This window comes from Topomyia yanbarensis, chromosome 3, assembly GCF_030247195.1.
Source record: "Topomyia yanbarensis strain Yona2022 chromosome 3, ASM3024719v1, whole genome shotgun sequence".
NCBI classification, from domain to species: domain Eukaryota; kingdom Metazoa; phylum Arthropoda; class Insecta; order Diptera; family Culicidae; genus Topomyia; species Topomyia yanbarensis.
The window spans coordinates 402,310,607-402,382,695 of record NC_080672.1 but is presented as its reverse complement, the minus strand read 5'-3'; the positions used below and the strand labels follow the sequence as shown (position 1 = coordinate 402,382,695).

Here is a 72,089-nt window from a genome sequence, read left to right as displayed (position 1 = left end):
AACAACCTTTGTAAACAGCTATAACTTTTGATTGAAGCAAGAATTGCTCACAAAAACAAGTAAGGCTAATAAATGTGACTATTGTCTTTTATTTGGGCATTAACAGTTACAAGGATCAGCTCTAGAACTGAAGTTATTGCCATTAGTCTGATTGGATTCTGCTGGAGCAGTGCTGCCAGGGACAGTTTACGTTGACGACGGAAAATCATTTTTGGACTATTGTAAATATTCTAGGAGAATTGTATTGAGCATTGGAAGGTAAAAATTGAACAGCTTCTAGCACTGCAAGGGAAGCACCTATCTTTATGAAAAAAGATTTTTCGTGTTTCTTGATCTTGCCGTTTTCATGAAAAAAATGGTTTTGAAACCCTACAGGCACTAGAAAAATGTTGGGCATGAAAGGGTTAGAAATACAGTTTTATTTCTATAACTTTTGTAGTTTTTATTTAATGCTAAAATACCCTTTGGACAACTTGAAGATTATTTTAGGGCGCATAACTTGCTTTAAAACACCAACTGCTAAACTTTTTTCGTTTCAAAGTTATATGAACTTTTATATAAAAAATATGACTATTTCAAATAGGGGTCTTTTTTTCCTTTTATATCTTCGCTTAGAGCACTTAACATTAAATACCGTTGCTGTCATATGAAATAACATGCTTTGTAGTACAGATCACCAAAAAATGGTAAATTCTATATTTTTTTATATCTTACAATATTTTCTCCGAAAATAGTTTTTTTAGTAAAAAGTATATATAGATAGAAGCTAGAGGTTCGGTATGTTCTCCTTCAAATTATCTGAAAGTATTTCTAAAGTGATCTAAATAAAAAATCAAAGCTGCAAAAATTATACAAAGAAAACTGCAATAGTTACAAAGGAAGACAGTGATACTCTATCTCGAACCATTGAAAATCTAATTTCCTGATTTAAAAAAAAATTGAACCACTCTATGCACTATTTAAAATAATAGAAAAGTATTGTAAAGTGGAATATTTCATCATGAAAATGAAACTATATTTTTATATTGTCCACCATGAACGTAATATAAACATATTACAAAAAATCAATCAATGAAAAATTAAATTTTTAATATAACTTTTTCCGTTTTCATTTTTTTCCAACCTATCCTTTAGATGTTCATCAGTTTTTGAAGACGAACATTTTCACACACTTCAAAACTCTAGCTTCTATTATTAAAAAGATATAAGCACTTAATATATCAAAAAAAGATTTTTTAAATCAATTTTATGAAATTTTCAAAATTATCGTCTTCGTCATTTTCTGCTTAATTTTATACCTAATCATGAAATTAATTGTAGTTGAAAAAGAATTATCTTTTGTTTGCCCCAATAAGTGATATTATTAATTAAAAAAACTCCATTTTTGGCGAAAAAATGCTCATAATTTTTCAATAAAAATAGTTAAATATGTGGTGCCATGAAACAAATTAAAATAATCTAAGTTGTCCGAAGACCACTTCGGGTTTAAATCAATACCGAGACAAAAATACATTGCCGCAACGTAGGAGAGAAGGTAAAAATCTGTCCATAGTACTTTAAAGACTGCATGCCGATAAACCTTATACATAAAAATCCGACAGTCGTATACACAACCAATCAATGCCGCAAAAGTTTTGAGTAAAACAGTTTTTCTAAGACACACCCTAACCTACGATTTTAAATTTGTTGTAACATGAAAAGTATGACAGATAGAGCTTACATGTCTTCAGCAACCTTTTCCAGAATTTATCGTTCTACAACTTCGCTGAAGGTCGTTTGGCTCTAGCTAGAATGATTCAAAAGTTAATTTTTTGATCTTGGTCAAATTGGAACCACCCTAAATGTTGTTTTAACGAAAAGAAGGGGCTCACAAACTACGAAACCATCTCCAAAAACTTAATAAGGCTAAGTTGATCAGTTTTAGTAAACTCTCGAAATTCCTGCTAAATTTGCATTCTATACCACCATGTTGTCAAAACTCCTGTTCAGGACTAACAAAAACTACTTCTAAAGAATTATTTGCGCTTATTTTCCGTTAAAGCTATTTTCTACGAATTTTAAAGCTTGAGCAAAACACCCCCATTCAAATAGTGTTAAATATTCTCGATTTTCGAGAAAAGTCACTGCTGAGCTGTTAATAAATAAATAAATCAATAATAAACAGGCGTTTTTTTACTCTTCTGAACGCACAAATAAATTATAAGTATAACCTTTCATAACATAATAAAAAATGCAACATTCGTATTAACAGCCTAAAGTGTATTCTACTTCACTTCGGTTATGTCTCTGACATTACCAACCCAACCAGGAAAAGTAAAGTCGGTTGAATCGTATCGCCAGAATTAAGAATTGGCTGCGAAGTCCATCAAAATAGATCCTCAAGTATCTGTGAGCGAAATGAATTTTTTTGCAATTGTGAGTGATTACGTAGAGCGTAGCAGTGCAAACCTGTCCGTAGTGTGATATCACATGGCGACCGTTTACCGTCTTTAGTTAACAAATTTTTAGAAATAATTTTTGGAAATATTTAACCAATCGAGCGACGTGTTGAGCGAGAAACTACCTACAAGCAGTACTGTGTTGATTGTGGTTGATTTATCGTTTAATATTACCATTTTGCCGGGTCCGACGGATTTCTTCTGTCAGAGCTTTTGTCTTCATCTATGCAGTTACTGTTGTCGTGCTGCTTGAAGATATTACCGTTTCGTTTTCTAAATGTTCTCAATGCGGGTTACGGGTATGATCCGTCAAATTCTAAAGAATTTCGAAGGAATTATTCATTTAGTTTTTGTGCCAATTAAATGGAGGTTAAAAAAAATTATAATTTAAATTGAAATTTTTAAAATTTGATTTTTTTCTTTGAATGTTTTGAAAGATATAAGAATCTTCTATATTGTGTTAATCGGGTTTTTCGATCCGCGCATCAAACAAGTGTGTACAAGTCATTGTTGAAAACAGCGCGACTCAGGTAGAAAGCTTTTCATGGCATTATACACGTTCCCCGATATGCTGCGCATTGCACTGTACATGTGTACAGGTCTCGAGAACGTATTTCACGGTTTGATCTGTAGAAGCATCACAGACTAATCATGAGTTATCAAACAAACACAGGAAACTGCGAAAACTGAAAATTTTGGTCAAAATTGTTAAAGTTACATGCGTTTACGCTCCCGATGATTCGTTTTAGGTGTATATTCGAAGTTTCATAGTAAGCATAAATTCTGCCCAAAAAAGTTCATAATGAAGAATGTCCAGTATGAAAAACGCTAAATAGGTAAATTTTTCGGTCAGTTAGCCGGAAGCTGTTTAGCCAAACGTAATCTGCCGATAGAGCCAATTGGCTGAATGTCGCTTGGCCGAATGCCGTTTGGCCGAATGCCGTTTGGCCGAATGTCGTTTGGTCGAATGTCGTTCGGCCGAATTTCGGCTAGCTGAATACCGGTTGACCGAATGTCGTTTGGCCTAATGTCGTTTGACCGAATTCCGTTTGGCCGAGTGCCGTTTGGCCGAGTGCCGCTTGGCCGAATGCCCTTTGGCCGAATTCCGTGTGGCCGAATGCCGTTTGGCCGAATCCCGTTGGGCCTAATTCCGTTGGGCCGAATGTCGTTGGATCGACTGATTTTGGTCAAAAAGTTATTTGGCTAAAGTAATACCTACAAAAATGCCTATTCTATTTGACTGAATAATCGTAATAGAGAGGTACGAAGAAGGGATCTAGTTACTAACAAATGTGATTTGTTTGTCTTAAATTGAATACTGCATATTTATTCTTACATTTACAACATTTGATGTTATTGGTCTAAACATTCTGTGAAAATTTTCCTTATTTTTAACATGAGCTGTTTTTTCAACACATTTATTTCATATCTGTGTACAGGGAAAAGGAGCAAAATTTCCAATATCCTGCATAGAGTTCGATAAGGTTTTCAATTTTCAGAAAATGAGGAGGGAGAGGGAGAAGTATTAATAGACGATGTGTATTCATTTCGGGTTCATGTATATTGTTTTAAAGAATGTTTTTTATCCATTCTATTATAATTGATTAAGATATTCTTCGATTTTTGCTAACGAGATAGAGCACTTCTTCAATTTTCCTTTATGCCATGAAAATTGACAAAGGTTTGAAATTTATTTGGTTTGCTGGATTTTTTGGTTCAACAATGTGAAACCAAACAAATTTATAGAAGCTTGAACTATTCTATATTGTGTTTGTTTACATGATGTTACAATATACAATTTATTTTTAGATATTTTAAAATGTCCAACGGTCTAACAGACCTAATGCATTTGTATTTCGTTCTATTTGTCCGTCGAACACTTCCATTCTTGGTTCATAAATAATTTGTATCTTACTGAAATAGAAGGTCAAATTTAAAACCTAAATATAGTACAATTAAAATAGTGCTGCTCCGACAAATGTCGCTATATACAAAATGGTAATCATTCGACCGAATGATATTCGGCCTAACGGCGGCTTTCGGCTAAATTATCCATTCGCCCAAATTGTTTTCGACGATTTGGACCCAAAAAAATAAAACAAAAAAAATCGTGCCTTAGAAAATCCGTATAACTATAACAACAATTCTTTAAGCCAGCCAAAAAACTACTCTGTTTAACACCGATATTTATCTTCAGTTTTCATTTTCGTAGCCATCATCTTAACACTGTTCATAAGGCTTTGTACAACATTTGTGTCAACTTGTTTTCGTGTGGAAATCCATTGTTCCTCATTTTTACAATTTTTGAATGGCCTCACATGGGTTACTTAATTCGAATTTGACTCAGAATTTACTGTGATTTCAAGATATGCGGGTCTCATATTGCGCTGAACACATTATATGCTTGCATATAATGCATATATACCATTCTATGTAGTCTACATATGCTTGACGAAAAATAAATAAATAAATACATATTTGAGAACACCCCAATGGAGGCGCCTCATAACTCATAAATCTTCTAAATATAGTTACATAAATAACTTTATGTTGTAATCTTAGCGAATTTTACAAGTTTGGCAATCCATTTCTGCTAGCAGATTGACTTGGTTACTATTATTGACGAGTATATTAACCCTTTAACAACCACCGAATTCAAATGCGTTTACATAAAAATGATAAAAAAATGGAATTTCAGAACTGATAGTTTAAATTGATTCAGTTAACGAAAAGTAGTTAAAATCCCATTTTATGTACATAGCTCAGCTTAGCTGGTCCCTTTTTCGGTATCCGTGCTAAATGTCCAGCCCACTGTAGTCTGCCGTATTTTATCAGTCTTCCAATGTCAGCCTGGTGACACCAATTTAAAAAAATCTAGACTTTATTGTACTCCTTGAGCATCAAATTTGTTGGAAGTCACTAGGTTGACAAATTCGGGTAAAACCCCCAGTTCAATACACTTATTGGTGTAATTGTGCCTTTCTCATTGCACCAAACTATGATTCTATGGTTAGTAATGTTCAATTTGATTACGGAAACGTCTGTTACATTCTTAATACACTTGGCCCGTATTTACATTTTTTCTATTAACGATTAAGAGTGAGCAAGGAGTTGAAGGAAGAAAGCTTAGAAAAGCGTGGAATAGGGTCATATGAGCAAGCCCTTAGTTTTCCGTCGATTCATTCCTTTGGCTTGTACGGTAGTAGTCAGGATATTTTGGCACTTTTGAAGGCGAATCACCTGAGTCTGTGACATATACGGACAAGCGTAAAGTGACTTTGTGAACCGACTCATCAGCCACGAACTTGATGAGCTGCGTGTCGACGCTGAAGCACTTGAAACAAAAAAATATATTTAATAAGCTTAATCAGCATTAGTTCAATGTTGTCTTCCTGCTAACTTATTTTGACTCACAACCGAACCACTCCCTAGCTTATTTTGGCAGTACATCCATAGCTATGCATCTGTGTAAATCTAGAAAACCTTTCTTAATCGAACAAAAATTAGGCCAGTATTAGGTTGACGATTTTCAGAGTGATTGCATAACCCTTCTATATGAGAAAGACAAAAATATACCAAGGGTCCTATTCTCACAGTCACGTCACGTTGTGACTAGAACAAAATTTCCTTCTAGTCATTAACCCTTTCATGCCCAACTTTTTTCTAGTACATGTAGGGTTTCAAAACTATTTTTCCTTGAGAACGGTGTGGTTAAGAAACACGAAAAGCCTATTTACATAAAGACAGTTTTCAATAATATTGCACGATAACGAAGATTTATGAAAAAATCATTTTCCGTCATCAACGTAAACTGTCCCTGGCAGCAATGCTCCATCGGAATCCAATCAGACTAATTGCAATAACTTCAGTTCTAGAGCTGATCCTTGTAACTGTTAATACTCAAATTAAAGGCAGTAATCACATTAATAAGCCTTACTTGTTTTTGTGAGCAATTCTCGCATCAATCAAAAGTTATAGCTATTTAAAAACGTTGTTGTCCACAAACAACATGGGCATGAATGGGTTAAGTGACGTGACTGTGAGAATAGGGTCAAAATTTACTATGAGCTTGAGCTTGTGCGACCACCACTGGCTGCTACTCCGTTATCGATCTGGACTAGGTGAAGTTGCATAAAGAATCAGTAGATAATTATGCTGGGGATTAGCGAAACATCTTCCAGTGTGCAACTTCTGGTAATCCTAAACTGTTTTATTTAATCAATACCGGCGCCGGCCAGGGCCGAACGTAGATCGCGGAAGGAAAGGGAAGGAATGTTAGTCCGATACTTGCTTTTGCTAGAGGCCGTATATACTACTGCGCACTCCACAAGTATCACGTGGGGAGGAGATATTTGTTAGTATGTATAGAAGCTGGATTTTACATCTTCTCTATCGACGCCGGAGAGATGACTCCACTATCTGTACTAGATATCGATCCATCAACTCATGGATCGGGGACCAATGGCTTTACTTCGCTTCCGAAGGAAGACGTGACCACAGATTTTCTCACCTCAGAAAAATCTCAACGACCTCGGTTGGGATTGAACCCAGACTAACTAGAATGAGTGACGATCACGCTTACCACTCAACCACAGGCGCTGTCGCAAAAATATACCAAATCTACTATGTCCAAAAAGTCAATCTTAGGCAAAAAAATTTTTAGCCATATTACATAAAATCTCGATGTTTCATGCATTTTAAAGACGTATGGCACCAAAAATGCAAATTCGTTTTTAAAATTTCGTATACATCCCCCTTTGAACATTTTTCAGTTCCTGCTTATATACAATCAAAAACCGTCGAAGATGACCAATATAAAGAAACTTTCGTTAGTTATTAGTGATCTAATCTGGCAAATTCAAATAATTTGGCACCCATTTTGATAAGTTTTGTATCATTTTGATGGTGCCAGTTTATATGGAAAATTTCTGTGTGTTCACACTCTTCAAGCCGTCACTCCGCAACCGGAATTCCGATCGACGAAAAATTCAATAGCAACCGATGAGAAGGTTGTACCTTTTACTTGAGACTAAATATGTGCACACATATACAGTACTGAACGATAAGACCTACATAATGACGTAACCTAGGCAAGTGCCGTGATAGTAATAATAGATTGCCACCGGCCGTTCCTGAGAGCGTATGGAAGAAAAGAACTGTCGAAATTCGCAAAAAATAACTCCTTGTCTGGAAAGCGATCTTCGATTGTGGCAAATTAAATCAGCCCTTCATCCTTCATCGGAAATGGATCAACGCATAAAGTCGTTATTTTTTTTGTTCTTCAAAAATTCCTTACGTTTCCAGTGGTCGTAGTGGTTCGTCGCCTACAAAAATAAGTTTCTTCTAAAATCATCCAGGAAAAGGCTTGAAAACACTGTAATCTTTACGAAGCAGGTGCAAAACTAACTCTGATTGTCTCCATGTAAATTGTCGAAAAATCCCACACAAAGTAGATCGGATTTGATTCATTTGGATCGGATCAGTCTACTGTACACCAACAAAGTATCATTGGATTCTGTCAATTTCTGGTCGAGTTGGCACGAACTCCGTACAACTTGCTTGCATAAAGACGGTGAGCCCGGAATTTCTAAATTTGGGATAAAAAAATCATAGAAGTCATAGCACTAGCGCCACTGCCGAAATGTTACAGGCCACTTCCGTTACGACACAGGACAGGAATATTTCATCGCTTCTTCTAAGTTCATTATTCCAGAACACATACGTAAAAGTAGTATGAAAATCCTCCTAAAAATATCGCATCTGGTAAGCAATTTGTGGATGAAAATAATGTACATTTCATAACAAAACTATCTGACGAAAATCTGTAAAACTAAGGATGCTGTCGAAAGCGGCTTCTCTAAAAAAATAGAACTATGCTCGAATCCTATTGGAGTGGTAGGTAATCAATACTGTGTCTGGTTCGTGGAAAAATAATTGAATCCACCAAATTTACTAGAACTGCTTCCCATTATGAATCATGAAATTCGACAGAAGTTTCGAGAAATACTATGATCCAAACTGACTAACATAGTTTTTTTTCGCATTTATATTTATTAATATTCAAAAGGTTCTTCGGCTCCGTCACTTTAAACTATTTCCTATAATTGAATTACAATTTAATGACAACTGGAGTGCAAGATACCTAAATAGGTCATTAATGGTCTAGAAGTGGATATCGAAATATTTAGTAACCATTTAAATGATTTTTTAAATAATTTGAGTAGGAGCGGGCATAGTGTAGCTGGTAAATCGATTGCTTCGTACGCAGTCCCCCTGAGTGCGATTCCCAACCCCACGCATAGCCTTATGGATTTTTCTAATAAGAGATTTTTCTGTCGCGAAAAAGCGGTGAATGACCCTAAAGTTAAAACCTCTGTAATCATGAAATAACAAATTATTTATAACTAAAATAATTTTAGTATCAGCAGACCTTTTTTTAAATAATAAAAAGTACGCTACTTAATTGTAACAACATTACTTCTTTGCTCACCTACTAAAACGGGTTAGTATGTGGCAAACTCTGCTGATCAAGCAGAACGGATTAAATTTAAAATTCCGCTGATTGCCAAGTTCCGATTAGCTACCCATAAATAACCACTGTTTCCGTTCGTTCTTTCATGGCCCGTCGTCCGCAAACCGATAACATAAACATCCCACGATCCTGCGTGCGGCCGACCGACCGGGCGGAATAACCTCAAATGTAACGGAAATCAATAATCACCCTCACGGACCGGTCCGAAACCAGACCATAGCGGACATTAACTTTCAATGAGAACTTGTTCAACGGCGGCAGCGGAATGAAGAAAAAAAACGTCAACCCCGTTGAATCTCACACGCACCACCGTGCATCGCGGCGGCGGCTTCGGTGGTGGCCAGCGGAGAAGGAAAACGAATTAATAAAAATGCAAGCAAAATGGCATCAATTACGCACACTGCTGGAAGGAACTCGGTGGAGAACAACCACTCGTCGTCGTCGTCGCGATCGGTTCCAAAAACAGCCCGATCAACTTCTCCGTTGGTGATTCGTGGGGGAACGCACGCCGCTATCGATGTCAAGGCACACAACACTACTTTTCAAAAATGAAGCAAAAAAAAGATCACAGCTAAAGGGGCACCTTTAGTGCTCCTTTTTTTCTTGATTCCGCCAACTTTGCCCTCCGAGACGACAGTTCTGCGCTGCCGCTGCGTTGCTGTTGGCCGATATGCGAGAGAGATCATCGGAGTTCATTCCGTCGCGCAGTGCACCCCGATACACCCGTGCAGGCTTGGAGCTCCACTCTGCGTTCGTTGCGATGCTGATAATTGAGGTGAAAAAAATAAAACATTAAAAATATGCGTGCAACTCTATCTATCTGCAGAGCTGCCGGCATCCGCCTCTACCACCTGGACCCGCGCCCCTTCCCGGTTCAACGAATGAATGATCGCTTTTTATTTACGCTCGCGTTGTACAAACCCCTTGTTCACCACCGTCTCGCGTAGAACGCGCTTGCGCCCCCTGCTGCACGTTCAGCTCGCCTGCTGGCCGTGCCTATCGAGGCTGGGTGATCTTTGCACTGTGCGCGAGGAATCTTGGGCTGCAGGATCGGATGTTGTGAGAGCACGCGAGAAGTGTGGTCGGATAATTGTACGTACATTCTACTGGTTTGAGATTTTGATCTAGAAGTAAAATGTTGGGGCTCTGCGATTCGCTGGCTGGTTTTCTGCTAATCAGAGCTAGTAGTAGTAGCATTTGGAGGTCGGATATCAAAAGGAGACGGTACAGAAGCGGGGGTTATAAGGTTAGCAGAACGTGAAGCTGCAGATGACTTGTCAGACATGGCAGAAAGGATAAAAAAAATTACGCGAAACAAAAACTACAAATTAAATGCAAAATACACATAAAGAGAGAAAAAACAAAAGGATCTTGGAATAATTAAATTAAAAAATAATCTCTATCTTTGAAACTTTAAAGATTTAAGGAATTTGAACTTTTAACTTTTTGCTTTTAGATTTAAGCTAGCTAGTTAAAATCAACTTTCTACTTAGAACTAATTATGTTTTCGCATTTTTAATTAGCCTCATTACTTTTTACGTTTTACCTTTTATGTTAGATTTTTTGCTTTTTACTTTCAACTTTTTTCCTTGTCGCTTCTAATATTCTGCTTTTAACTTTTCTACTTTTTTAATTGTTAATTTTTGAACTTTTTACTATTTAACTTTTTTACTCTTCTACTTTTTCATTATGTATTTCACTTTTTTACTTTTTAATTTTTTCTTTTTTTGACTTTTTTACTTTATTACTTTTTCACGTTTTTTCTTTTCTACTTTCTAACTTTGCTTTTTTACCTTTTTAATTTTTTCTACTTTTTATATTTTTTTACTTTTATATATTTTAGCCTTTTTACTTTTTTACTTCTGCACTTTTTTACCTTTTTATTTTTTTACTTTTTCATTTTGTGCTTTTTAATTTTTTGATTGCTTTTACTTTTAACATTTTTGCTTATTTACTTTTTCGTTTTTTTACTTTTTCACTTTTTTACTTGTTCACTTGTTCACTTTTTCACTTTTTAACTTTTTTGCTTTTTCATTTTTTTTACTCTTTTACCTCTTCACTTTCCTTTTTTTAACTTTTTCACTTGTTTTACTATTTTACTTTTTTCATTTTTTTTACTTATTTCCTTTTTACTTATTATCTTCTTTTATTTTTTCACCATTTTACTTTCCTACTTTTTAAATTTTTTACTTTTTAACTTTTTAACATTTTTTACCTTTTTACTTTTTCACTTTTTTAGTATGTTACTTTTTATTTTATTACCTTTTACTTTTTTTACTTATTTCCTTTTTTACCTATGTTCTTTTTTACTTTTTATTTTTTTATTTTTTTACTTTTTCACTTTTCTATTTTTTGACTTTTTCAAATAGTAAATTTTCCTTCTTTTACTTCTACCTTTTACTTTTTTTTATTTATTTCCCCTTTTTACTTTTTTCACCTTTTTACTGCTTTACTTTTTTTACGTTTTTAGTTTTTTACTTATTCACTATTTTACTTTTCCACTGTTTTACTTTTTTGTTTTTCTACTATTTTACTTTATCACTATTTAACATTTTTACTTTGTTACTTTAATACTTTATAAACATTTTTATTTTTTACGTTTTGCTTTCAAGTTTCAATTTTCAACCTTCAACTTGAAGCTTGAAACCTGAAACGTTGAGATTTGAACTTTTAACATTCAACTTTATAGCTTTAACTTTGAACTTCGATCTTTTGCTTTTACATTTTCAACTTCCGACATTCAATTTTAAACTTTTAATTCTCAATTTTCACATTTCAACTATAACTTTTAACTTTCAATTTTTAACATTCAATTTTCAAAATTTCAATTTTCACCTTGCCAATGACAGCTTTTTCCTTTTATCTCTGAAATTTATGCTTTGATTTTTCAACTCTTAACTTGAAATTTGGAAATTGGAAGATGCAACTTGAAACTTGAAGCTTTACGTTTTTTTTATGGAATTTGAACTTAGATCTAAAACTTTTTTTCTACTGTTTTCAAATTTCACCTTTCACTTCTCCACTTTTACCTTCCAACTTGTAAATTTCAGCTGGCAACTATAAACTTTTAACTGGCAATTTGAAACTTGCAACTTTTAACTTTAAACTTTATTCTATCAATTTTTCACTTTCAATTTAAAACTTTCAATTTACAACTTCCAGCTTTGAGCTTTCCACTTTCAATTCTCAATTTGCAGTTTTCAATTTGTAACTTTCAATTTTTTACCTTCAACTTTCAAGTTTTAATTTTCAACTTCAAACTTTCAATTTTCAGTTTTGATTTTTTAACTTTCGACTTTCAAGTTTTAACTATCAACCTTTCACTTTCAACATTCAACTGTCAACTTTCAACGTTTAACTTTTCACTTTTAACTTTCAACTCAACTTTCATCTTTCAACCTTCAATCTTCAACCTTTAACCTTCAACTTTCAACTTTGTACTTTGCACTTTCTACTTTTCATTTTCAACTTTCAACTCAACTTTCAATTTTGGACTTTCAACATTCTGCTCTCTGCTTTCAACTTTTAACTGTTAATTTTCTCGACAATTTTCAACTTTCGATTTTCAACTTTCAACTTTCAGGTTTCAACTTTCAACTCTCAATTCTCAACTTTCAAACTATCAAACTTTTAACTCGTAACTTGTAACTTGTAACCTGCAACTTGTAACTTGTAACTTGTAACTTGTAACTTGTAACTTGTAACTTGTAACTTGTAACTTGTAACTTGTAACTTGTAACTTGTAACTTGTAACTTGTAACTTGTAACTTGTAACTTGTAACTTGTAACTTGTAACTTGTAACTTGTAACTTGTAACTTGTAACTTGTAACTTGTAACTTGTAACTTGTAACTTGTAACTTGTAACTTGTAACTTGTAACTTGTAACTTGTAACTTGTAACTTGTAACTTGTAACTTGTAACTTGTAACTTGTAACTTGTAACTTGTAACTTGTAACTTGTAACTTGTAACTTGTAACTTGTAACTTGTAACTTGTAACTTGTAACTTGTAACTTGTAACTTGTAACTTGTAACTTGTAACTTGTAACTTGTAACTTGTAACTTGTAACTTGTAACTTGTAACTTGTAACTTGTAACTTGTAACTTGTAACTTGTAACTTGTAACTTGTAACTTGTAACTTGTAACTTGTAACTTGTAACTTGTAACTTGTAACTTGTAACTTGTAACTTGTAACTTGTAACTTGTAACTTGTAACTTGTAACTTGTAACTTGTAACTTGTAACTTGTAACTTGTAACTTGTAACTTGTAACTTGTAACTTGTAACTTGTAACTTGTAACTTGTAACTTGTAACTTGTAACTTGTAACTTGTAACTTGTAACTTGTAACTTGTAACTTGTAACTTGTAACTTGTAACTTGTAACTTGTAACTTGTAACTTGTAACTTGTAACTTGTAACTTGTAACTTGTAACTTGTAACTTGTAACTTGTAACTTGTAACTTGTAACTTGTAACTTGTAACTTGTAACTTGTAACTTGTAACTTGTAACTTGTAACTTGTAACTTGTAACTTGTAACTTGTAACTTGTAACTTGTAACTTGTAACTTGTAACTTGTAACTTGTAACTTGTAACTTGTAACTTGTAACTTGTAACTTGTAACTTGTAACTTGTAACTTGTAACTTGTAACTTGTAACTTGTAACTTGTAACTTGTAACTTGTAACTTGTAACTTGTAACTTGTAACTTGTAACTTGTAACTTGTAACTTGTAACTTGTAACTTGTAACTTGTAACTTGTAACTTGTAACTTGTAACTTATAACTTTTAATTTTCAACTATAAACAATTAATTTTCCACTTGAAATTCAAAACTTGCAATTTCCAACTTGAAACTATCAGTGCTAAACTTTCAAGCTTAAGCTTTCCACTTTCAATCTATATTTTGAGATTTTCAACTTCTAATTTGAAATTTTCAATTTTTGACACCTTTTATTTTCATATTTCCACTTTCAATTTTCAATTAACTTTGAAATTTTCAGCCTTGGTAGCTTTAGCTTTGAGTTTGAGCTGTAGAATTTGAAATGCTATTTTCAGTTTTCAACTTTCAATATTTAAAGTTTTAACTTTCAACTTTCAGCTTTTCACTTTCAACTTTGAACTAGTGCTTCAAAAATCAAACTTTAGAGCTTGAACATAAAACTTTTATCTTTTTATTCCCAACATTTACCTGTGAACTTTAACTTTGATCTTTCAAATATCAATTATTATATTTTTTTTACCTTTCAACTTTCAACTTAGAAATTGGAACTTAGGGCTTGGAAATTTGAACTTTTACCTTTGAATCTTTAGTTGGATCTTGAGACATAGAATTTGGAGTTTATGGTTTGAACTTTTAACTTTTAACTGTGGAATTGAAACTTATAACTTTCAACATTCAACTTTCAAATTTCCACCTTAATTTGCCAATTTTTAGATTTCACCTTTCAACTTTCAACCCTCAACATTTTTCTTTGGAATAACAATTTTCCTCTTCCAATTTCCAACATTCAATTTTCAATTTTTAACTTTCTACTATCAACATTCATTTTGCAACTTGAAGTTTGGAATTTGGAACTTAGAACTTGCGACTGTGAGCTGTAAGGTTTGCGTTGTTAGCTTCGAACATAAACCTTCAACTTTCAACTATGAACTTCCAATTCTCAATTTAAAACTTAGAACGTAAAACTTTGAGTTTTGAGCTTTGAATCTGGAACTTGATAGTTGGTATTCGGAACTTAGAACGTGGAACTTAGAATTTAAAACTTGGGAATTTGAGCTTTGAGCTTGGAACATAGAATTCGAAAAATAGAATTTGGAACATGACACATGGAACTTGGAATGTGGAACTTTTTAAGATGGAACCTACTCTTTTCTCTTTGCTCTTTGCTTTTTGCTCTTTACTCTTTACCCTTTACTCTTTACTCTTTACTCTTTACTCTTTACTCTTTACTCTTTACTCTTTACTCTTTACTCTTTACTCTTTACTCTTTACTCTTTACTCTTTACTCTTTACTCTTTACTCTTTACTCTTTACTCTTTACTCTTTACTCTTTACTCTTTACTCTTTACTCTTTACTCTTTACTCTTTACTCTTTACTCTTTACTCTTTACTCTTTACTCTTTACTCTTTACTCTTTACTCTTTACTCTTTACTATTTACTCTTTACTATTTACTCTTTACTCTTTACTCTACTCTTTACTCTTTACTCTTTACTCTTTACTCTTTACTCTTTACTCTTTGCTCTTTGCTCTTTGCTCTTTGCTCTTTGCTCTTTGCTCTTTGCTCTTTGCTCTTTGCTCTTTGCTCTTTGCTCTTTGCTCTTTGCTCTTTGCTCTTTGCTCTTTGCTCTTTGCTCTTTGCTCTTTGCTCTTTGCTCTTTGCTCTTTGCTCTTTGCTCTTTGCTCTTTGCTCTTTGCTCTTTGCTCTTTGCTCTTTACTCTTTATTCTTAACCATTAACTCTAAACTCTCGATTCCAAGCTTTACAAACTAAACTCCAAACTGCTAATTCTAAACTGAAAATTGGAAATCCAAAGCTCGAACCTCCAAACTACAGACTGGAAACTCCATACTTATATACTCCTAAATTCAAACTCTAAACTCTAAGCTGTAAAAACTTCAAACTCCGAAAACTTATGTATGAACTCTGAGCTCCGAAATCTGAACTTGAGCTCTGTACTCTGAAATTTGAACTCTCAATTCCAAGCTCCAAACGAAAGTCTAAACTCCAAACACTAAGCTTCAAACTTTCAATTCCAAACTGTAAACCACTAACTGTAAACTGCAACCTGCAGACTCAAAATTCCAAACACTAAACTGAATTCTACCCTCCGAATTCCAAACTTCAATCTCAAAAATCCAACATCCTAACTCTACTATCCGAACCCCTAGCTCAAAATTCAATACCTCAACCTCCAAACATTAAACCCCTAACTCAAAACTCAAAACGTCAGCTTTCAAACTTAAAACTCCGAAACCCATACTGTGCACTCTGAACCCTGAACTCAAAACTCCAAACTCTTCACTTTTAACTTAATATTATGGACACCAAACTCCGTACTGCAAAACTGTGCATTCTGTAATCTAGGTTTCGAACTCTAAGCTTTAAAGTCTAAACTCAACTCAAAACTCATTGCTTCAAGCCCTAAACTAACTCCATACTCTTCAATCTTATTTCAAAAATCTGCACTGAAAACTGTTCTCTGATCTGCAAATTCTAAACTCATAACTCTACACTTTTAACATTCAACGAAATGGAAGCTCTGAATTTAGCATTGTGATATCTGTACTCTAAACTCTGGATCCAAAATTCTGAATTTAAAAGTCTAAACCCAATGAACCAAAAATTTAAAGCTATGAAATACTACACAGTGTTTCCTGTATATGCAAGTTCTTTTCTACTTGTATCATTCCGCAACTCCTAAATTAACAAATGTAACCACCTAAACAAGCCCCCAGATATCATTTTCATTTGCTCCACCCCACATCCACCGTGTTAACATGAATAGCAATAACCCCCTTTCATCGCGATCACCAGCACACTTACCAGTGAAAAACGTCGAAAATGATAAACTGCACCACGGTTCGCATTAAAATTTCAATTATTTGTGCCAAAACAAACTGTCACCCGCGTCGCCCGGTCATGTTTGGCGAACGCCTCACACGGTGGTGGTAGGTAATTCGCGTGCTGATTTGCGGAACACGCAACAGATGGCAGCAGCAGCAGCAACAGCGAGTGCAAAGTGTTGTGACAAACAATAAACGCGCGCTCTTTTCGCTTTCGCTTTGGCATGGTGGCGGCAGCGGCAGAAATGCACGAGATCAATGTCGCATGAATTACGTCCCTATACATGAACGCTGAAATTAATGCTTAGATTTAGTGCAGCAGCGCTTGTGCGCGGGGTGTGTTTCGAGCATATCGCTACAAACTCGCACGCACATGGTCCCTCCCCTCCACCCCTTCTCTCTATTGCTATTTTTTTTTTCTATTCGCACTTAGCTCAGCCAGACGAAGAACGGCGGGGGTGACTAGACATCGTTAATTTATGTTATTCATAACAAGTGACATAAGCCGGCTCAGTACCAGCGCCGATCTATTGAGTTCGATCAGCCAGCTGTCTGCCGCGAATGGGGTTTAGACAGTCTACGACGTGTGTTTTTCTGCATGCGATTTGGAGAATGATTTATTGGCGCAGGAAATTGGCTGACACCCGGGGTGCGCGCATTATGACATTGACGGCGGGCTCCGATTGAGCCGAAATGATCGCTGTTGCATCAGCGCGGCGGCCGTCTAGGCTTCTTTCTATGCGAGCGAGGATGTCAGCAGTGCTATTCTGTTGACCCTAGGTTGTCCGTAGCGGCTTGAAGCATAAAGTAGCCCTTTTCAAGAGACCCCACTGTATGGAATCACTATAGTTAATTGCTGAATCAGTTAAATCTAGAGAAAATTTTCAATAGGACGTAAGTGACATTGAGAGCCTCTCTTTGTTTACTTTCTCTTTCGTTTATTACGACGTCATTACAACACTTTGCGCTAATTTTCCAGTACATATCGGTTTTTACTAGAATATTATGCAAAGAGTAGAGTAGTAAATGTTGAAATGGCCGAGTAATGAACAGAATAGAAAGACCCCAAAGAGAATCTCTCATTGTTACTTACGTCCTATTGAAAATTTTCTCTAGAAATTTTCCTGAGGCAGTGGCAGTTGATTGTACTAGAGTCAGAGCTTCGCAGTCAACATCTATAATAGTTGTAAATCAGGAACATTCTTTCAATGTTTTGCGAGCTCTTTACCACACTTAATCGCCGCCAGATGGCCACCTTTGATGTAATTAACAGTTCTTCGAAAAATCAGAACAGTCAGAGCTCTAGAAGATAATTCCCATAGGTGCTCGAAGGAAGGTGCGTGCCGGTATTAAGCCATGCTACGCCCAAACCAGTCTTGGCAGGATGTTGATGACCGAAGTGAAACAAGGTTCTCTCGCTGAGTAGGTAGGTAGGTGGTGAGTATTTTACCAGCGCACAACATACCACCGCGCACCATGCTACAACAAGACGAACACACAAAAGCAGCTTAATGAAAATCGCCCTCATTTTCAGGGTGAACCGGAGGCAAGTTGCGATCGTGCCCAAACTATACCTTTTTATAGCAGCTATCTGTGAGAGCTTAACGGAATAAGTCGAAGACCGCAAAATCAATTGACGGAACATCTGGGTGGGTAATTTCTCGCTGCGAATGTCCTTGGCCAGGGACCAGTTTGAGAGAGCAGTGGCAAAGCAGCAAAGCAACCGGTAGTTGGACATTTAACAGTAAATGTGAATAATTGCGCTTACGTCGAGTGCTTTTCATGATATACTGGAAAACATTGTTGCTAACTGAAGGGTCTTTAGGTCAAATCTGTTTGCAACGTTTATGAACAGGTGGCTAAAAATTTTATCGATTATCATGTTCGATACAAATATAACGAAATATTCGGAGAACGCCAGAAATAAACGTATCTCTTTTCAAGGACAGATATTGTTACTTCATTTGATTACTATCATGAATATCAAAAATTAATCAATTATTTAAATTTTCCGGATTGTCGCAAAGCGTCTTTTCCACAAGGTTCCGGTAAACACGATTTAGTATATCAATCACCCGTGGAGTTCCGCACTGTAGGGCATATCTGTTGAAGCAGTCTCTCGTCGTCCGCATATCACTGAAATGTATATTAACGAGATAACATTAATTTATCCTTTTGAACCTATTTCTATTTATTGTATACGTACTGGCACTCGGCGAATGTGAATCTGGATAGCGTGATTGTTGTCAGTTTGGACAGCTTTTCCAGACACTGCCGCATAATTGTGGTGGGTTGATCCTCGCAAGTCAGGTGCTTCATTGTTTCCAGAGGTTCTGAAAAATTGAAATTGAATTGACAAACAAAAGGGGCATTACAAATATGCGGTTGCAGATTTTTCTCAAGCGAAGAAACTTGGTTTGTTATCTTAAACTGAAATTTTACTGACTTAATAATCACAAGTAGGGTAAAGTGCCTATTTTCACCATACTAAGCAGGGTGTCTCACTAATTAATTAATTTCTCGGCCTACAATCGATGGAACGCATAAAAATTGACATCAACAGCTTTGCTTCGTTGTTAAGAATATAATAATACAAATGCGCTGAAAACAATGAAATTCTCGTGTTTGAGCGCAAAGAAAACTCGAATCGAGTGCCCCCAATTGTTGTGCTACCATTTGACTTAATGCGTTGAACAAAGATCGCAGACACTGTTCTAACCAACGGTTTCAAATAAGTAGGGTGATAATAGAAATATGGCGAAAATGGGCTCATCACCCTACTTGGAAAATGGCGAAACATGCATTAGGTATATTTATTTTCAGTCTGCTTCCTCATCTCGTATAGATCAGAAGTCAAAAGCGCACCGCTTGCAAACAGCGTACAAACGGAAAATACTACCTCGCACCTCGCCGCTCTAACGCCCTTTACATGAGAACACAATAGCGATTGACTTTTCGCAAACCCGTCTTAGAGGTCTAGTGTGCGAGGTAGAACAGTTGATCAAGATGAAAATGGAACTTGCGTTTACAGAAGTTTCACACATACAGCTACATCATACGAGACAAGTAGTATTAATAACGTTCAACTCTTAAGCCGAGGCAGAAAGCTTTATGGTGATAAAACACATGCAATTCAGCGTCGAATGTGAAAATGTCAAAACCAAGATACCCGTGTATATGGCCCTAGATATGGCCCTTCACAATCTGGCACCTCGTATCAGCACGGATTAAAATAAAAAGATTTATGTCAAAGCATGGATTAGTGGAAATTGTCATAAACGACACCTAGAGAAACTTTTTCCTTGGCACTCTCAACGGTCTTCGGGTGGTGCGAATGCGGCCGAACCAACCTGTACCGTCATACTTGGACTTACTTTCGAGGGCAGATCATTCCGTGGTGTTAACTACAGAACCCTGGCCAGTCGCCCACGTGTAACCAGACGGTACACTACGGTAAGCCATGCGTCAATGAAACTAAAGGAATCTCATCTACTACAATCAACACCATCAAACATTCTTCGACATAAAATAAATACCGGACAAAGAATATTTCACGGTATCCTCAAAACAACAGTTAACATACCTTGGGAAAAAAATAAACAAGAAAGAAAACACCTATATCAAAGCCACTCGAAAACACAAATACCGTCAAACTTTTCACGGCGAAAATCAAAGCTACTCCAGCGAAGACGATATGGACGCAAAAAGAGAAAAGGAGAAGGCAGACGGAATGATCAGCAAGCGTCAGCCATTAGTTAGTGTTTCTACTATATGCAAGGAGTTCAAATACTACTGTTCTTGTTTTCATGTGCTGTATGTTTTTACCGTTCCCACCTCTCATTTACAAATGTTTTTGTCGTTCTACGTACGATTGTCACAATATCTTACGTCCTTCTGTAGTATATTTTAGTGCATGAGTCGTAAACCCATCTCGGCTTTATTGAATGAATGTCTTATTATTGTACTGTTTTTTTTTCTTCATTATTCCTTATACAAACTCAAAAGAACACGGAAATATGCAACAACAATATAATATAAATTGCCGCGCGATTAAAATAACGCGCACATTAACATACAAATGTTCAAGACCTTCGTGATAAGACAAACCCAGTCGCTAACGCGATCATTAGGGTGAACTGGGCCAATTTAAACCTAGCAAGAGTTTATGAGCTATAGAACTGGAACATGTCAACGGATTTGCAAATACTTATTTTGACCTGAAAGGCTGATCAATTGCGGGCATTTGTTCCCAACGTGACTGTCTTTAACCGTGTTGTAAATAAACAGTTTTGCGCAAAAGTACATTAAATAATAATTTCATTACATTACCATTACTCCTATATGATTGTACTTAATTTCGAATCGTGAAATGAAAAGTTCTTCTTGATATGTAAAACTTTGTAGTAAATATATAATTAAAAAATAGGAGCTGGCCCAAATCTCCTATAGTGGGGTCTATGAAATATAACATCAAAATCTGTCAACCGATTCGCCAATTTTTTTTCTGGATGCTTGACCACTGTGTTCACTTTTCTCTCATACGGTTTTTCACGATTTCTTATCAGATTGTATCTATGACAAATGGTCCGGTTTAGACCAACGCATATTTTACAATTCACACACTAACTGAGCGAAAACAGTTGATAGTCTCACAAGCAAGATATTAGTTGAAATATATTATTAAACAGATCTATAAACACGATAAAGCTTTTGCTTTAATTAGTTGTTGTTGCTAACAAAAGATCTTGTCTAGCGCTCAGAAGCAACATGTGCCCCTAGCGCACTTACATGAAAACTGAGAACCGCCAAATATTGTTTGATGTAACAGAGCTCTATGACAGCTATGAAAACTTTATATACCCTTTTCGCAATATTACCATAGCTAAGGTTCCGAATTGACCAGCGTTCGTCATATAAACGTCCTGGCGATTTAGTCAACGTGGTGGTACTTACGAATTTATAAACGCAATCTCATCCAACATACAAACGCCCGCTCTCGCATGATAAAAAGCACACTCTTCCGGGAGCTCCAAATCTAAATACGGTACTTCTATACACCCCAGTGAGATGGGGAAGCTCCCTTTCTTTATTTAAAGCGTGCACTCAAAATTAAACATCAGAATGACATTCAAAAGCCCACGCGAATATGCAAACGGTTACACGGTTTTATAAATGTATTGAAGCCCGCTAAGTTATAAATACGTTAAAATACATGACATAAAAACTCTCACTCGATCAAACACGTTATTATAGAAACGTTCGTGTCCGTTACGATAATACAAGTCTGCTTACGCTTGGAACAACGAAATCATGACCTTCTGCGCACACCTACGCCCACGTAGAAACGCCTCGGTGATTATGTCAATATGTTAGCCCTTACGAATTTATAAACGCCATCTCAAATGCAATTATACCAACGCCCGTTCCCACAGGAACATGAATTGGGCACGTTCAGAAGCCTCTAGCTTTGGTCCTAGCAGTCTAGGTCCATGCTTTCAATCTTGTTTAAAAAAACAAACTCATGTACACTTAGATGTCTCAGGACGCCAAAGCAAGTACTCTAATGATATGGAGGAACTCATTCCCTTCTGGATCTGAATTGTAGACACAAATTTGCGGTTCGTGCGAACATTAAACGCGAATATGTAAGTGGTTGCACATGTATACTAACGAAGTTATACACACGAAGTTACATACACGCGACACATACGCCCACGTGATTGAAGCCGTTAACGTACAAACACTCGAGTCCTGCACGATAAAACAGCCCCGGTTACAAACTCGAACTTGCATTTGGGACCATCCACGCAAAATCTGGTAAACAAAAACGGTATTTTTTCTCTACTTAAGGTGTAAGGTATTTTTTAATATTAAGAGCCATTGTTCTCAAGAAAGGAGGTGAAGGTAGTAAATTTAGAAAAGTGTGGAATAGGATCATAGGGCAAGCTTAGAGGTTCCTGACGACCTAATCCTTTGTCTTCTACCGCAGGAGTCAATGTTTTGGCATTTGTTCAAATACGAATCACCTTAGTCTGCGGCATACACGGGCATGCGAAAGGTGACTTACCGCCTTAGGTTGTCGGAACCGACAAAAAGTTAAGTCACGAAAAGCTTCCACTTTAAGTATTTTGCGACATTGAAACTCTTGAATGAGCTAGTTTTCGTCCCTTGTCCCTCGTGTTGATTGAACACGGCGTCGGCTGCTTTCACTCGTGAATATTTTAACACCTGCAATTTATAATCGCAGTCTCAAGTGCGATTCTACAAAGGCGCATTCCCACGCGATTATGAATCGGTCGCGTCCGTGAGCCCCTATCCTTGATTCTAGCACCCTAGGTCTATGCTTTCAGTTCTAACATCTGAGCCATATATTCAAAATTAAACTTGCGGTTATACAATCGAATTTATACACGCTATGCTACATACACTCTACCACACACGACATACTAACGCCCACGCGGTCAGACATGTTAACATACAATCGCTCTATATCTTCGCGATCATTCTCGCACATTACGATCTCGCCAACGTGAAAACGCTCGGGTGATTAAGTAAACGTTTTGGCACTTACAAACTTATAAACGCTGTCTCAAACGGAAACCGTAAAACGCCTGCCTTCGCGCGATCATGAATCGATGGCGGTCGAAAGTCCCTACCCTCAGTCTTATCAGCCTAGGTACAGGCATTCAATTGGCCCAGTCTAAAAAAGAAAAAAAAATGACGCTGATTTACACTATACAAGACGTTTCATGGTCACATGATGAGGAACTCCAGAAATACGGGGAAACTCTCGCTTCTAGCATCCGAACCATTCACTGAAAATTAAGTATCAGATTCACGGTGCGCACGTACATTAACGAACACACGCAACTATGCGAATTGCCACACGATTATAAAATCGTTTTTACTACTCGAGTTACATATACGCTAGCACACGCGATCGAACACGTTAACATACAAACGCTCGAGCGCTTCGCCATGATATGCATCCTTCACGATCAACAACGTCTAAGATTTCGCAAACATAGAAAAGCCCTGATGATTAAGTGAACCGGTTCCGACAGCATAGGTCATTAAATTGACTTTACGCTTGTCCGGACATGCCGCAGACTCAGGTGATTCGCATTTAATGCCAAAAGATCCTGACTCCTGCGTTGCAGAAGACAAAGAGTTAAGTAGCCGGGAAACTCTAAGCTTGTTCATCCACGCTTTTCAAAACTTTCTTACTTCAAATCCTTGCTCTTCCTTGAGTACTATGGCTATTAATATTCGAAAAATACTCCACCTTCCAGTCCCTTGCTAATTATATGTCGTTACAATATAAAAAAGGACCTAAGTAATTGGATAATCTGATATCTTGTAATCAGAACAACGCACTCTCAAGCGCGAACATCTGAACCGTACACTCAACATCACGGCCCGCTGCAAATTGACCTTAAGCTTCGTTATAGTGAGTGACATTTCCCGTCTCGTCTGCAGTTGTAGTAAGTGACTCCGACAGGAATCGGAGAATCAAGTTCTACAGCTCCAGTTGACCCATCCTAAAAAAAGAAATGTAGCCTGCTGAAAATTGAAATTTCAACATGGTGATTCTTATTCTGAGCCACCCTGTACGAGAATAATAGCATTTATAGTGTCACTATTACTACTTAAATTCATTTGTCCAATTTTTGCATTTGTCAGAATTTTTTGCTTCGATTATAGAGGTTTTAATCTTAGGGTGATTCGCCTCTTTTTCGGGTTAGAGAAATCTCTACAAAAATCGCTAACCATATGTGCGGGGTTGGTAATCGAACTCGGGTGAGCTGTATTCAAGACAATCGATTTACCAACTACGCTATCTCGAGCAAATACTCATGGGTTCAAACACCACACAGCCCCTTCAAAAGACCTTAAACATGGTCCGTGCCAAAATTCCCAACCATCAAGACATCATAAAATGGTCTCAATAACCCATAAATACACCAACATATGGTATTTTATATGGGATCTACCGGACCATGGTAATGGTGTTTTTATGGGTTGAACCCATTTCAAACACCCACGTCAAGCCCCATGAGCATGGGGGTATTATGTTCTTTCCGTTTGCTCGGGATGCCGGCCCCTAAAAAGTGGTTCTTATATATTATGATTTATTGATAATGGTTTTACCCTCAGAGGTTTTTGAGATGGAAAATAAATTCTGGACGATGTTTGGGATGAACTTACAGTTACAATTCTGCAATATCTGGTCTTACTATGCTATATTTCTCCCTAAGTCTTGCAAAAGCTTGCTAAGCCGAACCAAATGTTTCGATTTCACTAATTCTCATCAGCTTAAAATGAACTCATTTTTTTACGGCACATCACGCTCGACTAGGAACATGCCCAAATCACAATTAATGTCTCCGTTTTTGAAGCCAGAGTCAATCCGGCGCTCGCTGTCACTAGCTTAGTGCCGGATTATGATAAGACGAAGTCGAAACGCAAATTAGATAACTAATTTAATAAGAAATGGTTATGAGCTCATATCCAGGATCCAAAGAAGCCACTGGAATTCACATATCGTTATAGTTATCGAGTATTTGGCGGAACCGAAAATCGTTATCTTGAAAGAAATGGCGTCCACCATTGATTTCCGTCATCTACTCGTCAGCCCCATACAGAACATAAAAAATATCATCTTCTCAACAAGACCGTTCAAAAAATACCCATGTTACTGAGAAACTTTAATCATCAATTTCCGGCATCTACTTACCAACACCTTTTAGTTGAGCTCCATATTAATGTAAATTTTAGTGTTTATGGTGACGCCATCTTAGATTTCGAAATTATTCCAGTAATCAATTTCCGGCATTCACTGATGAAACTTGAGAGGGGACATTTTTAAAGTACGGGACGTGTCCTCCGCGTAATAAAAACCTGTGTATGCTACCAAATCTCAACCGTTAAAGAACTATTGATCACTTGCACTGATTTTCATGATTATTTTATATTTTAGACGGCAAAAGTGAGAGTTTGGCGGAATCATAGGCAAGGAAACCACATTGAATTCTGTATTTCACTCAAAACGTTTTTTTACCCATCTGCAGTGTCAAGAATTGAAAAAAAAACTCAAATTAAAAACATCTATCGAATATTGGAATATTTCTAATCTGTTGAATATCGGTATATTTGCAGACATCCACCGAATTTTCTTACCGTTCTAAAAATATACCCGAATTGTTAAATAAATCTGTGTCATTACACAAAAATTTGTTCATCTTGCATTTTCAATATGAAGAAAAATAATTTAAAAATTATCGTAATTATTTTTCCATCTGACCACGTGAACGCAACTTGGCATTGCGCATGGAGAGGTTTGTTTGCAACGGGAAAACATTTGCTTCCTCACCAACTTCTCCATGGGGGGTCATTTCTCTCTCTCTCTCTCTCTCTCTCTCTCTCTCTCTCTCTCTCTCTCTCTCTCTCTCTCTCTCTCTCTCTCTCTCTCTCTCTCTCTCTCTCTCTCTCGTTGTCGTACACGTCCATGTTATCCAAATTACTGCTACCTAGATGTTCACGATCTACATCCGTTCCGTTGGTGGTATTGGTTTGCTCAATGATAGTGCTGACTGCTGTTTTTGAGGTACTGTGCTCAGCTTCTGCAGTTGTCATTATACCCGGACCAGCGCCCACAAATTTGGGAACCGTTTGTGGTTCAGGTAATAATATTGTGTGTTGTTTGTGTTGGGTTTGATTTCCGGTTTTGCTTAGCGGTTTCTGAGCACAGCTTTCCGTAATGTGCCATCTGTTCGCAGAACTAGTGCGTACTGCATTGTCAAAGTGGAAAGAATGGTCTGTGTAATGGACTGCCAGTTGTCAGTTCAGAAAAATGGGTCTGTCCAACAGCAATCTCACCACAAAACACCACTGTTAATACCTTGGGAGTAGTTTTTTGTATTGTCCCTAACGAATTCCATTCCGACAAATGTTGATATAATTTTTTCAATGGCCATATCGAAAGAACAACAGTTTATGCAACAGTACCTCGATTTTCCTATTTGCCATATACACGGGGATATTAACCGCTGTCACACACAATCGCATGATTCAACCACTAGCCGATGAATTTGAAAACAAAGCGTGCGCTCCAATTACACGACATTGAATTAAAAGTAATACGGTCCTATAATTAAGGGAAACAGCAAGTGAATTTTACTAACGCCGAAAAAAGTTCCATTAAAACGACAAGGTAGAAATGAATGGAATGGTAGGCTCACTGTTACTTTATGTAGCCATTTTTTCAAATGCTTGTAGAACAACAAAAATAGCTTTATTGCTCACATTTTTGAAAGGTTTACAATAAAATTCTTCTCGATAGTTTTATTAATGTTATGTTGGCGACTTTACCGGTGCTCACGGTAAAGAGGGACAAGTCGGTCTTCTTCAGGAGGCATGTTGGCAGGCTTGAGCGATTCGTAGTTATGCTGCCTAAACTCGACCCCTGTCAACAGAAAACAAAAGACTGGCCTGTAGGATTTTAAGCCTGTTTATAATGACCCTGCCGTTTTATTTACTTTATTCATTTTATTAAATTTATTCATATTGTTCTCTTCTTCACTTTGTGTATTTCCTATTTATTTTCTTCATTTTAATCCTTTAATTCATTCAATTAATTTTAATCACTTTATTTTATTTATGAAACATATAGTTTCGTTTTTTCATAAATTAATTTGATTGTTTTGGTTCATTTTATGCACCTTATTTTTTCATTTTAGTTATTTTATTCATTTATCACATTTTATTTGTTACATTGAATTAATTAATTTTATACGTTTCATTTATTTCGTTCATTAAATAAAATTATTCATTTTATCCATCTTATTATTTTTGCTCTAAATGAACATTGAACATTCATTGAAGGCATAATTGATTTTATTCATTATTCAGTGAGGATTCGTTTTAATAAGCCCCCGATTTTGTCTGCTTCTCGTGAAAATTAGACATTAGAGTCTCTCCGCACTTTCTTGCATTGAATGTTCATCTTCGACATGTTATCGAATAGTATTGACTGTCCCACAATTCTTTTTATAATCAAATTGTTTGTTCCTCTTCGTGGTATAAGGAATCGTCGACATCTGTGGATTCCTAGACACCGTACAGCTTATGACCAGAATAATCCGGTGGACAGATGTTGTAGCAAATTCAACGAAACTGCTATAGTTTTGACCTCCATATCACTAAATCTAGTTAAAAATTTTGAATATTGACATTAACAGTAGTATTAAGAGTAATCTGTACGGTATATATGCCGAAGATGATGCAAATTTTAAAAAAAATCATTTAATGGGGTCTTGCAGACGAACCAAGTTCAGTCCGAGTAGATCTTTTATTCAGCATATTTTTCCTAGAGATAAAAGAGACTAAAGAGGAATATTTTAGAAGCATCGGTTTATTAAATAGAAAGCAAAAAAATTGTCCAAATTTGGCCCATTTTATAAGTCTTAAATACACCAAGGGACTGATAAAAAACGGGTGTTTGTTTCATTCATTTTATTATTTTAATTATTTTTTTATTTGTTATGCAATTTGTTCATTTTATGTTTTTCATTCCATGAATAAATAGTTCCATTGCATACGTTTCGTGTCTAGTTGCGTGCACATTTCGCATAAATTTCGAAAAAAAAGTAATTAAAGACTAAAGCAATGACATGTCTCACTAATAGGTGGATTGAAATTTCTTTCAGAGCTTTAAAGAGGTTAATAAAGTGTTTCCTATTATTTACTAGTGTTAACGAAATGGTTTATCATATAACCTTTACATAGATGCTTTTGCTTAGAGAAACTCGAAAAGGGTCCAGTGGACCCGTAAACGGAGACACTTACGCACGTTCCGCAAAAAGAAAATACGTCCAACAGTAGTCTCCAACAGTATCTAGCCAATAGATAAAAAATGTCGCGATGCGTCCTTGAAATCAACCTGCGGGTTTGTTTTGAGAAGAGCGTCAAACTCATATCAGGTCTGTTGAATGTAACAAGCTCCCTTCCTAGTTACTTAGATTGGTTGTCTAGGTTCTTTCGCATGTCTAAGAGCGAGTGTTCAGTGGGCAAAAATTTCTAGGAATTTTTACAGTTAGATTCGAGAAAAAAGAAATAATAGATTTTCAAAAGAGCAGGGAACCTTTATGGATTTCATAGAGCATGGTTTCAAAGTAATCCCGATCAGAATGAAATAACAATTTTATAACAGAATGCAATTTTCGTAACAAATTGTGTTATAAATTAGGTCTCGTTAGTAGTTAAAATAACAGAAAACTATAACAAGTAACAACGTGAGTTATATTTTTGAACTCTTTTTGTTATGTGTTTCTGACCGGGATACGTCAATGAGTTCATAGAGTGCTGTGAAGTGGTGCATAATAATTGTTATTAAATGAGCTTACTTGATGCAGGATCAGTACAGATGGCTGTCTTCATCACGGCAATTGCGAGGGACAGAATGTTCACGATTGGTTGCTGCGGTGAGCATTCTTCCATGCGCTGCATGAAATCGGAAGAACATTGAAGTGACGATTGAAACGCAGGGCATCCTCTAGAATTGGTGAGTACTCGTCAAAATACTCGTGTGACACAAGATTATTTAGCAAATACCGTAGACGATCCGTTCGATCCTGACTCTGTAGATCACTGTTCGGCTCTCGATTCTGGTTTTCAGTGAAACACATGGCTATTTCGGAAGTAAGAACATCTATAATAGTTCCTATATCTGACTGCAAGAATACCGGGCAAAAATGTACAGTATTTTCTGTCCGAGATTGATATTCCACGGGAAGCATAGCTGCAACTACTGCGATTATATTTCGTGAGTCGCTTGAATTACTATGTAAAAAATAACAATTCACCTACGTGGAAAGACAGCTACGAACAATACATTTAAATGCATGTGGCTTCCGGAACTCATTTTTCAGCTTGATTGGGAAATTAAATTATATTTATACACTTGACTAGCATCCATAAACTGGAAACTTTTCTGTTTCGATATTGTGAGTTGAGGTTAAAAATCTATCTTACACTGATAAATGAGGGATTTAGACTGTATTATCGAAGCTTGTCTTTTGGCATCTAGCATTACTTAAAACGTTGAGACGTTGTGAGTCAAATCTAGTTGCGCAGAAGATATTATTTCGCCCAATATAAGCAAAAAACAAACAAAACAGTCAAAGCTCTACATCAATAAAAAAAAGTATAAGCAAAAAACTCATTCACAATTTATCACTAATGTCGGCTAACTCTATACCCATCAGCAAAGTCAAGGTCATAAAATGACATGTTTTAGCCTCATTTGAACAATGCACACAATAACTCATAACTCAACTTCTGCCCACCGAAAACCATTATTCACCCGATCCGGAACTTCACCACCATCCACTTACTTTCACACTTAAACGATAGGGAAAATAACAAAAAAACCGCGCAAAATTCCACCAGCTCGACGAGGACGCAATGGCGCACTTGTTACCATCATGATCCACATGCCAACTGCCTGCTCTTATCTGTCAATGCCCCGCCGTCGCCAATTGATGGAAGTACACCCCACTTTAAATGGCGGTAATTTGTCACCTTAATTCACTTCCACTTTGCAATCTAAATGGCTAAATGGCTCGCTATTGTTAACCGCTGGCAGACTGTCCGAACGAGTGGCAAACCGTCCGGGAGCCGGGGTTTTAACAGCCGATGCGACAGCCAACCACCAGCTCCGGCTCGGCTGTGTCCACCGATCATCGCAGTGATCTAGATCGAGAACAAAGGTGAGTCGTTTTTTGTTGTGTCCGGTACGCAATGGCGAACAATATAAGCCCTTTGTCCGGGCGACGGGCTGCATCAGTGCGAGTTGGATGGTACTCGCAGAATTCCGGGAACCTTAGCGTAGACTAGCTCGATCTACATAGAGTGAAAGTCAGATATTATTTTCGAAGATGGTACCTCGCCTGAATCTAGTAATTCTGGTCGACTTTTTAATCGTGTTTGTGGCAGGTATTTGATTCCGGTGCTCTGTTGAACGTTGAGTTAATCACAATTGTTTTCTCCTGGATCAGAAACTTTTGCGGCGATGCCAGCTCCGGTGCTGGAAGCGGCCGAGTTCATGCAGGAGATCAAAGCGGAGTGCCAAAATGCTACCGGAAGTGAGAAAGCCTACCAGGATTTGCTGACCGTGTTGAATCAGGATACTCCCCGATGTTTTACCGGTCACGTGAACATGAGCTTTCTGCAGGCACCGGTGGACGATATGAGTAAGCAGGAGCAGTCCATGATGTTGGAAGAGTGAGTTGAAACTATTTTCAGAAATTGACGGGACATTTGACGTTTCTATGGTTTGAATTAGAATCTGCGGTCAAATCGGGAAAGCGTTGGTATGCATGGATCCCGTGGTGGCAAAACTCAAACCTTGTGTGACGGATCCGGATGATTTGGAGATTCTACAGAAAATCGTAGACAGTGTACCGGAAGCGTTGAAGATGGTCTGTAACAACAGTGGCGAGATGCTGATGAGTTAGTACCTATTTCGAGACTCAGGGCACGATTTGAAGTGACTGATTCTATTTCAGAACTACGTGAACCACTTTCCAGATCATGCGCCATAGAACTGGCACCAGCCGTTGACGACTGTATGGATGAGATATCAAACAAGACTATGGAGACGGATCTGAAGCAGTATACGGTTACGGAATGCAAGTAGGTGTCGGCGGTTGGTCATTGGATTGCCCAGAAAAAAACGAATATTGGAAAACTATATCGGCCAACTCGAAGTCGATTCCTAACCCCACAAAGAGTGTCCGGTTTAAGGTTGAGCCGAATCGATCGGGTCTAGATGCCGAACAGCCGTCCATGAAATTTGTGTATGATTTTTCGACGACAATCTATATGGAGAAAAATTACTTGTTCACATTTTTACCAGGCAATGTAGGCGTCAGAACATTACTAGAATTGAGATTCTAAAGGACAATTTTATCTCCTTAATCTTTATCAGAGACGAGCAAACAACATTCGAATAAGAAATTAAACTTCTAATGGAGTTAGATTTAAACAGATCCAACGTTCCACATTCCACTGGATAGAGGGTTCTAAAATAACTTTTTGACGAAGCGATTTATAATGTTACAATATTCAGAGGGATTACTTCGAAAAGCCTATTTTCTAACATTGTAGAAGACACCAGGTTTCTAACTCACGCCATTTAGAAGTTAGTGTTGGTGCACTCTTTGCGGCGAAATTCGGAACTACCATTTGCTGATCGAAAAATGTTGCATCTTAAGCACTAACATTCTTCCGAATGTACCGTTCAGCCAAACTCAGCCATTTTTTTAACAAAATATATTATTTTGTTATATTTGATTCATGAGCTATCACTATGCGCTGTTAGGCCCTGTGCAAAACTAACTCAAACACCAGATTGTTAAAAGCGTAATGACGTTTTCGGATGATTTTGGATCGATAAGCTGTCTAACAGAGTTGCAGTCAATAGAACTGTTTTTCGGAATTCTAGTGATGTTTTGAAGCCTAGCCATCTAGTGGCGAAAATGTGAACAAGTTTCCTATTTATAGATTGTCGAAAACCCCATACAAACTTCAAGGACGTTGGCCCGTTATTTAGACCTAATCGAATTGGCTCAAAATCGTACCAGACACTCCTTGCGGGAATAGGAATTGAGCATGGCACGGTATCAATCTTTTTTCTCTGGTTACCCTATCGATAATCAACACATTCAGAATTCATTTTTTTTATTGCAGTGAAATCTACAAAATGCGAGATTGTATCAACATGCGCATTCGGGACTGCGGAGCTTTAACGTTTTTGGAGTTGTTCAGCCTATTCTACCGGAACTTGCTGAGTCTTACGCCGTGTAAATGAAACGATTGGTTCTAGGATTTTCATGTTATTTTATCATACGAATAAATGTTTGGCTCAGACCTCTAATTGCGATGGCGTTACGAATTTCTTGTGTTTCAAAACTGGGTATGGTAAGAGGTCCAGCGATAGGTTATTGTGAGTTGTCGCAATTCATCACTACCAATGCTATTTTGAGCTACACGCGCGTTTAATTTTCGGTAAGTTTTGTTGCATCTCTCAGCAGTTGGCTGCCGAGAGAAAAAGTGAAATTGGATTCCAAATATTTACAATATATTGTGTTCACATTTTAAATCCATGTCACATGATATTTTTGGTTTTTCTAGAACCGTTGGAAACTCTTTGTTTCTTCTCAATTGATCAGGTGCTATTTCGTTCCTTCTGAGCTTGTTGATATTTTTGGCAGCCTTTCAAGAGAAAAAAAATTGTTGCGGAAGACCCATTTGTTTGAAATTAGTGCAATACTACATGCAAGACACGCGGCACAAACAACCGATCATGCAGACGATCCTTGCCGAAGAAGACGCAAAACAGTCTCTGTGCGATTGTCAACCATAATCTTCGGGGTTGTTGAAACAGCCAATCCCGTCTTTCAGTAGATCCATGCATGCCAAGTTCAAATCGATAGCTGCACCATCGATCTCTACTTTGTGAGCGGGTTTGTAAACGCGTCATTTCTTCATGAATGTCATTTGTTTGTTTTAGACAAAATATCACAATTCTGATCTTATCTGGGCGAATTAGAATACTAGAATATTAGAAAATCAAACCTGACATACGTCAACAGTTTTGGTACCGCGAAAAAAGTCCTTATGCTACATTTGAGCGCAATCGAAAGACAATGTCATGAAGCGTCAAGATCTGGTGTAATGTTGAAAGAATCCCTTTGTGGCACAAGTAAAATTCTTGAATTGATATGAGCCTTGAGTTTGGAAATGCGGCTTTTGTTTTTTGTATGCCAAATGTTTTAGAAATCCATGAAATGCCGAAATCTGGCGTCAAATTAAAAAAAACCTTTTTCCATGGATTTTTATTTGAAAATCTCAGTTTAAAAAATTAAAAATACCAGGGAGGCATGCATTTCTAAGACATTGGGCATCCCTAGTAACTTGACGCGTGCTATAAAACTTCAATTGTTACTTAAGATAGAAAATAAATTAAAAGCAGCCTTTTCAAACCCCCATATAAACTAAAATCCAGAATTTTTAGATCTCAACGTTTCATTACATCCTAAGCCATTTAGCATCAAAGATTCGAATTGAATCTTTGAATCTTCTAAGGGTCTTATCGAGTTTTTTCACGGGTGAATTTTTTTGCACTATGGCCGTTTTGCCCAACTTCTTAATCGTTTCCGATTGAGCTAAACTTTTACAAAGAGACTTTTTTCGAGGTGCTTTCGGCTATTAAATTTAATGTTCACGTGTTTCCCATACATGTCATTGCCATTCTAATGAACAGTCTTCTGAATAGATGCTCCCTCCGTCATCGTCACCAGATTTCATAGATATACAGTAAAAGATTTGCGGCTGAAATTTCAATGAAATGAACGATAGTCAAACATGAACCGAAGAGGTGCACAATTGAGACTCCGCCAAGGGCGCCAGAAGACCACGCTACGGCTCTGATCCTTACAACTTAACAATGAAGCTAGGAGGACACCTCCACTACTTCTTAGTATGGGGTACAATGCGAACGACTGGAGATTGGAGATAGAATAGTGGACTTCCAGGAAGGATGAGTCCCATGAGCTACCGCTACGAAGGGACGGAGAGAGCAGCTATCGAAGACATTTAGCAGGAAACGCTGGGATTGTGATGAATGCTGCGTTTAGGAGACACCAGTCACTCATCCTCGCGGGAACACAGGCGTAGAATCATGTGGACGACTGGGATGAACGAATTCGTGATCCATGCATACTATATTTCCACAGCGCTTGAAAGCAACATGAGCAGACAACTTCAGATACTTGAGCTGTTCGATGATGCGTACCCATAGTTTTCCGGACGTCTGAATTATAACGCGATGAACGCAGAGCAATCATCCGCAACAATATGCTCACCCCAGCGGAAGTCGATCTGATCCAGCAGAAACTACAGAGAGTACCAAGTAGAAGGAACAATAGAGCAATGTGTCGATGTGTCGAGGCGAAGTTTAGTAAGATTGGACGCGTCATTTACGAATGAGGATCGCGAACCTGTGGCACCGGTAGAGGCATCTGCGACTGAAGCCCTATCATTGCCAGAAGACCCACCCATTGATCGGCATCTTTTACGCGATTTGGTCTTCAATTGGGACGAAGCGATTACGCAGTATCGCGACATGGACCCAATGTTTCGTCCCAAGATCGCCAAGCTTCAGTATTCTTTTAAGTTGTCCGGCGCACTTCAGATCATGAACATTCTTTCATTGCACCTTGAATTTGTTCAGAACCCGGAAGATCTGAAGCTATTAGTATTCTGTGCTGCATTAACGACTGTTAAACATTTAGGATACTGACTTACACCTGGAGACGACTCGTCTCAACATCACCGGAAAAGGCGAGTACCTCCATGGCAACGGAGATTGAAGAGTCGGATCTCGGAAAAAACGTGTCGCTATTGAAAGGCTGACCGCGCACAGAGACGGAAAAAGATCAGCGCAATTGTGTCATCATATGGCTGCTGTCATTATATCTACTGAGTTTCGCAAGCTGGGAGCTCACCAGCTGCTGGAGAAAATCGTCAAGTGTCTTAAAAAAGTGCTAAGGCGTTACACTGACTGTTAAGTGATAACGAGCAAGCGTTCTATGACCATATTAGTCACGAGAAGCCCGATTTCTGCGGAGGTCTACCGGATATCGACGACGTCACTAGCTTTTGGGCCGATAAATGGGAGAGGGGGGGGGGGGGTGGCGTACAACATCCCGAAGGGTAACCGTCGCAAGAAGGAATGGGCAGGCGAAGAAATTGACGAGATGTCCGCTGTCACCGTCGAAAGAAATGATGTACTCGAGGCTACGCGGTATCTTAGGAGTTGGGTGGCACTTGGATCGTACCGTGTCCAAATTTTTTGGTACAAGAAGCTGACCGATTTACATCCTACAATTACTGTATGTTTCAACAGGACGTTACGCGAACCACGCATATTACCGAATGCCATCACTTGTGTACCACAATTCTCCTTCTCAAAGACAGCAACACGTCCAACCCATCAAAGTACATACCAATTATATGTCTATCAAGTCTGTACGCGATCCTGAGAACCATCATCACAATGAACGTATGGACCCATTGTGAGCAGAATAGCATCTTGACAGAGGAGCTGAAGGGACGCAAGAAAAACACACATGGCTGCTAAGATCAATACTCATCAGTCATTGTTGGACAAGCAGTGTATAACCAAGGGAACCTTAGTGTGGCCTATATCGATTACAAGAAGACATACGACTCCATAACACCCTCGTTCCTCGTCAAGGTATTGGACATGAAGAAAGTCGATCCTGTACTCGTGAGGTCCCTGCGGCAGGCAATGGAGAGATGGACGACATTAAAGCAGCCCAGAAGTAAGGAAGACGTGTTGCAGTCTAAAACGCTTCCCGTCTTGAGGGGGATACTCCAAGGCGATTCGTTCAACCCGCTTTGGCGATGAACCCCCTCAGTACACAGTATTTTAAAACGTCGTTTTCGTGCTCAAAATAAATAGCGTCTAAACCGTTAGCTTTATAAGTGTAGTTTGTTTGGAGAAGTTGTTGCTCTTATGATTGCGCATCCACAGGAGTATAGCGTTCAGTAATTAATTCACCTAACGTCGACTAACAAACGGGCCACTATACGAAAGTAAAAAGCTAGTACTTTCAGTATGTTATAATGTTGTTTGCTCCTTAACGAGTAATTCAAGGTGGAAGCTACCCTAAAAATATCACAAACTTTGGAATATCTTTTTAAATTCAACAGATAGGAAATAACTATGTTCGGCAAAAATATGTGTTTCGATACAGCAAACAACTATTTGGAAGATTCCAAGAAGGTAGGAGAATTTCTGAAAAAGTTATCATGAAAAAACTAATTTTATGGGGTCTTCCATATAATATGTTCCATAACTTGAAAACTATTAAAGCTATTCTTTTACAATAACATTTGCTACAACTTTGCCGAAGACACAAAGTCTGTATCTTAATTAGTTCAGAAAATAAATTTCTAACACTTATAGGTGAATTAATCACTAAATGACATTACTCCTGTGGATGTTTTTCACATAATTGCTTTCGCTTCACTAACCATTTCGAGCTGTTTTTCCCGTTGGATACCACCATAAAGTCTTTTTTTTCGATAGTGGGTGAAAAGAGTTCTCAGTATCCGTATTGATATTGCACAAACCAAAAATAAATTTTTTAAATGCGGTTGGGGTAAGTTAGCGGTGATACAGTGCAAGTTGGCGATACTATTAACAATGCAAAGAAAGTCACTAATTAATTTTCCTTCCCCAAGGTTGATGGGTTTGACTGTATTGCAAACATCTTCATTTCGTGCGTCAGTGCTAGAGAGCTTGTGACAGACAATTGCTTTAAGATAGTTATTGCATTACGTCTCGATAGTGGTGCATCGAGGAGACCGGGAGAGCCCTTTTTTTTTTTTTTTTTGTGTTTTTTTCATACTTTGCACCAGTCATAACTATCGATCAACCACTAGCCTGTGCGCGCTGACGTGGCCGACTGGCGGGTCGACGTGGATTGACTTTTGCTGTGGGCCGTATTTGAAAACATTGGTCCGCAGTGTAATGGCAGTATTGGTCGACATGGCTCGCAGTGGGTGTCGTTTTATCGGTCGACTTGGTCATCGTGTACAGGCTAATTAAATAAATGTTCAAGTAGAAGCCTATTAGTGTTAATGTAGTAATAACTGTAGTTTTTAGTGCTAGTATACAACTGTTATGTGTTAGTCATATGTCTATCTGTGTATGTGTTCGTGTATGTGTGTATTTGTGAAAGTTGTGTCAGGGAATGGATGCAGAACTGGCGTATTCACTACAAACGCTCGTGACCTTCGCAATAACACAATTCTGGTCACAAACGCGAACATGAATGAATCTGTCACGTTCTGAAGTCTACCCTTGGTCCTAGCAGCCTAGACTCATACCTTCAGTTGGATCAATCAAAAACATGACGCTCATGTTCACTAAACAACACGATCCATGGCGGCATGGCCGTGAACTGTAGTGATATGGGTTAAGTCTACGGCTCTTCTAGTGTTAGAGCCGTAGACTTAAAATTTACGGTCCGCGCGATCATTTAAGAATGGTGATTGAGTAGCCTTTTGGCATTTATAAACTCATGAACGCGATCTCAAACGCGGACTTACAAAGGTCCGTTTTCGCGCGATCATGAATCCGTCACATTCGAAAGCTCCTCACACTTGTTTCTAGTAGCATAAATCCGTACCTTCAGTCGGACCAATCCAAAAAATGACGCTCATGTCCACCAAATAACACGTTTCATGGTGACATGAACCGGGAACTAATGATATGAAGAATTTAGCATTCAGCACGTTGCCATACAAACGCTTTAGACCTTCGCGATCATCCATGCACACCAAAGCCCGCGGTCACGCAAAAATAAAAACGGCCCTATGATTAAGTGAATGTTTTAGCAATAATAAACTTATCAACGCGGAGCGGAAACCTAAAAACACCCAGGTTCGCGGAATGATACATCGGTCTCGCCCGAAAATCTCTACCTTCGGTCTTAGCAGTTGGACAAAAATGACGCCCATATTCACTAAACATCACATTCCATGGGTGATATGAGGAGACTTACTCTCTTCTAGCATCTGAACTGCACGCTAAAAATTAAGTATCAGATGCAAGGTCCACACATGATCATTCAAGAATATGGCCACATGGTTATAAAATCGAACTAGTGCACGCAATGTTACAAAAAGCACACGCGACAAACACGTTAACATACAAACGCTCGAGCTCTTCGCGATCATCCAAGTACACCTGCGCTGCCGATCTCACAAACAGAATAACATCGCGGTGACTAAGTGAACGTTTTAGTACTTATAAATTTACAATCGCTTTCACAAAAGTGAACCTAAAAATGCTCGTGTTCGCGCGGTCATGAATCGGTTACGTGCGGAAGTCACTATTCTCGGCCCTAGCAGGCTAGGTCCATTCATTCAGTCGGATCAATAAAAAATGACGGTAATATCCACTAAATTAATTGGTGACACGACCGGAAACTCTAGTGATATGGAAAAATTTACTCTCTACTAGCGTCTGAGCCATACACCGAAAATTATGCATCAAATTCACAGTCCGTGCGCGATCATCCAAGAAAATACACGAATATGCGAATGGATACACGGTTATAAAATCGAGTTTATACATGTGAAGTTACATGCACGCTACAATGAATACAGCGAAGACCCGTTTTTATCAGCCCCTTGGTGAATTTTAAGCTGATAAAATGGGGACATTGATAAAATCGGGACATATATTTTTCTTTCTGTTTTAAGAAACAGAAGCTCTTAAAATATTCTTCTTTGGTCCCTAGATATAGCCTCATAAACATTTCGGATTATTTAGCCTAAACTTCGTCATAACCTTTCCTGATTATTTAGCCTAAACTGGGTCTGACAGTGCAGAATTAAAAATTTTTTTTTGCGTATTTCGGATCTCTAAGATAAGAAAAATATGCTAAAGGATTTACTCGAATTCAACTTGGTCCGTCTGCTAGAGCCCAAAAAACTACCAATTATCAATTTTCATATGAAGCTGATAAAATCGGGTCAAAAAGCTGATCAAATCGGGTCAAAAAACTGATAAAATCGGGTGCTGATAAAATCGGGTCTTCACTGTACCACATTCAGAATCACGGTCCGCTGCAATTGGCCTTAAGCAGTGTTTTAGTGGGTGACATTTCCCGTCTCGTCTGCAATCGTAGTGAGTGATTCTGACGGGGAGCCATTCCGAGACCCTAGATCTGCAGCTCCAGTAGGACAACTCTCGAAAAAAACATGATCAAATCATAGTTTGGCAAATGAGCATGAGCATGGTGACCGTACAATTCGTATTCGCTACTCCGTGATTGACCAGAACCAGATCGAAATTGCACAAAGAATTGACGAATGGGCCCTGGGAGTAGCTATCTATTCTCAATGTACACGTTACATACTCAATGTACACATTACATACGTTACAATACATGGAAATACCAATAACGGCGCCGGTCACGTCCTTACAGTCATCGGAGAAAGAGAAGAATGTTAGTGTAACAATCGTTGTTATGGAGACCGTGTATACCTCTGCACCTTAACGATTGCCACGGGAAGGAGTTTTTGTTAGTAGGATGAGGTAAAGAGTTATACAAATCTGGATTCACCTTAATACCTTAAAACGATCTATGCAACTCACAGAAGTGTTATCATGTGTTTATTGCTCCGGGCAGCTGGCTGCCGAGAATATATGGTAGATTTTTCTTTTGTTGAATTAATTTGGAAATGCTCGGTTTTTTAAACAAAGCAACACAGCACAAGACTTCGGACATTCGCGAGTGTTGCTTATGTTTAATTGAATCAACGGAATGTGAACAATTTTACTATTCCTTGTTGCTTTATTCCGGGCGAAACAGGACATCCCAAAAACAATATAATATCGTGAAAAGTGATTACTTTTAGTGTCTCGAGACATTTGTCGAAATTGATATGGTAATACCTATGTGATTGAAGATTTAGTAATACAAGTATTATTTATCGTGTATAAACTTTGGTATTTATATAGCAAATAAAATGACAATTATATATATTGGTTTCTGCCTCCGCGAACAATTGAATAAGTTAACAATTGTTATGTTATCATTATTCGCGCGCCTTGATAAGCTAACTGAAGCACATTTTAACCGTATGAAATAAGCGCTACCGAAATACCTGCAGCTTTGTATGTCGAATTTACAATCGATGACGCTAATTTTTACACTAATTACTAGAACAAGATTGAAGACAATAAGAGCGAAAAGAAACTAACTTGTCACCTTTTACGTCAATAATCAAACTAAAATATTTTTATAATCATAAAGAAATATGATTAAAATGACAATTAATAATATAGTGAATGTACTACCTCAAAGCATACGATAGTATTCAATACAATGAGAACAATTAATTTAATTGATTTATTGAACGAAATGTAAGCCAATGAATATGAAAAGAAAACGAATGTTCTTCGTGCTGAAAGGACTGCTGCAAATTGGTAACTGGTTTCTTATTCTTTCCGCGAACTGTCAATTCTCAACCCTCATGCATAATTCAACAATCATCATTTAACTCAGACAAGACCATGCGTATTCCCCACGCACATTGAATGCCCAGCGGATTAGTTTTCTAGTTGGTCAAATAAGTACCAAACAAACAAAGAAATTAGTTTGATCAGTCCAAAGAAAACGTCAGCTCGATTGGAATAAATCGACGAATACGAGTTCCCTTACAATGCCATAAAATCAAAGAACATTTAAAATAATATACGACAAAATATGCGCAATTCTGAATATAATAAAATGTAAGAACGGGAAATGTTTTCGACAGTAAAGTCACGTAAGAATTTACGTCGATTCTAACTTATCTTCGCCGACGTTTCGATCCGTGGTTGGGATCTTCTAATAAATTGAATACTACTTAATTATTTACAATTAAATAAGATCGGAAAAATTAGTTACCCATCCAAGGTGGTTCATTTTCAAATATAGCACTGTTGATGAATCAACTTCTAAAATAGGTGATAAGGGACGCGGACGAAAATAGCTGACCACCGCCATATATGATCAAGTACTAAATTACAGCACAAAATGATGTTTACTGTAGTAATTTGAATGGCAAGATAATACTTCGAAAATGAAATACTAGATTTGGACATACATTGTCAATTATTCTGTTTTCGTTATTTTTTCCTAATTCGTGTATTTTGGCACTATTCGCTGTGGTTTCCATCTCCTTATTTTCGAGTACCAGAAAACATGTGGTGATGCAATTTTCTGTATATCATACTTCACCCTTTACTTGGTCTCTTTTCCGCTATGAGGCTTACAATCAACTCCAATGGCTTCGTAAACTTTTATTCCTGTTTCGTGCCAACCGCACACTAAAGGTACATTGGGAATTCAATTTTCCAAGGCAATTTTCGACTCCAATCGAACCTAAAATCTAGCCTACTGCCCGCAAAGTGACCGGCATAAATCGTTGCAAAAAATCTCGTTTTCGTCGCAGCGAAAGGGAAAAAGTTGCAAATCACGGAAATCACGCACATTTCTGCCGCTCGAAACTCGTTCGCAAACTACAACTTGCCGTCGAGTACTTTTCCCAGTCGTCGTTTCTGCGCGCTGTTCTTTAGTATCAACTCGTTGAACATACGTGAACCCAGGGAGAAGGTGTAGCGCATGTTTCGTTTTGCAAAAAAAAAATCAAAAAAAACGGTTTCTCAGTCAAGTCTCCCCAAATGGGGGTAGGGTCTTAGGCCAACTCAGGTCGCGCACCAGTCTTTTGCGTCGCGTTATGCAATAATTCCTACCAGGCGTACAACAACAGACACACGCACGAGTTGGACTCGTAGCGCGGCCTTAATCAATTGGTCATAAGCAGTGTCGCTTTGCTTCAATTGCCCTGGCACAGACTGCTGCTGCTCGCAGGCGCGTTCATTCGATCATCGGCGTGCACAGTGCGTATATAACCGATCGAACCAAACGAAACTTTGTGCCGGTGCCGACTCGATCAGGCCTTCCCGCACCGTCAGTGGCGGTGGCGGCAACGGTAAAAGGTTGTGACTGTTGGGGCGGAGATTGGCATGGATTAATCGGTCGAGAATTGACAGCCCATTTACGCTCCTCGCGCACTGCATTGCGTTGTGGACCCAGTGTGTGTGTGTGCATCGCACCGGGCGGGGGTTAGCGACTTCAATAGATTCTTCGCCACCCGGCAAATAAATCGCATTTTTTTATTTCAACTAGACTGCGCTCCGCTCGCCGCCGCTGTGACACAGATGAAAAATTGAAAAACTTACCTTTTTTTTGCGCCCGTACCGTTAGGGGTTGATTTGTTATAAATCAGTCAATTAGAAACTGGATCGGATCCAAAGGGATTTCGTCCAGATCCAGTACCACTCCATTCAGCAGTCCGGGTCCGGATGGTTAACCCCCTCCGGTAATTGGGGGTATTGTGAGTTCTCTGAAGCAGAAGGCTAAAGTGCTAAAGAATGGGGATGAACATCAGTCACTTTGTGTGCGGTTTCGTTCGGTGGGGCACACGAATTTAGTGGCAAAGTTTGCAGACGTTTTGGTCGTATCATCTCTTATATGTTTTTGGTTTATCTTCTACCATCTTCACGATTTACAGTTGAATCCGATCCCAGTTTGATGTATTATTTTTTTCTTTCTATTTTCAGGTAAGAGGCGAAGACTGGCATCGAATTTGATCAGGTTTATTGGCGTAAGTTTTTTTGATGATTGTAAACTGTAAAGCGACGTAAAAATTGTACATGAAACTGGTATAGAGTGATTAGCCTATTTTCACCATACTAAGCAAGGTGCCTCACTAATTCGGTAATTTCTTCCCTTACAATCAATGGAATGCGTAAACATTGACATCAACCGCTTTGCTTCGTTGTTAAGAACCAATATAATAACACAAATGCGTTGAAAACAGTAAAATTCTCGCGTTTAAGCACAATGAAAACTCGAATCGAGTGCCCCTATTGTTGCGCTACCATTTGACTCAATGCGTTGAACAAAGATGGCAGACACTGCTCTAACCAACGGCGTCAAATGGGTAGGGTGATAATAGAAACATGGCGCAAATAGGCTCATCACCCTATTTGTTAGTTTTCACAACATTAGCTTGTTTGAAAAAAGCTGTTTCCGGACGTCGTCAGTTGTGTGCGGAAAAAGAGACACAATTACACCCGTTTTATTAGTGTTCTCTCCTTCAAAAGAATGCGTAGTTTTTCCCAATTTTTTAGTTTAGAAAAAATCAAAATAGTTTCAATTTCATCTCTTCAGTATATGGTAGCCAACTTGATCACTATAAATTCAAAAAAAGAAATTCTTTTCTCGTTTTTGTAAAACTACCAGTACCGGATGATGTTTGGTTTGAACAGAAGTACCGATTTTGCAGAGACCAAACAAAGACCGTAACTTAGTTCGACTAGCAAGTCAATGCGAATGTTTTTTGTATCTCTCCCTAATGAGAAAATTGGGTAACAACCATGTGTGCTGAAGGGCAAAATACCTAATTTAGTAAGTTAGTTTCAATGCCACGATTTCATTTAATTAGTTCTAGTGGGACGTCGTCCCTTTCTTGAACTTAACGTGCATATGATAGTGAAGTCGGATGACATATACTGAAGAGATTTCAGTATATTTCTGAACTTTATTTTTGAAAACGTATGAATCAATTTGAACGATAAAGGAAAGGACATTTGATAACAAACATTCGACTGCATATCACAACAAATGTAGATCTAAATACTGGTAGCAGTGGTTCGTCACCTACAAAAAACGGCTTTTCAATCTATTACCGATCTACGGCTTTCTTCGATGTTATTGAGTTGGGTAAATAATGTTGTTAGACGGTATCTTCTGAACCCAACATGACCGATTGCCATTTTCAAGTATCGCATCACTATATATTCGAGTAGTACATAAGTTTTATTGTTATTTGGGCGACATTGACTCTATTATCACTTTCCTTACATCATATTGCATCTTTCTTCAAATGAAAACCATTTAGATACTAATTGATAGCATTCCTTCTTTATAGCATGAGCTGTTCTTTATATGGTGATCCATCTGCTCATTTTATCCCTTCATGATGAAAAAAAAATCGTTTTGTTCTCCAGTACGAAAGACCTTTCAATAAGTGATTTTTATAGCATCGCAAATATTTGCTGTATTTAGATATGCGCTGTTCTGTCGATTTTTAATGTTTTCATAATCTGCGAGTTGAATGTAATCTATTCCATCAAAAATTATAATTACTGAGACTACTCAGACGCAAGAAAAATTTAAGACCATCTACGTTGAACCACATGCATAGACGTCTACTATAATTTTAAGCGCTAAATATAATTTTTCTTACAACTGTACCGTAAACCAGGTTGACTTTTATCAAAAAATTGTACAATTTTGTCGATCGCTTGCTTAGTCTGAATAGTCTATCGACCTATTGTTGTTTTAAATGCCTTTTACTTGAAACTGATAATATACTGACTTAGTATACTTTTTGAAAGCATTGTCCACTTTTTATGTGAAAAATCCACAACAAAATTAATTCTTCTTATCCTTATCCTCTGAAGGGTCATAAAGTATTTGTTTTCAGCAATTAAATCTAGTCAAGGCAATTTTTTTATATAGTATCAAGCAACAAATTCAGGACAAGCCTTCCAATTTTGTTCTTTGTAGATCATTATATGGTTTAAATATATAAGAATTGGGAAAAATGTGTTTAATGTGTTGTCCAAAACCATCAAATAACAACTTCAAAAAGTGATCATGGTCACCCCGGTTTACGGTAGATTTTTCAAACTGGTAGGTACTTTTTCGATGTTTTTAAAATCTGGAGGTTCAATAGGTTTTACTCGAAGTTAAATAAAACAAGGTACACACCTAGAAAATCAGCGGTTCAACTTTTATTTGAAGAGTATGAATACTACAGATCATTTAAAAATTATAACACAAATAATAAATGCACGCCATTGTCGTCATTCAGGTAAAAAAAATGAGGAAGTGGCAAATGATAGGAAAAATCGTGAAACCGTGAAAGGAAATGTTGAAAAAAAACAAGTTTTTTTCAGCAGCTGCGTCTTGTTTTATTACTTACACACTTCTTCGGTGTCTTCGTTGTTGCTAGAGTGTGGAATTGAAGTTGTGCCATCCAGCTAACGTGGTTGCTTAGCTGTGCGACGATCACGTTTGCACTTCGGAGCATTTTTTTGGATTCATTTTTCTTCTCTTTTTTATTATCTACTTCAACAACACCTTAAATTGTTATATTATTAACTCACGCAAAATAACTGCCGCGCTTTCATTGATGACGAGCACTTTCCTTTCGAATGAGAAAGTAATGTTTCGAATGGAACCTTGAATTGTTTAGATGCTGATTGAATACTGGCGCCATCTTGTACAGATGCAATTGCGTTCTTTATGTCTTCTTTACTTCGTTTTGGCGTTTTTCGTACGAAATTACGCACAATTTTCCTGTCAAAAAATTCAAAATTACGTTATAGTAGTGTCCTTTAGTGCCCCTAAACGGCTGCCCCCCGAGCGTATGTTTCATGATGATGTCCTTTTTTTTCAAAAATAAAAATATCGAAAAACCAGCACAATACTTGTGTTTAGCATTAATTTTTACGTAAGAAAAAACTCATTTGATATTTTTTTCATTATTTAATTGTACAGTACTTAGGACGAAAGACAATGCGTTTATCGCAGAACAACACGGAAAAACATAAACGACGCTGAAATTTGATCCACGGTAACAGCCGAAATCACAATGGTCAATGATGTCCTCTACCGTGTATACAATTCACGCAACATGAGCGACCTATGCAATGACATAGCAAAGATAACACCTTCTAGATGTCTATCACGTTGTTGCCTATTCACTGCACAAACAGTATGGTGCATTTGAATACAAGTTGGTCATGAAAGGGTTAAATACCCTAATACCCGAACTTCCTAAAATGAAACATCTACCATGTGACGCCTGTCTACAAAAGAATTTGTAAATTAAATAATGATAAATAAATGAATTTATTTAATAAGAAATGTGGTATCGAGACTAAATGTCAAAATAACTAAGGGGCCGCCCATATACCACGTGGCCAGAAATACCTTAGTTTTTGACCCCCTCTTCTCCCACCGTGGACAAGCGTGGAACTATTTCTGTACCCGTACTCCCCCCCCCCTACTAACGATGTCCATATGGACCATCATTTGTCCAGTAATTTCTTAGAAGTTTAAATTCTAGGAATTCAAGGATTTTTTATGTGGGCCAATACTTTGATGCAAAAAAAAACAGTCAAGAGTCCACGTGGACAATTCTCATACCTCCGAATCAATGGACCAACATGGACTTTTTCGTACCCCCTATCCTCCCCTAAACTGTCCACGTGGTATATGGACGGCCCCTTGATGGATTTTGGAGATAACTGTGCACATTTTTTTTCCTGTTACATGATGAATATCTCGGAAACTAGGAATAAGAAAACACCAAACGGAACTGTTTTTTTTTTCAAAGAAAACCTTATAAAAGGTTTGTATATCCACCCGCTGGTAGCGCTGCCATCGCCAAAACATATCTTGCCATTACACGGGTGATGATAAAATCGAAGTACGTCTACACGACTGAGCACCGTGGACTAGCTCAGAGTTCGTCAAAGGTATCATGCCGAAATACAGTGAGCTGGAATGCGCTACGTATAGTATTTTAACAATTTTTTTCCGATATGTTTTTCCAACAGTATTCGCGTTGTGAGAATTCAGATGTCTAAACTAATTTCTTCGTACCTAAATATTGGATTCAAACCACCTAGGTACCTATTCCTTGTAACCTAACCTATAATATAACTATGCATCCCAGTCTAACAACTACGGGGCAGTTCTATAAACAGGCCGTCAAATCAGAAAAAAATGAACCTTTTACCTCAAAACCAACAATCAGTACTTCCAAAGAAATAACAACGATTGCGTCTAGTGTTTCCAATCCCACAACCAGCACCATCATCAAAAAAGCGAACGTCGAAGCAGAATATGCTATTACTGGTTTCATGACCTTCACAGTCGGATATTCTTGTTTGTTCCTTATTCTTAAGGGACGGTTAAGAACAAGGAATAAACGAGAATATCCGACTGTGTACATCATGAGATCAGTAATGGCATAAACGTATACGATAACGCGACAGAAGTTAGACTAATGGACCCTATAGTTGTGCTAATGTTTCATTGCCAAAAAAAACAAGTTCTTAACACCCAACAGCAAACTTCGTCCACAAGATCCAACAGACAGGAATTAGGTTTGATTGCACAGTTTTGACATTAAAAATGTCTTACTCCACTATTTGGGGCTAGGTGTCATTCTAAAATCTAAACTATCTCCCATATAACGAAACTATGTAAGGTTTGCACGCTTATAACTCCGATATTACTAGATGGATTTTAATCATTCATACACCAACCGATTCAGAAACACCTAACTTAAATATTGGTAATAATTCAATATCTCCCCAATAAAAGTACACTTTTGGAAATTGATAAAATTAAAAAGTTCACGAAAAACTGGAAAATTACCATTCGTGAGGCAGATTTCTCAGACACAGCCGTCATTAGAGGGCACCTTAGTCGCTCAATCACGCACGAAAAGTCATAAATAGAAGCGACGCATGTCCGTTTAAATCAGTTGTTGCTAATATCCCATACGAGCAACATCATCTCCGGGCGATGCAATAAGCGCTATCGATTTTCAGCAACGTTGGCATTTGCACACACTCGCACCTAAGTGGCTAAACCACGGTTAGTTTATAGAGGTGACGCGTACACGTTTGAATCAGTTTTTGTTCTGAGGTCGAACGGGTAAGATCATGGCTGCAGCGTCTGGGCACTACAATAAGCGGTAGACGCTATGCATTTTCGGCAGCGGTGGCCGTGTGCGGATTTTTCGGGTACCAGCACGGTGTCACAGAATGATTTGCAAAGTGGGTGGGTGGGGTGGTTTGGATTTAATTCAATACGGCAGAATGTGTGCTGCTTGAGAGTGTTGCGTTGAAAAAAATATTTATTTTTATGCAGGCGTGTGCGTTATAACTTGTTAATCCATGTTTACGGCGCTTTGTAGCTGCGTAGGGTAAAGAGCCTATTGGCTTTCATATGTTTCATATTTCGGTTATATGTGTTTTATCAGTAAGGCATCTGACAACGTGCTTCTGTAGTTATTGCACTGTTTAGCAGCGTAGTATTTTATATAGGAGAGTACACTCAGGTTTTTTTTACGCGGTTTTTCTTGCGCGGTATTTTTTTACGCGGATTTTGAAATTTACGCGGTTTTCATTTACGCATTTTTTTAAATTTACGCGGTTTTCATTTTGCGTGGCCTGTATCCTCCGCGTAAAAAAACCTGTAATTGCATCGGAAACAATCACATTCCTAGCAGAACTTTTTGTTTCGTAATTTCAAACACTTTTGTTTCGTACTGTACAAAACGGAAAATTTTAAAACAGAACTTACCGTCCCAGCAGCAGTTTAAGCGGGTGTTCTTTTTCGATTAAAATTCAAGCCATTTCTTAAGAGTATTTGTCCTGCCCTATGTATTTAAAACACAGTTCTTATCGCGTTTCAAAGTATACAACAAATAGAACGGTTAGGTATACTAATTTTAATTTTAAAATAAATCTGTTTTAAATTATGAAACAAACCGCTGTACTGAAGATATAACTATGGCAGTCCTATTACCACATAAAACACCTATAACATAAAACGCTGCAGAATTGGTTTAATAATACAATGTTTACACTACAGAGTTATAACACGTTTTAATAATTAGCAACAAGAAAAATGTCACCTAGATAGCATAAAAACCCGTTTTAACTGGTAGTGCGAACGTTGCATAACAATGTAATTTATCAAATAATTTCATTTGTTCAACCACCAATCGATCAAGAAATACTTAACCTTAAGATTGTTTACTTAAGTTCATTAGCACATTATTGAAAATTTAAATGGAAAATGAAATTTCATATTTCATGGAGAATCTGTATATTTCCGTTGGCGGGCGTGAGCTTCCTCATCACAGTTCTCAATATGGAACTTTTGAATATATTTTCTGGACAGACCAGTCTATTTTTACTAGATGGATCAGCCAAATAATGCCAATCACCTAGTGAGATACTTGATTAATTGTAATAATAGGTTACCGTTAAATGACCTTCAATAAATTAACCTCAAATAGAATAAATAATTTAGAGAAACTTAATGGAATCAATGAAATTTAATAAAATAAATAATAAGCATATATGAAAAAATTAAAAAAAATTCGTCAAATGAGTAGAAGAGTAAAACCAATTAAAAATGAAATGAATAAAATTTCCATCAAATCCTTCCTCGATCCAGTCAGTATACTCAGTGCAAAAAAGGTGTTAATTGTAGCAGTTCTACAGCCAGGTCTAAACCCTGCGAATGGAGTGAATAAGATTTTTTTTATATAAATTTTCATTGCTGCTATTTCAGTTGCCGATTTTTTTATCTGTTTCCCGATAAGTGAAATATACAGTATATAAAAGAAACAAAAATATTAGTACTTGGCTGTAAGAATCTAGTGCACGAATTTTTACACTGCTCGTGGTGACATTCCTGTTAATCGACAGGGTATCATTTGCTGCGAAGCCGGGGATCATTCAACCTGTTTTCTTCATCATTATCGTATACACTCATGTGATTATCGCTCCTATTCAGATGTACTTGTTTGTCCTCTGTATTACCGTATTACGATCGTGTAGCATTCTTTGTTTGTGTTCTGCACTGGTAGTGCTGGTTGTTGGTTTTAAGATACTAGGCGCAGCCATTGCGAAATCAGCACTACATGGACAACCGTTGGTAGTTTAGCCGACAGTGTACTGATTTTGAATGTACATTCGAATGATACTTGGTAGAACCTATACTGAACCTTTCGTGATATACCATCTGTTTAACGTGGTGACACATGGTGATCAGGCTTTAATACTTACTTAGCGTGGTCTGAACAGTGTAGAAGCGAGTTCGTGGGATCTGATAGGCTTGTCACATTTTTCTCACACTAACACAGTTCAGAACAACTGCAAAGAAGTAATGGAATAGCGTTTTCGGATTTTTGGTTCTCCATGTGTAGAGGGAGCTAAAACTCAAGGATATGTCTTTGTTCCTGTAGAAGAGAGCTATAGGCTTCCTCGGTAGGTTTCATTATACCTTCGACAGCGAAGAATCCAGGCTGTTTACTGTTTTGTGTTGTGAGTATATTGTGTTGTCATTTCGCATTTCCCTACTTTTTTCTTTCACCTCGCTTTCCCTTCCCATCAGGAAATTGATAGGACCACGTGGAAAGGCACAAATCTCCGAATGAAATGAAGAATGTGTCAATCGAGCCAATATAATCTAATTTCGCCCATCCAAGAATGTGTCAATCGAGCCAATATATTCTAATTTATCCTATCCTATTTCGCCAATTAATTGGTTCGTACCTCTCTTTATTGTGACAGATTTGCCATTTTGCTCGAACCAAAATGCGCCAGATAATGCTTTTCATCTTTGTCAAAAATCAGAATGATATCAATACTGAATTTCTTATATGATGGAACTGTGTAAAGATCTAAATCGGAAGTTCTAGCTCTATTTCTTACTTTAATAAATATCCCGCGTCGTGGCCAAACCAATGGATGTTACAATACTTGAAGTCAACAGTCACGGTACAGCTCCGAGGCGTGCTATTTTGAAATTCATTCATTTTAATCTCGTAGAAATAGAAGTCACTGCTCGGGTAGAACCATTTTATTATTTGTTCTCTAATAGAAATATTTTTACCTTTTCAACCAAATCTATTTTTTTCAACTTTTCTGATTGTTGAAAAGCTAAAAAGTCCTACCTACCTCAATCGGTGGTTGATTTATCCTACTGCTATACTGGTACTCTCGAATAGAATAGAAACAAGTGTCAAAGTAGAGCAACATGTCAGTTCAGGCAAGATATTTTCTATGCAAGTCAGAATAAAAAATATTGTTAGCAATGTGGAAACAAACAAACTAAACAAATCTACCCGGGAATCCGTCTCAGAGAAAAACGATTACACGGGAGCCATCTAATCTTTGATCTCTAAATTGAATCCTCTGTCATACCATTTTGAGCCTGAATGCAGCCTAACCAGCGTCAATTTGCAAAAGTGACGAAGATGACAAAGTTCTACTCAACTGCAAATTCTGAGTAGGAGAATAGTTGTTATTCTTCCCGCTACAAATGTTCTACCCTTTTCCATCTCACTCTGACTAACACACGCAAACAAAATGTAGCAAATCTCTCCAGTAGCATTTTCCTGTTCTGTCTCCGGTCGGTTCGTAGCTACACTCAAAGCTGAACACAAACTCAGGAACTAGTGCACGTGAAAAGCTCACCGCGGCCCGACCAGAGAAGCTTTTCCTTCCCTTCCGATGGCTGTGTAGGTACGAAGCGACGACCCCCATTAACCTCTCGTCGCCTGTCCAATCATTCTCGGTACCGCCTCCACATCTGTCAGTCCTTGGCAGACGATAATGATGGCGATGGTGGTGGTGGTGCAGGAAGTGGAGGTGGTGATGATGGCGGCAACGGCGGCGGCGGCGGCGACCCAGACAAAACCCGACATGTCCTTGGACCAACCTTGAGCTGGCTGGCTGCGAAAGGGAAAGCTTCTAACTTCGTCCGCTCTGTTCGCCGTTGTCGCGGGTGTGCGCGCTCTCTCGCTCTTTCTCTTCATCCGTCCATTTCCGTCTCGCTTTTCGGCATCGATCTGGCTACATTCTAGTCGCGTTGGCGGTTGGTGGGTTGTTGGGATGGGTTGAATTTCGCTTTCGTCCACCGCACCCGGGGTGGTGGGTACGGAAAACTTTCGCCGCAGCATGGGTGTGTTCGTGATAGGGTGGTTCAAATTTGCTCGGGAAATGTTGATGCGGAATTCGCAGGGTCGCTAGTTTCGATTTAGTTGAAATGAAGTATTTCTAATTATTCGATTTATAGGGATGGACCTTACCTTAGAACGTAAGGGTTGTTCATTTTATAAAGTGGGCACAAGTTTTCTAACGAAAAAAAAAAATCATTTTCGAAAAAAAACCATTAGTTCATATTTTTTTTTTATTCATTTCGTTTATTTGATAGGCACAAATGCGTTAGCTTGGCGGTGCCAAATGCTTATGTTTTTACATTTTGGATATCTTAAAACTAGGAGGTTACAATGTTGAAATATTTTTTTCACAAAGGAAAAAAAAAGTTTACAGCTATCTTAAGACTAGAAATAAGATTCAATATACAAGAGAGGGCCAAAAGATTTTTTTATGAAAAACTTTAAAACAAGGGATTCACTTTGATATACAAGAGGGGGAGTAATAGTATTTTACGAAATATTTTACGGTTATCTTAAAACTAACAATATAGTTTAGTACACAAAAGGGGGAACAAATATTTATGAGAAACTTCACAGAAATCTTAAAACTAGGGATTCAATTCTATTTACAAGATGGAGGACAAGAGTTTCAATAAAGAGTAAAAATTATAGCTATCTTAAAACTAGGAATACAGAATACTAATTTGAATTTTTTAACTAAAACTTATGCTTGGTCAAGATATTCAGAGGGTGGCTTATTTCCGCATCAGTGTAGCAGCAGTTGTATCAAGGACAGGGGAGAGACAGGGAAAGAAGAGCAAAATTTGCAACTTTCGCTCGAAGGGGGGGGGGGGGGGATCAGCGAAACAAATTTGCGCCTCAGTCTAGTAAGTCGTCGAGTACCGGGTTGGCGCATGGTATTCTTCGGACCCGCGGGGAATCCTTCAAAAGTCATCGGACCTCGAGTCGCTCTCGCTTCAGTTTCCTTCTATGCAGGCGTAGTGGTAAGGGCGACGGCGGTTACATAGTGGCACTCTGGAGCTGATCGGTTCCACAAGGCAGGAGGAAACTCTAAAAACGAGAAATAAAAGAGAGGGGCTAAATTGGGATATTTATCGTTTTTATGAAGGTATAAATAAGGGACCTATAGGGGAAATCACGAGTTGCCAGCATATCTCGGACTGGGACATTGGGTGGTGTACCTCGGCCCCGAAGGGATTCCTTTAACTGAGACCTGGCGTCACAATACCCGGCGCATACCCAGACAACGTGCTCGATGTCGTGATAGCCCTCGTCACAAGCGCACAGACTACTCTCTGCAAGCCCAATACGCCGCAAATGCGCATCCATGGTGTAAATTAGTTCATATTTAATAATCATACATTATCATCTCTTGATTCTATGCATGGAATTCGGAACAACATAAATGGATACTTTTCGAACAGTTTTGAATCACATTTTCTTGAAGTCTTTGATGGAATAGACTTCTCGAGTGTCCTTTCTCAAGTGCGTTTATTTATTGGCCAATATTGTATAATTGGACGTTGCTCGGAACAGTTTGGTGGATTATGCTATTGTTCAATAAAATCGGCAATTTGGCTTTTGAGCAGCTCCCAAGTTGCCAAAGCAACTCAAAAGTTGACCAAAATATTGAAGGGAGGGGGGGGGGGGGGGTTATTGTGGTTTCAATACGTAGCGTAAAGCTGTTTGCAGCTGCATTCGTTCCTCTAATCTATACCGTTGATTGTCCTAATTGTAAATAGCGATAACCGTTTGATGTTTCATGTCCAGATCGCTTGCCACATCAATAACTTTTTATCGATTTGTTCCGTTCTGATTCATCTAATGTCATTTGAAACCGCCTCTCTCACAGTATAAGTAACATGTGGACCTGGCATAGAACTGGTACTAGGTTTTATATAGGTCTTCTCGTCCATAAAATAAATCTTTTCCATTCTCTGATGAAAATGTTGAACAAAGATCGGGACTGTGTTTTATTCGAAGAAATCTCCTGTTTTTCGTTTCTTTTTAGTACTCTTTGTTTCCTGTGGGTCTCTATATTTTTCATCTTTTTAATATTGTGCAGCGTCCCTATACTAGTAGGGTAAACAGGTCTAATACGCCCCCTTAAGCAAAAATAGCTATATTTCACCATTCGACGCTATGATTTTCTCATTAACTACTCTAATTTATTGTTATATTAGTTAGAAATTAGTACCCGTATCATTTTTTATTAAAAACATCCTGATACAAGTACAATTAAACATTTTTCAAAGATGCCTAAATTCTAGTTTTTTCTTTCACCCAGGGCAAAATGCCCCCAGGGAAAGTGTAATATGCCCCACAACAAGAGGACGGTATGCCCACAACAATCGGTGAGTATGCCCCACAACAATGGGCGGGGCGTTTTGGCCGGTGATGAGCTGTTGTGAATACATGAATAATTCTACACACACATAGTTTTAAGCCAAGCTATAAACTAAGATAGTAACTATAACATTCTAGTAAGCTACTTGAAATAGTTCTATCGAATCCGACTATTTCTAATTGGTTGTAATGCTTTGGGAAAAAGTGGAAGCTTACATAAAAGTAGCTCTTTTGAAACTTTTGTGTATATTGTTGTTTTGCAACATATTAAAAATACCAAACTAACTTAGTACGTTGATTTCATGAAACGATACTGTTATCAGTCATTTTTACTTTTTAGATAATTCAGGAATCCTGGGAATCGAAAAGGGGCATTTAGCCCCGGTGGGGCGTATTATACCCTTTTACCCTAACTATTTTTTTAGCCATGTGGCGAACAGAAAGTGTATTGTTTAAAGTCAAGCGGTCTACGATTGCATTTGTCTTTTAGCGATCTATGGGGCCGTTTTTTCGTCGGAATTTTAGAAAAATTTTAAGAGCGCAGGTTTCCTTAAACTTTCTTTTTATTATTTTGTGCACCGCCGGTTTTGAACACTTCGTAATTTTGGACAATTCATGCGTCGATAAGTTCTTTGAACAGTTCTTGTATCAGTAACTCGGTCCATGCTAATAAAATTTTGCATATTTTGACAGTTTTTAACGTGTTGCCAAAGTATGAATTTTGAAATGATGAGTGTGAATTGTTTATTTCTTATCAAGTTCTAGAGCAGCAGCAACAACAAACAGATTGCCACTGTATAAAATGCGCAGTTCTTAGCGTAAAATTTTGAACATTGTCCCTGGTTGTACCATGCGGATTGACTTGATTTTTGGGTTATTTGGTGGAGAAAAGGTAATCCAATACATTATTACTTTGTAGTTAACCTAGTAAAACCAAAGAAAATTTTTATTTTATTTTAAAAATATGTAAACTGAATAAAAACAATTAAATTCAGACCAAAATTCATTAAACTAAGAACCAAAATAAAAAAAAATACCAGTATAAGCATAAATTTTAAAAAAGAGCGAGTAAAGGCGCTATAATCTTGGCTCACTAGCCAGGACAGGGCTAATAACCTCTGCCCCATCCCAGGAACTGAGGACCAAAGGAGTGACATGAACCCTTTTAGCCAAGTCACTCCCAACGGTTTATCAAACTCCCATCAAATTAAAACGGTCGGTACGGTTGCCCATGTTTCTTCCTTATTCAAGGTTCGAAATAATTCGTTGATTAAATCATTCATTAAATAAATAATTTGATTGCTGTATAATTTTGAATCATTCTCATTTTGTACGCTGCACAGGTGGCCTGGCCGCTTTAATGTTTGTGTCACATACCATATGTACCATAAACATTAATATAGACAAGAAAAATTGCAGGCGAATGTCTGCAATTTTCCAGGATCCCTATATGTATTGGCTGTGTATGTGTAGACTAGACTAGTATAAGCATAAATTTCAAAAAAATATGAATAATAATGTTTCTCGGATAGTTTTACACCTACAAACATCTTATACAAGATAACTTGATCCAATCCCCATACACAGTCATTTGAAGAAAAAAATTGAAAATTTCTCAGCACGTTTCTCGCAATATCTTAGTAACCAAGAGATTTTTTAGACAAGTAATGTGGCATATCTGAATCAGTTTACCCCAAAATGGCGTTTGTCATTAGATAGCACAACAGCGACGATTTGTGAATGTTGAATTTTTGTACCACACTACGTGTTAAAATATCGTGTTTCAAATATTTAAAAAAAATACTTAAAATTTGAATTCACCTTTTAATGTTTTGTCCGACTTTAGTATTGAGGGTTATCACTGTGTGTCACCTTGGATTTCATAATGGCATCAATCATCAATTTACTTCATACACAGACCACCCATTTTAAATAACTCAATCAATCAGAATTCTGCGGTAACCGTAAGCCGGCATCTCGGATTTCAACGTGGCTTCCAACATAATCATTGTCCACCATTTACTGACCTCATCCATTCAAAGACACTCATATTGATGCTGATTTTTTTTGTTTTATGGTGGCCGAAAGCTACCACCTTAGATATAAAAATGGCGTCAATCATTAATTTTCGTCATCTTCCAATCAATTCCTTTTAAATGGCACCAATATTAATGTTGGTTTTCATTGTTTTGTAGTTACCGGAAGCCGTTTTCTTGCATTTTAAAAGTGGCTTCAAGCACCAATTTCCGACTTACACTGATCGCTTATCTTTAAATGACACCCATTTTGATTTTCAGAGTTCTACGGAAACCAAAAGCAGTCATCAAGGATTGAAACGCTGCTCCAATCTTCAATTGCCGTCATTTACTGGTTTTAAATACCATTTTTATTGATAATAGTTCGTACCTTTTTACTAACAGCTTGAATTCATTTTTCATTTAAAAATGGCGTCAATCATTAATTTCCTTCATCTACTGATCACCTCCTTTCGAATGATACTCTCATTGATGTTGGTTGTTTTAATTGTTCTGTGATAACCAGAAGTTGCCATCCTGGATTTTTGAATGGCTTCAAACAACGATTCCCGGTATTTACTTACCACCCATTTTTCAAATGACATCCTAACCCGTAAATGCTTTACGATTTTTTTATTTCGATTATATAGGTTTTAATATTAAGGTCATTCACCTCTTCGGGTTAGAAAAATCTCTTTTGAAAAATCTTTAACCCTATGTGCGGGGTTGGGATTATGGGGTTGTAAAGTTTTTGAATCCGTGAGAATTCTCTGGTAGTCGCCATAAACCCAAAAATAGAACAAAATTTAAAAAAAATAAAATCGAATAAAAATTAAAAAAAAGTTAGCCTACAAAAATTAGTCAAACATTGGTCGAACATTTGCCAAAATGGACGAGCTTAAAAAAATAGAGTAAAACAACATGAAAAATAAACAAGAGCTGATAATACATTAGAAAAATAATCAAACAAATGGCGAATTAAAAAGAGTTAAGGAAATATTTCGACGAATACTAAAGGAAAGTATGTGAAATTAAGTCAAACAGTGTACTAAAACTTGACAAAAATAAGAGAAAAATGAAACGAAATCTGTGAAAAGTTATTGAAAAAATTTACCTTTAATTGGATGAAAAATTTTCATTACTTAATTTTCACTAAAATCAAAAGGCAAAAGGTTAAATTATTGGCAAATTAAAATGTTGTCTCAATAAAATCTGTAAAAAAATACGAAAAGAAAATAACACGAATAAAAGTATTAAGGCCAATATGCGACAAACATTATATGAATAAATATGAAACAATAACGGCAACTGATAAAAACCAAAATAGAGTTTGTTGATACGAAATCTTTGAAAAATTGGCACACCGAACATTGGAACACGAAAAATTGGAAAAATATGAAGTGATAAATAAGACATAAAAATAATTTAAAGTTAGAGGAAAATTTAACAACGTGTAGAAAAATATTCATACTAAAAATAGATCAAAAATAGTTGAAAATTGAACAAAAGGCAAATTTAATACAAGATATATAAAAATTAATTTAAAATAACACATAAATTTATTAAAAAATTCCGAGAATTGTTTAAAAAGTTGAATAAACAAGAAACAACATTGAAACAAATTCAACAACAAGAAGCGAACAAATTAAAATTACTGCTGAAATGAGATTTTGTCTCAGCAAATTTGAGATAGAAAGTAAAACAAAAGAATGAAGAAATACAAATACCATATTTATCTTATTATGGTAAATAAATTTACCATAATAAGATAAACGTTACAAGAATAAAACTAATTATTAATATCCGATTTCTCATTTCTGATACAAGTATTACAAAAAAATTGTTAATATTACAGTCCCTGGCCATATTATTAAACATGAGCTTTGTGAAAATACGTTTCCACCATTCTAAAGACAATACACATTTATTACTTGACAGATTTAGTTTAAACAATCAAAGTTTTGTTAAAACAAGTAAAACAAACAGCTTTTTAGTTCAATGTGCGAATGACGACTTATCACATCGTATGCCTATTCTAAAAAAAATATATCTTTGTCACTTTGGGACAAAAATAAACTAAGCCAATTTGTACGTAAAGGCATAACATCTAACACAGATAAAGTTGGATTTTGTGTTTCGAATTTATTTCATCAGTAACTAGCATCAACTTGAAGTTAGTTTGGCGATAAATCTAAACTGGCACTAAGCTGGTACCAGTTAGACACTGCATACAAACACTCACACAACTTGTGTGAACGCCCAAATATACTGGCGGGTCTCGAATAATGTCTCGGGAAGCAAGCACAGAAACTGTGGTTTAGATATCCAGACATATATTATAAGTCAATAACAAACCATTCTTCAACATAAACTTACTGCTTGTTTGGCCGTTTTGAATAAATGCAATTTCGAAATTGTTACTATTCAGATTTCCTTCCGAGAATATGTGATAATTATCGAACTCACCACCACCCTACGTATACAAAACCAATACACATAACAGCGAAATATCCACTGGGCACAGCCTAACATTGATACAAGAGGAAGTGTGGGATCGGATGATGACAAAGTTTGTGTTTGGTTTTCGTGGGTTTTGAATACATAATTTGTACTGCAGAAAGTTTCCCCGGAGTTATGTACGGTTAACTTACGTCGTTAGTTTAAATCAAGTTTCATGTTGTGGCAATATTAAGTATGTTGCTAGAATGATTCAACCATGCAACGATAACGGATGAACTATTTCGAGTTTGGGATGGAATTTAATCAACGATGATGCAAGTCTAATATGCCTTCAAATTTGCTACCAGATGAACCTCTTGCAACGAGAGAAACCACGACGGACCCAGCCTCAAAAGTCATTGCGTGAAGAAGTGTAATCATGGCCTACCCCAATCAGCGGTCGATTGATGCAGCCCGGAGGGATTGGGGGGGGGGGGGGGTGGGATCATTTTGGCCCGGTTCGAAGCAGACGTAGGTATCTACAACATAAAGCAATCAACGGAGCGGAGCGACTGTGTTACGCAGAACGAACAGTTTTGTGGGAGGGGGAAGGAACGAACATCATCTGTGGTGTCGCCTTCATCGCCTTCGTCATCGTCGTTATCGCCGTCGGTGTCTTTCACTCTCACTCACTATGTGTGCTCTTTCTCCATTCTCATTTTGCTCCTCGATCAAAACAAGGCGAGTGGGGGGGGGGGGGGGTCTTTCTGGTGATTGTATTTGGTTCGCTGCTTGGTTCTTGGAAGTTCGGTGCAGCACGCCCACCTGCGATATGCTTTCCTTTCCAGCGGAAATTGCGCGCGGTGCACACAAATGACCTTCTCGACATTGGAATTATTAGATCAGTTACGGTTTGCAGAAAGACAAAATTTGCTTTGAAGGACGAACGGGCGGACGACTCGGTATTCCTGGTAACAAAGTAGCAAATAAAATGTATGGGCGGTTGATAGTGTTAAACATATGTAGGTAATCTTTAATGTGGCAGATGATATCAGAATTTCATTTTTATTATGTTTTCCATTGCCGCAAAGTTCTACTATATCGATTTTGTTGGCTATTTTCGACAAATTTCATACTAAGAGAAACGAAAGCAATGAAATTGAAAGATGAATAGCTATTCTAGAGCGAATCAGTCATAAACTTAGAACGGAAAACTAGGACTAGGCAGGCTCATATGGACATGATCGAATGGAAATGTGAAGAATCCTTTGCCTTCTGCTCGTAGGAGTTGTGGGCTTTCCACCCAAATCTACCGCATGGTATTTAATAGAACGTAACTCATTATCACGTTTTACCGGCTGGCGTCGGCGGTAAATAGTAAAATAGGCAAAAATAAGAATACTTTTATTATATTTTGTATTGGAAGACCTTTAGGAAAAATTACACTAAATAATTAATCAGAAAAGGTTATGAGGCTGTCTAGGTACTAAAGAGCAATATTTTAATAGCTTCGATTTATTTAAAAAAGAAACCAAAATTGTCCGATTTTGCCCATGTTCTCATTTTGTTAACCCAAACTAAACCAAAGGGCTGATAAAAACGTAATTTCGCTGTATTTATTACAACCAGACTTCCCAAATGAGCATCGCACACAATGTTCGCTCCGGTTCTGTGTTCATATTAAACCCACACTTCGTGTACGAACTCAAACACGCTATTTCGTAACAAAACACGTGCATATGTTCGTCTGCACAACCGAACCCCATGTACGTAGACAGTGTGCGTACACATAGGTTCGTGGCACCAGTTTTCTCTTTCTCACTCTCATCATCACTAGCGTCCCAGCAAACCAGCAACCGTATATAAAAGTTTACAATAAATTACAAATAATGACAGACTAAATCAAAATTACAAATAGTGCAAGTAAAAGTTATGTTTTGTTGTAAAAAGTTCACATAAAATGCAAATCTGTGGTCGAAATACAATTTTGACTTGATGTTATTTATTAGTCCACTACAACTTAAAACGAAATTGTACATGCGAAAATTTTGAAACATTGTATAGAAATTAATTTTCAATTGGATTAAACTGCAAAATCGTTCAAAAAAATAGTCACCTCCTTATAGCACTTCGCAAATTCTCTGTCAGACTAATTCAATATTTGAGCGATAAAAAATGGGTTGAGTAAAGAATGTAGGTTTTGATTTGACAGGTATAGAAGGTATCTTGAAGGGTCATATTTAGGTTGGATTATGGTATTTTTAGATCGTAATCACAAAGCGATAAAAATGATCAAATATAATCGTTGCTTGACAGTGTATAAATAAGTGAGTACATAGCGGCTATGCTGAGAATACGAAGATCTCAGGTTCGAAACTGTGGAAGTAAATCGTAGCAGCTAATTTAATAATTGATGTTCCAGTAACTCCAAACTCACCCATGAAAAACATATATCTACCAGTGTGGGCGTAACTATGTCTTATAACAGAATTATAGAAATTTCATCCTGATTTTTTATTTTCATGTTATTTAAAAAAAAAATACTCCTTGTTACCACATTGGGGACCTTAAGCTGCATAAACCTTCATGTGTGATTGTAAAGTTGATCACATATAAACAGATAAGCTAGATGATTGTATAATGCTTCTGATGAGATAAAAATTCGTCGTAAATCACATAGTTCTACTATACCGATTTGTTGTACGTATATGGCCTCCACTTTTGTTCACATAGAAGGGATCTGTGCATTTTTTACAATCAATTTATATCGTTTAAGAGTACAGTTAATCAAATTGCAACTTATTAAAGTGAATCAAAATGTTGGTTGGGGTTGACTCTTTTTGCCTTGTGCGAATCGTTCTCGTGATACGCACCCGGTGTACGTACACGGATGTTTGAACTGAAGTTTGTACATCGTTTGTTTAGGTTCGTTTAAAGCGAACCTCTACATCGAGACGAAGCATGTGCACAAAATTTTACACACAGGTACAAACTTGTCGATGTTCATGGGAAGCCTGATTTCTACTGTGATGTGGTATGATGTTAAATTAAGCCATCATGAGTGCAAGGTTTTCCCAGTTAATGCTGATTAGGCTTACGGTACCCCCAAAATGGTTTGTCAAGAAACCTTATCATTATTACTGTTACTGAAGAGATGTCTAAAAGAGTTGGTCAAACCCGTAAGCAGAGACATTTACGCGCGCTCTCTGCGGAAAAAATGAACTGCTTCCAACAATAATTGCCAGTTGTGTGATGAATAGTTTTGCTATATGTTTGTCATTTGTTATATAATTTAGTGCATTTCATTTAGTTTATTTTTCCGCAATAGAAGGTAGCACCAAAATCTTCCCAATTTGTTCTTAACTTATTTTGCAAGAGCTCCCTTCGAATAGTGTGTAGTAGCATAAATCTACTTGATCAAACACGAACCAACAACTGGCCATGGATGATGTTTTGTTAGTACATGTTACGATCTTGGGCAAGGATTATCCCCTTTGAATACACCGAAAAGTTTAATGGATAAGGCAACGTAAATCTACGGGTCTGCCTTCGATCATGGAAGTCGAGAAATTTCAATTTGAATTCAAAAATTTTGTCTGCGATAAACAATTTTAATTCCCAAAAGGGGCACAAGACCTCACATAAATTCAGTTTTTAAGTAAGACGACATATCAAATTAGTACTAGTTAGATACAACAATCCAAACAGTCACACACTTGGTAGTGCTAATTTAGTGCTAGTACTGATAGCACACTAAAGTGCACAGTAATGCTAATTTGGGGACTAGTTTAAATGCATCGTCTAACTTGGCCCCAAGTTGGTGGTAGTTACTGACGAGATGAGTTCGAAACACAAAAATTAAACTGTCTATGATATTCTCCTTCCAGTTGTTTTTTTTTTCTCTTAGGAGAGGTCTAAATCCGCCATTTGTGACATTTACGTTATACTAGCACTGAGAAAGCTAGTTTTTCACACAAGTTCGCATCAAACAGAAAACATGTATATGTTTTGTCGGTGCTCAATATAGTGTAAAAAGATCTGCTAAAAATTGAGTTTTCAAATTTTAATAATAAATATTTTCTCCGTGAAATCATCGAAGGACGCTTAATAAAATATGCCTTAACTATGAATCAGAGCTGTACTTTAACTTCCAACGAAAAATTGTGCCAGCTAAACGAAAATATGTTTTTGCCGACATTTCGGTCTTTGGTTTAGGTCTTTCTCAAGGTAGATAAGATCCAGGAGCAATAAACAAATTTTCGTTTTGCTTGAACAAGACTGAGGCAGTCGTTCGAAAAAGTTTTATAATACCAGTAGTTTGCCAACATATAAAATTTTAATTTGCAAAAACTCACGTTTTTTATGTCTCGCGATCGGGCGTCCTTATGAGTAATTCGGTAGTCATTCCGACTCACTTTGATCTGAATTTCAAACGCAATAAGACATTAAAAAATTGATTTACAACGAGACAAGAATTTTCTACAAATGGTTTTTCACCATATTCAGAAGTCTATTGCTATTGACGGCGCCGGTGGTTGAGTGGTAAGCGTGACCGCCACTCATTCCAGTTGGCCTGGGCTCAATCCCAGCCGAGATCGTTGAGATTTTTCTGTGGTGAAAAATCTGTGGTCACGGGAAGTAAAGCCGCTGGTCCCCGGTCCATGAGTGGGTGATGGATCGATATCTCGTCCAGATAGTGGAGTCACCTCCCTGGCGTCGATAAAGAAGAAGTAAAATCCAACTTCTATACTTACTACCAAATATCCTCCTCCCGTGACACTTGTGGAGTGCGCAGTAGTATAAACGGCCTCTAGCAAACGCAAGTATCGGACTAACCATTCCTTCCCTTTCCTTCCGTAATCTACGTTCAGGCCTGGCTGGCGCTTGTATTGGACAATAAACACTAGGATTACCAGGAGTTGCACATTGGAAGATGTTTCGCTACTCCAAAGCATAATTATCTACTGATTCCCTGTGCAACTTCATCTAGTCCAGATCGATAGGAGTAGCAGCCATGGGTGGTCACACAAGCTGAAGCTCAAACTCAAGTCATTCCAACTTACTTCTTTGTTCTTAATTTCAAACGCAATAAAACAAATAAAAAATTATTTGCAACCAGGTAAGTATTTCTCCAAATGATTTGTCACCATATTCAGAAGACAATTGCAGATGGCAGATTAATCTATGAATGATCAAATTGAATTTTAAATGATATGTTTGATCTGATGAGGTTACCTCTTTCTTTTAGGATCATTCAAGTAATGTTCCACTTTTAGATTCCACAAGTAACCATAAACATTAAGCCATTGCACAATATTGGCTAATGCATACAGGTAGAGTCGAAATGTAGCAATATCGCCAGCTCTTCATACGTATATAAAGCTGTTAAAACGCATACATGCTTCAAGGGGCTTTAAAGTATACTTGCATATTTCTTTAGTGCTATTATAGAGCAAATATAGAGCCGATGTAATGCTGATGTTATGCTGCGGGTTTATTCGTCATGTATCTTCTCTTGCGAATTATATTCTGCATATTTCATGGCGTTCGAGCATCTGCAATATAGCCTAGGCAACAAAATCAGTACGAAGGCCGTTACGGACGAGGAAAGGTACATTTGTCAGACTCCTACTAAAATTTATTGGAAATCATTATTCATAGCGTGTGGGAATCAATTTACGTTAAGGTTAAAACATTCATTACAATGCATTAGATGCATGCAATGCATTGCAGTTCTAAACAGTATTTTCATATTCCTCCTTTTCATTCATTGTACCAAAAAGGAAAAATGAGAAAACATTGCAAAAAATACGTAAAAAGACAACCAATTAATATTTTCTAAGAGTATGATTCGGGTCGATAAGAAGCTTTCAAAATTAATACTTATACATTGTTGCTCTTTAATAGCATTAGTAATGCAGTGAACGGGATGTCTATCTCTGCACAGCAATAGCATATTAAATCGTTTTTATAGCATTATATCAGCAGTGTGTCAGAATATAAGACTCAACGACCGTTTAAAGCTATCCTATGTACAGATCTGAAGCAGATATTAGGTACTCTATAATACTTATTTTTTACTAATATTTATACTTATTGGAAATAATATCTGTACTGTACACATCAAAAAAAAAATCGTGTAACTTTACATCTTACCAGATGCACATAAAAGGAGCGTCCCAAAACACATAAATTTACATTTTATTACATGTAAAAATGTGAGATGTTCGGCTTTTCGGCTATTCGAATCACAATATTTAATTTTACATATCATACCGTGTAAAATCCTATTATCGGACAGAAAAATACGTCGCTGCGTTGTGTACGTCAAATGTAATTTTCATTTTTCCTAAGAGTGTATATTGCTACTGACCAACCAAAAAAATTCAGTTCGAAATACATTCAGCCAAATCGCAGACTATTACCCACCAATTAGCACTCAACCAATACTCAACGTGTAGAAGCTAATAAAAGGGCGAAATTTTTCTGTGTTTCACATTAATAGGTACATTTCATTTTTGGGGATTTTTTATTGCTTCGAACTACAACAATTTTTAGGTAGTTTTCAAGGGACTATAGACTTCTTCCGAAATTTGGCGAACCTATTCCAATTCGTATACCAATTAATTGGTATACTTAAGGGTTTATATGTTGCAGATAGAGAAAAAACTGAAATTTTCAGCTTTTTTCCTACACAATATTACGAAAGCAATTTTACCTAATAAGTTTGTGAAAATTATAAACTATTTGAAATTTTTTAATAGTTTTATTTTTTATTTAACCGCGATTTTTTAATAAATAGTGACCAAATCAAGGAAGTCACCTTTAGAAAAAGTCGATGTCGAAGTAAAATTTGGAACTATGCACGCATGCACTTCAGAGATAGCGTGATATCAGAAGCTGCGATTTCATTTCAACACTTTTTTGTGAAAAGGGCGATACTTACAATTGTAAACATAAGGCTTTTTTCATACATGCGAATGGGGGCTTTGAAACGCAACAAATTAACCTAAAAATTTGGATTCTACGATATTGCTTTCTTAAACTACAGCAAAAAATACAACGGGCGAAACTGTATTTTGTTTGTTTATTTAAAGTTTCGCCCTCCACGCTCCATGCAAACAAACAGGGCGATACTTTTTTGCTAGCAGTTTTGAGGCGAAACTGTTTTTTTCGTATTTTTTAAGACTATTAGGCTGATACCAGCTGTAAATAGTAACAATGATCGCTATTGAAAAAACCCGGACGAAATCGGTGGTGTAAAACGTTAGTTATTGTAAAAAAACGTAAGGGCGATACTTCAATGCTGATAGGTGGGACTGAAAAGGTAAACAATCGCCAAAGGGGCGATACTATCATTTTGTCAATTTGAATAGCAAAAACAAATTTTAATTTAATAATTTCAAATACTTTATAAAGTTTTGGGTTTCGATCACTGAATCCTGCAATGAAGAATGTAAAAAAAACACAATAGCTCCCAAATAGGAAAAAAAACCAAGTCTGGAAATATTCACTGTTGATTTTCTTTGAATGGTATCACTGCTAGTATTGCCCTTGTCAAGAAAAAGCGTAGATTTCTTAGTTCTCAGTCGCGTTGGAAATTTGAGTAAAGTATAAACTTCAAAACAATAAAAAAATCATTGCTTTGGTTTGAGATTTCTAGCACTGATGTTGTCCTATGCTGATTTGAGCGATTCTCTGAGTCCTGCCACTATCCCATGTAGTATGTGTTATCAAAAACATCACGAAGCATCAAGCTCTAAATGTTCTCAAACGATATAATATCCGAAGAGAGTGATAAGAGTTATAAGAAATGTCTCATCACACAGTTAGGTGGATTAAAAGCGTTTTTACAATAAATTTCGCTGTGTCTGAACTAAAAGTTCTAGAGATCTAAAAATGTTTTTGCAGGTATCTCAAACATTGAAATAAATAATAGATTTTTTTCAGAATTTTTCGTAGGTCAGTTGTTTCGAAAAAAAAATATCAAAATATGCAAAAATGGAGTTTATTATTATTTTGGTCTATAAAAGAATCTGAGAGACAGGTATTACTTCTCAACTATCATAAAAATAGATTATGTGGTTGTTGTGGATGATTACGATTCGGATAACGAAATTTGGAAATTCAAAATGGCGGCCACACGTTGGCAGCCATTTTTGCCCAAGCACAGTCGCCATATTGGAGCCGCCATTTTGAATTTTGTATTTTCGATGTCAGAATCAGAATCAGTAACAGCGAAACACCTTTGTAAGACGTAAAAAAAATATAAAAAACCATAAAGTTAAGCCAAACATAGTCGCCATGTTGGATCCGCCGTTTTGTATTTTACATTTTCGACGACAGAATCAGAATTAACGACCCTGAAAGCCCCCTTGTAAGATGTTTTAGGCTAATATAAAAAAACATAAAATTTAGCCAAGCAAAGCCGCCATATTGGATCCGCAATTTTGAATTTTATATTTTCGATGTTATAATCAGAATCAGTGACCCTTGAAAATCCCCTTGTAAAAGGTTCAGGCCAATATAAAAAAAACATGAAATTTAGCCAAGCACAGTCGCCATATTGGATCCGCCATTTTGAATTTTACGTTTTCGACGTCAGAATCAGAACCAGCGACCCCAAAAACCCCCTTGTAAGATGTTTTAGGCAATATAAAAAACATGAAAATTATCCAAGCACAGTCGCCATATTGGATCCGCCCTTTTGAATTTTACATTGTTGACGTCAGAATCAGAATCAGCGACCCCAAAAACCTAAGCTAAAAATACCAGTATAGCCAATGAAAAAAAATCGCGTCGCAAAGAGTTAATATACAAAGTGTGGAATGGTTGTCAAACAGTGAAATAACATGGTTCTCACAAGTCTCCTATCTCATGCCTCCACGCGAGTCTAAGCCTATTGATGACATTTGGTCCTTATCCTTGTGTTATTAGCCAGTTATGAAAAATTCAAGTCTAGATTCCAAAAAAATATACGCATTCTTAAATAAAAAAAATAAATTGGTAACAATACTTCCGATGGCCGATGATTCTGATGACATTTTCTCCCTACAGAGTATAAATATTTTACATAGAACTGTATATATTTGTTCTAATAAATCAGTAAACTTTTCAGACATATGAAAATACAAAACTTCTAAAACATAAAACTATATTCTCAATCTCATCGCTTGCTTGAATTGAACCTACTCCGTGGTACTTATGGGAGTGTCACTGAGTGGGGGCCTTCCATTAAGTAAGTACCACGTCAAAACTTCCTTGCTAATGTCCCAAGTTACGATACAGATTCCTAAATATTGTTTCTCAAGTAGTCCGTGTGGGAATGAGAGTCATCAAACTGCAAAATACGAAGTATGCTGAGCTTGCGCAACGTAACGCAATGCAATATTTGATAAATAAAGTGTGGAATAAATTGATTTGTTTCTTTAATTTAATTTAATTCTTCATATTTCCACGAAGAATTTCAGCTCGTTTACATATATAAGCCCTGTTGTGCGTTGAAGTATAAAAGACGTGTCGTTCATGTACAGGAGGAAAATAGGAGGTTCCACGTGAATACCTTGAGGAACGCCAGGGGTCACTTGAATTGGTCCAGAAAGTACATTTTTGAAACGAGTAAAGATAATTTATTAGTACACGATTTCTACGCAATTTGTCGTATCGTTGGAGATTCGATTGCTCGATATTGATCGAGCTATATAAGAGAAAAATGTAACCTACCAGCTGATTTTTTTCTCTGGCCGTGATGAATAATAGGTTACTGTCTTAAGATAGCAAAGCAGAACGGTTCAGATAAACTGATAATAATGTAGAAACGTAATGCAAATACAGTGCACAGTGGTCCAGAATGCAAATTTAGCAAGAATTTTGTAATTTGACTAAACCTAAACAACTTAGCCTCATTAAATCGTTGGAGAAGTTTTCGTAGCTTGTGAGCCCCATCTTTTTGTTAAAGCAACAGTCAGGGTGGTTCTAATTTCACCAAGATCAAAAAATTAACATTTGATTCTTTCAAGCTAGAGCGAAGTTTTAGAACGATAAATTTTGGAAAAGTTAGCTGAAGACATGTAAACTCTAGCTGTCACATTTACATTCATTCTACAACAAATTTAAAATCGAAGGTTTATGGTGTTTTATTCAAATAATTTTGCGGTACTGATTTACAACGGAAGTACTCTTCGGACAACTTTAAAATTGTTTTAAGGCGAATAATTTGTTTCGTAGCACGACATATCTAACTATTTTCGTTAAAAAGTTATGAACACTTTTTCGTCAAAAATGGGTTTTTTGGAATAACAATATGACTCATTGGGGCAAACAAAGATAATTCCTTTTCAACTATAAATAAGATCATGATTAGAGTTATAATTGAGCAAAAATGGCGAATACGATATCTTTTTAAATTTCATAAAATTGAGTTAAAGTAATCTATTTTTCATATATTAAGTGCTTTATATATCTTTTGAACGATAGAGGTTACAGTTTTGATGCGTTAAAAGAAAATGTTCGTCTTCAAAAGCTTCGAAAAACATCAGAAGAATAGGTTGGATAAAATGAAAAATTATAAAAGTTATATTAAAAAATTGTTTTTTCATCAATTGACCCTTTGTAATATGTTTAAATTACTTTCACGGTGGACAAAATAAAAAATATAGTTTCGTTTTCATGATAAACTATTGCACTCTATTATTTGAAATAGTGGGTAGGGTGGTTCTAAATTTAATAAAATCAGGAAATTAACTTTTTAATGGTACGAGGTAGAGTTTCACTGTCTTCCAGAAAATTGAAGAAAATTAAATTTCAAAAAAAAACTTTGCTGAAGACCCTGAAACTCTATGTCTTGTACTTTTCATTTTAAAAGAAATTTGCCAAAAAAAATTAGAGCGTTTCTTAAAAAAATGGTTTTTTTTGTATAACTTTTGCGATTTTGGTTTTTCATTAAGATCACTTTAGAAATAGATAATTGGAAGGAGAACAATTTATCTTAATATACCGAACCTCTAGCTTCTATCGTTAGTTAAATATACTTTTTACTAAAAATAAACTATTTTTTGAGTGAATATTTCAAGATATAAAATATATCGCATTTACCATTTTTTGATGATCTTTAATACAGAGCATACTATTTCATATGATATGATGTTAAGTGCCCTAATCGAAGATAATGCTATTTGAAAAAGTTATATTTTTTATATAAAAGTTCTCATAACTCTGAAACGAAAAGAGTTTAGTAGTTGGTATTTTAAAGCAAATTGTGCGCCCTAAAATAATCTTCAAGTTGTCCAAAGGGTACTTAAGTGTAAAATAAAAACTACAAAAGTTATAGAAATAAAAACGTATTTAAGAAACACCCTAAAGCTTACATTTGGATTTGCCGTACAATGGAAAGTATAAGAGCTAGAGCTTGCATGTCAAATTTGTCTAAAATGTGTTGCTCTACAACTTTATCGAAGACAGTAAAACTTTATCTCGAACAGTTAAAAAGTTCAATTTCAAATGATACTGAAATTAGAACTAAACAAAATGAAGGGCCTTGCAAAGTACAACAACTTTGCCAAACATATTGTAAGGCTAAGTCATTTAATTTTAGCAAAAAGTTAAAACTCCTGCTAAATTTACATTCTGATCCACTGTGCAGTGAAGGCACGATTTTATCAGCCCAACATTTTATCAACTTTTGGGCCTGCTTTTGTCAGCCTCACATGTAAACTTGATTGATGTGCTCTAGCAGACGAACCCAGTCAAATTTGAGTAATTCCTTTCTTGATCATATTTTCCTTTTCTCGAAGATGTAAAATTTGCTAAATTTTGAACTAGAAAACCTCCGTTACGGACTTGTATGCTTAAAACCAGAAAGGGTTATGAGGGTAACATTTTAACAGCTTAGGTTTTTTGAAATGAATAAAAAAGGATATGTCCCGATTTTGTCAGCCTAAAATACACCAATGGGCTGTTAAAAACGGGTCAGAGTTCGCGCGCGACTTACTATTGCGTGTGCAGATCTTTTTATGTAGAGAATAAATATTTGTTTCCTCGGCAACTGTGTTTAGAGCGCTCGTTTATTGCTCTTTTGCACACGTCCGTGTCATCATCGAGATTGATTTGATATTCTTCGATCACTTGCTCTTCATTGCTTTTTATCGCTCTTGCGGGCTACGATTGTGAACCTTACGTCATTTGTAGTAGCTTTCCACTGAGGCTACTTGGTGTTGTTTTTGATGTGTTTGATAAAGCTCTTACAGTTGTCATTATTGCCTGAACAGCAGTCACAAATTTGCGACTGTTTGTAGATCAGGCAACAGTCACTAATATGTGTTGTAATCGACATCCGTTCATGAGGTTTCCTTCTGAGAAAGGTTGTCCGTAATGTGTCTTAAATTATCCTTATTTATCCTTAATTTATATGTGTAAAGAGTTTTCTCTGAAATGTATAGTGTTTTGTACTGTAGGCAGAGACGACTGTGTTGATCCATCTGCATAGTAACTACAACAGTACAATTTAAATTACTTTGGTAAAAGTTTCTCTATGTGTCTTCCATAATGGATTCCATTTTTTCGAAATACGACGTGAGTCTTTAAATGATCACTTTGCAAATAATTGGTACCGGATCATGTAGTCGAACCTCGATTTTTCCATCGTCCATATACATGGGGATTTTAATTTTGATATGTCACACACAACGTGCTTTAAGTTATTGTGAAAAATGAATCATTTCGTCGGGGCCACTTTATTGGACCTTATCAGTATTGAATGCTTAACATGGTCAAATTAGATAAAGGCCACTTAAGGGCGGGCATAGCGTAGTTGGGAAGACGATCACCTTGTACGTAGCTCACCTGGGCTCAATCACTAATCCCGAACCTAGGATTAGAGATTTCTCTAACCCGAAAAAGATACGATACGACCTCGAGGTTAAAGCCTCTATAATCAAAATAAAAAGACGATTTTCGAAAGCGTATGCTAAATTTTCATCTTCAACAAATATTTCACATCACGAATATTCGGTCTTATGCGAAAAGATCGAAAGTCAATAGCCGCGGTATTTGACCAGGAATCAGTATTTGACCAGAGCACCACTTCTTGCTTTTGCTACACACTCATCTCGATTGATTACCACGGCATAAATAGTTAAGTAACGGGTTTCTTTTCTCTTCAGACAACAAGATAAAAGTAATTGTTTCTCGCAGACTATGGTAGAAGCAAAATACCCACAGAGTATCGTAATCGTTGTCTTAGGTTGTTAAAAATA

The 72,089-nt window shown here is 37.0% G+C and overlaps 2 protein-coding genes across 11 annotated transcripts; one reads left to right on the top strand and one right to left on the bottom strand.

The window, feature by feature from the left end:
- Positions 1–18,378: 18,378 nt before the first annotated feature.
- On the bottom strand, positions 18,379–30,127 carry LOC131691493 (uncharacterized). Of its 9 annotated transcripts, none has more exons than XM_058977939.1 (6): positions 29,881–30,127; positions 29,402–29,567; positions 29,147–29,339; positions 28,939–29,087; positions 18,741–18,867; positions 18,379–18,670 (listed from the first exon to the last, which is right to left on the bottom strand). In XM_058977939.1, exons 2-6 carry the CDS (start codon positions 29,454–29,456, stop codon positions 18,529–18,531), a joined length of 666 nt encoding a protein of 221 aa, XP_058833922.1. In that variant the 5' UTR covers positions 29,457–29,567; positions 29,881–30,127; the 3' UTR covers positions 18,379–18,528. The 9 variants fall into 9 exon arrangements, with proteins under 9 accessions (XP_058833922.1, XP_058833923.1, XP_058833921.1 ...); XM_058977940.1 differs by having other exon boundaries at positions 29,402–29,463; XM_058977938.1 differs by having other exon boundaries at positions 29,147–29,342; positions 29,402–29,463; positions 29,881–30,123.
- A 232-nt stretch (positions 30,128–30,359) lies between these two features.
- Positions 30,360–32,489, top strand: LOC131691492 (uncharacterized). 2 transcript variants are annotated; one of them, XM_058977932.1, is made up of 5 exons: positions 30,360–30,529; positions 30,592–30,817; positions 30,879–31,045; positions 31,102–31,228; positions 32,280–32,489. In XM_058977932.1, the coding sequence occupies exons 1-5, from the start codon at positions 30,472–30,474 to the stop codon at positions 32,341–32,343; spliced, it is 642 nt and encodes a 213-aa protein (XP_058833915.1). In that variant the 5' UTR covers positions 30,360–30,471; the 3' UTR covers positions 32,344–32,489. The 2 variants fall into 2 exon arrangements, with proteins under 2 accessions (XP_058833915.1, XP_058833914.1); XM_058977931.1 differs by having other exon boundaries at positions 30,361–30,529; positions 32,285–32,489.
- Positions 32,490–72,089: the final 39,600 nt, after the last annotated feature.

Bases quoted from the DNA above. Each gene is read 5' to 3' on its own strand.
- LOC131691493 (XM_058977938.1), bottom strand. From the start codon at position 29,456: ATGAGTTCCGGAAGCCACATGCATTTAAATGTATTGTTCGTAGCTGTC. The intron at 18,868-28,938 runs GTAAGCTCATTT...TCAATTTTTCAG, and splicing joins CTGTACTGATCCTGCATCAA to AACCTCTGGAAACAATGAAG. The intron at 18,671-18,740 runs GTACGTATACAA...TATACATTTCAG, and splicing joins TTCACATTCGCCGAGTGCCA to TGATATGCGGACGACGAGAG.
- LOC131691492 (XM_058977931.1), top strand. From the start codon at position 30,472: ATGGTACCTCGCCTGAATCTAGTAATTCTGGTCGACTTTTTAATCGTG. The intron at 30,530-30,591 runs GTATTTGATTCC...CTCCTGGATCAG, and splicing joins TTTAATCGTGTTTGTGGCAG to AAACTTTTGCGGCGATGCCA. The intron at 31,229-32,284 runs GTAGGTGTCGGC...TTTTTATTGCAG, and splicing joins TATACGGTTACGGAATGCAA to TGAAATCTACAAAATGCGAG.